The following is a 72,089-nucleotide window of genomic DNA, read 5'->3' as shown; positions in this document are numbered from 1 at the left end:
TGTCCTTCTAATATAGAAAAATGAAACATTTTAATTATTAGCATGAATTTTACCATTCTTTTTTACATGTGCAATGCCAGTTTTATTTTTTTAATGCCAGTTTTCAATGCAAATCGAAAAGCATGTAACTCATATGCAGAATCACCGAAATTATATAATTCATATTTTGAGTTCATTTTGTTCTTAGGAAACAGTGGAAATGCTATTAAAAAAAACTAACTCGACTGTTTTTATTTCATTTCATGATATACACACATGCTACCAACAGCCTATACTTCTGGCTTACTGGTGAATAAGAAAGAACTGAAAAGAAAAAGGAGTGTCATTTGCTCCATCTTTCCCTTGCGTTCTGTGTCTTCATTTTCAGCCAAAGTACTTGGAGAGCACAGGGAAGCAACAACAGTAAGGAAGGACATGACTGGGTTCCGTGGTCATCTGTGTTTCTCAGAAGACCACAGCTTTCTTTCCGGAGTGGAGTAAATTCTGTGTTCACTCGGACTGTCAGTGTCCCCTCCTTCCCTGCCCCCACCTTAGTCATAGGCAGGCTTGCCTTGTATTTGCTTTGAGTCTTGCCTGGACTCGGGGACGTGCTGGATCCCGTGGAATTCCATGCTCCTGGGGCATCTCAAATGGTACACACAGATGGGCAGTAAGAACAAGAACCAATGGAGATCCATACTGCGTGTAACCACTCAGCTCACATGCATGTTCCACTATCCCGTTGGACTTCGTTTACAAAACACGAGTTCAAAGACAATATTAATAAGAATTTCAAAATGGTGACAGCAGAGTGTTAAACCAGAGGTGTGGGGCTCTTCTGAGAGTGGACTCCAGACCACTGCACAGGTCACCTGCCTGTGATACCTGCCCCCCTCACCCCTCATCTGTTGGTCAGAATGCAGAACTGTAATTCTCAATTTAGGGTAAGGTCTTATTTCCAAAATTGTATCGTTGTACCAGAGAGAGAGGGCTCCTAAAAACTCTTTTTCATATTCAAGCAGGTCTCATTTAAGACCTACAATGAATTCATTTTTTAATGATTTATTTATTTTTTTTAGAGAGAGAGAGTGAGAGAGCACAAGTAGGGGGAGGGGCAGAGGGAGAAAGAGAAGCAAATTCCCTGCTGAGCGCAGAGCCCGACTATGCTGGGCTCCATCTCACAATCCCGAGATCATGACTTGAACCGAATCAAGAGTCGGAGGTTCAACCGACAGAGCCACTCAGGGGCCCTGAACTACAGTGACTTTAAAGAACATACCTGCCCCTTTCTTTGGGGTTCCCTTCACTCTCACTGGTAAAGGTGAAAAAAACCTGACCGCTTTAGAATATATCCGGCAAGAGCAAACTTCTTCCTAGATGTTAAGATAAATTCCATGGTTATTTTTCTCTGAAATGCTTAAGGCTTTGCAGGCTTTCCACTGGGTCGTTTTTAAACCTGAGTGTCCCCACAGACACACGCATGCATGCCCTTGGCTTTGTTTAAGCGGTCACATCCGCCCGGTGGGGTCACTGAGGCTGCAGTGCCTGCGGACAGGAGGCTTGTTGTGTTCCCTGGCTTCCATCTGTGCTCCCTGCACCTGCCTTCACCTCTGTTCTGTACGTTGCTGGAATGTCTGCTAGTTTTCCGTATCAGGCCCACAGAGGAACACAAACATTTTGCCTTTTCTGAACGAGATGTCGTGTGTGTGTGTGTGTGTGTGTGTGTGTGTGTGTGTGTGTGTGTATCTTACTTCCTAGAAACCAGAACTGTTTTCTCTTGCCAGGCGCCACAGTGGGTCTTCCTGTGCAGGAGGTCATTTCAATAAGGACTTGGAGCTTAGTAAGTGGAGAAAAGAAGGTCATTCTCAGACAGGATGTTGGGAAGACGCCCTGAGTGAGCCTTGCTGGGCAAGAGACGCCAACGGGACCAAGAATGCGGGCCAGTCCCCCAGGAAGTTATTCATGAGCCTGCACTGTATGATAAACAGGCAACCAAAGCCTTTCTAAACAACAAAAATCACAATGCTCCAAATTCCAGAAAATCTTCGAACAATGACTGGACATTCCTTATCCCCAATTTGCTTATTTGTGCACCAAATACTTTCAGAGAAACCAGAAACTGGGGTCTGACTTGGGGCTCAGAGCTGAATCAAGTGTGCAAGGAGATGTGCGGGCAATAGCCCTGCTCCCCAGCATCATCTTCCTTTACGGGGAGCGCGAGTCTCCCGTTACTGTACCAGCCCCACTGCCTGGAATTCCCTCTGCTCCCAAAAGCCATCTTGGGCTGAAGGCCAACATGAAGTAGCTTTAAGCTTGGTCAGCAGGACAGGGTCAAAAGGTGGGGAGTTGCCTCTGCTGCTCATGTCACCAAGTTGACTAAGTGAGTTGATCAGGTCAGAAAGCTCTTCCTGGATAAACAAAAAAACTATGTGGGGAACTAGAAATTTCATATATACAGGAATCTATATCCTCCAGATCTGAAAGAGGTATCAAAGCTCCTTGAGGGTACATTTTTAATTAAATTATAGCATGTATTATTATGTATCTGTGTATACATATATAATGCACATATAATTACAAAATGATACTCTGAATATCGTTTTATGAATAAATATAAGTATCTGCAGAATGTAAGATTTAATTCTACAGACAGTGATATGTCCCAATACTTGTTTATTGGCAAGACCAAGTCTTTATAAGAAGGAATAGAAATTCTCATTTGTCATTTTTCTTCTCACTTGTTCAGTAAAATTTTGTTCAGTAAAAATTTTTTACACTTTTCCTTTCCCCACTCCACCTGCACATCAGATCCCCCTTTACCTGCTCCAATTTTGCTTCTGTTTTGTCTCTATAACTTGTCTTTTTTTTAGGACTTACTTATTTTAGAGAGAGAGGAGCATGCATGCACATGGTGGGGGAGGGGCGGAGGGAGAGGGAGAGAGAGTCTTAAGCAGACTCCCTGCTGAGCGCAGAGCCCAAGGTGGGCCTCAGTCTCACCACCCTGAGATCAGGACCTGAGCCAAAACCAAGAACCAAGAGTCAGACGCTTAACCGACTATGCCACCCAGGCGCCCATTGATTCTATAACTTCTAATGTGCCACACAATTTACTTATTGTTTATGGTTTACCATCTGTAAACAATAAACTCCCCTCCTTCCCTTACAATGTGAGCTTTCAAGGCAACAAGTTTTGTTGTTCAGGTATCTCAACAGACCAGTGACTGGCACATACAAGACACTCAAAATTAGTTTATGTGTGAACAAACAAATGAATGAATGAGTGACTGAAGGCATCTGCCTCACTTCCAAAATTCAACAGCATCAGGCAGATACTCACTCGGCATCAGTGAACGCCGCTGGTCTGTGTGGATCTACATGGAAGGCAGGGTTAGTACAGGGTGAGGGATACTTGCTGGAGGATGTTTGGCTCAAACTCACGGGCGCTAATTAAAATTTGACAAAAGAGGTGTTGGGAGTATAGAACAAACAGGGGCAGATTTTAATATGGCAAGTAGAAGAGCTTCGATGATGGGTGTTTAGAATTGAAGCCATTTTCCCTGGGAAGGGCACAGATCCTGGCACTCAGCCCTGGCACACTGATGAAGAGGTACTGGGCTTGAATGTCTAGCTGAGGGCTTCTGTTTGGAGAAGCTAGCAGCAGAGCCCAAAGACCCTCTGAGAGGCATCATGGCTTCATTATTACGTTCATCAGAAGGCTGAGGCTTTTTAAGGGGCACCTTCCTTCCCTGGATTTGTCTCACCCGACCCGTTGCACTCGACTGAGCATCCTTAGGGTGGTTCAGTAGGCTGTCTCTGTCACACGAGGGCAGGTGGCCAACTGGATCTGAAACCAGCTTGTGGCCTCTAAACAAAATGTATGCTAATTAAAGGATTGGATGGTAAATGGAAGTGCTGGGGAGAGGGGAGGAAGCTGAACCTAGGTACAGAGTTGGTGGACTCCAAGTTTAACTACCCATTGAAATAGAACCTTAAAAGGAGAAATCACCTTTGCTCAGCATAGTTTTCATTAGCAGCTTCGTCCACAAAGGAGCAGATATACTGCACAAAGTCAGAGCTGAAGACAGCCTTGACTTGGTTCACTGGTTCTAGCAAGCTTGCCAAAAACCTGAAGGGGGTGGGGGAGAGCATCTGCTTTTATAAAGGGTCTTAAATGCAAAATCAATCTACCATATATTGTTTTAGAAACACGCGCTCCTTGGCAGCTCTCCTACCATGTCTCTGAGTGGTTAGCAGGCCCCATTTCAGAGACCTGCTCCAGGCTCCCACCTGCTCCCAGCTCCACTGCATCAAACTGGGGCAGCCTCGAAATAAGCCCTACGCCCAAGGCCAGGGTGCCTTGCTCAGACCAAAACTTGAAGGCAATGGCCTCTCTCCCCTCTATCCTCTGGCATTACTCAACACGGATTTTCAAGTTCTGCTTTCACTCAAGTCAAACCAGGGCTTGTTTTCCTGGGAGGCTCAGAATTTTTTTTTTTTTTTTTTTTTTTTGCAGGTGGTTCCCCGGGAGGCCTCCACAGTTTCCCCAGCCGTGAGAGCTTTATATTCTATTTTCGGCCTCTGCACACGATAACCCTTTTGTTCTCTTTGAAGCCCTCATGCTGACACGGCGTCCTTCCTCCTTTATAATCTGTCTGTCTTTCTGTATATTTATCTCGGCAGGAATGTAGCTCCAAAGAAAGAAAAGCCAGCTACAGGTTTATTCCCTGCAGCTTAGCTGGCTGTTTATGTCTATACAAAGCATTCACCCCAGAAAGGAATGTGTACAGCTGTAGGCATCCCAGAAAACAAACCCTTCCGATGCCAGGTAACAGAGTCAGGTACACGGGGAACGCACAACAGATCTATTTGTGCCTTTGTATGAGAACAAATGGTACCCATGAGTGCCCAAACTCGAGTGGGGAAAAGGGGGGGGTGGATGCTAGAAACAAAACAAGGGGTGTTGCAATCTGGTTTTCTTCCTTTCCCAGGCCTCCTGCACCCCGCCCTCGGGGCAGCCAGGCCAAGAACAGGAGTAGATTCTTGACAGGAAACCTCCAAAGGAGACCCTGGAAGGTTCTGCCCAGGGGTGCCTGGGGGAGCAGTGGTGGTTTGTGCCTGTCTTCCCCATTGATCTACAAGTCCTATCTGTGGCTTCCGATGAGTCCTCTGTAGTTGTGTTACCTATTCCAAGTTCCTGAAATAAAGGTGATTAACAGATGATTCAAAAAAGAAGCTTCTGGAAGCTGAAAAAAATGGACTACTTTCGGCTTAGAGGCAGAATGGGTTTTTTTATGCTGTTCTCTTCTTCCATAGAACCTTTCAAATAGACACAAGATTTTAAAAGGCAAGGTCTCTGGAGTCTAAGAGGGAAAGAGGCTGGGGCTCTCCTGCTTTGAACCATTTTCTGGCTCTGACAAAAATCAAATGAACCACACAGCATAGACTCTGAGCCACCTGTTTTCTCCCTTCCCATAGCCTGTTTCCCTCTGTTTCTCACTTTCCTGGTTGCCTTAAGGCATCCTGATGGGCTTGCTTTACTCAGCGGTGAAGTTTTTCACTGCAAGTAAAAACTCTCTCGAAGCTGGGTCAGCCTCAGCCTGTCCGGGGTGAGAGCTGCTCTCAGCTCCATTCTCCTGTGGCCCTCACCGGGCCCCATGCTGCTGCCACAGCCCCCACCAACAGCTCCCGACCCGAGCCAGTGTTGTGGTCGGACTGACCCTTGGTCGGACTGGCCCTCCGTGGTTCTTATGATTGCAAGATGCACCTCAGCAACCACCATAGAGGAACTTCGAAAAAACAAGGTTTATTACTCACAAGTCCTGGAGGGTACACAGCAGCGTGCCCAAGACCACACAGTGAGGTTGTGCGGGATGTGGGGGAAGAAAGAGAGAGAGAGAGAGAGAGCTCACAGACCTGGGGTTTCGCTTCAGTGGGGTCAAAGCCTAAGGTTTCTTAAGTTCACATTTTATTGGTGAATTTAAAACAAGAGCAAGGAGGAAAGCGCAGGAGGGGAAAAGCAGGGTCACTCGAATGGTCAGTTATGTTCAGCACTAGGGGCTTTCTGAAAGGGGACCTCCATGGGTGGGGTGGCCTGGCTCTGTATCGAGTTGTATAGTGGGCAACGTGCTTATTCGAGATGGCTGTCTTTGAGATGGAGTCCTCAGCAATCAAAAGCTTCATGTCAGGGACCCACACTAGAGCTATGAGAAAGTGCTGATCTCCCCTGCACCCCAGGCCCCTACTCCTGGGCGACGTCCTGATGTGCCATCAGCTATCTAGTGGAGACAGCTTCTTCGTAGTTACGTGGACAGTCTGCCCAACCCCAGTGTCCGGTATAGTCAATGCCACCACGATATGTTACAGGTCATTATTTTGGCCATTGCCTCCCGTCACAAGGACGAATTCCTGATTATTCTGTTCCTTTTCTTTGTCAGTTCAGGCTCTGCAATTTGATGAGCTGATATGTGCTCTAGCCCAGCTCTCTAGGGTAGGATCCTGGAGTGCCCCTTATCTTTATGTCTCTTAGACAACCCCCTGTCTGCATAGGGTCATCCAAAGTTTAGGAATTTGAGGCCTAGCCACTAACAACCCACACAGTACTGTGGGTGAGCTGTCATGTGCTGCAATCTCAAGACTTTGGATTCCAAACAGGATTCTTGTGCATCAGCCTGAGTGAGTCCTGTAGGATGGGGCTGGATGAGAATGATCTCGGGAGATAACCTAGATGCCCCACCACCATTTTCTCTCCTGACACAAAAGCTTCTCGTCCACTCCCATCCCTGGGGGTGCAGACAATCTGTCCTGGGAAGTGACTTCAGTGGCAAAGAGACCCCAGGAAGCAAACCTAGGTGTCATTTCTAAACCACAGTCCAGATCCAGGGTCCCAGTCAGCATCTCTGGCTCTGGAAAAACACATCATTAGCTGTCTGTCTATTGCTGATGGAACTCATGCAGGCATCCCTGGATTAGTTCAATACTGCCCGCGTGTTCAAACAAGTCCAGTGATGAAATCACCAGTGCCTTCCAGAGCAATAGCTCCTGTGCAGTTGAATTGAGTAACATTTATCTTATGCCTGTTACATGCAAGATGGTTTGGCCATCCCTAAAGGGAGTGAAAAAGCCAACAGTTCCAGGGATGAGGGTAGATACATGCAAATAACTATAATAAAGAGCAGAATGTTTATTAGTAATCGTATGTAATTGCAGACCCAAACAAAGTGCTGTGGGAGCACAAAGAAGAGGAAGATGTGACCTCCATTGGGAGGGGGAAGTGGGAAGAAAGACTTTGTATTACCTGGGCTTTGGAGCAGGGTCTTAAAGGGATTCTTACTGAGTGAGCCAAGTGAGAAGTCCTTCACGGTAGCTGCGTCCCCCGGCTCGTGGGTGCTGCCCCAGAACTTCTCTCTTTGTTGCTCTATCGTGAGTTTGAGGTATCCAGGAGAAAGGACTCCCAGGCAAAGACTGATATTCTGAATATGAAATAACCAGTAAGGCACAGGCAGTAACCAATGCGAATGGACGTAGGGTAAGCCATCGGGCAAGCACATGCCTACGAACATCATTCCCACTTCCAGGGGTGCAGCTGGTGGGGGAGATAAGAACAAAATGTCAGTAAAGAAAACAGAATGATATCAAGAGTTAGAAACAAAAAATCATAATGGAGAAGGTGCCATTGAAGTGGAGAAAGAGAAAGTTTCAAGAAGGGGACACTACGGTGCATCAGGGATAGAGGAGGACAGTGACCCGCAGTGCTTTGGGCTCGGCATCCAGGAAGCCTGGATGGTGGTGGAAGTCAGAGAGAGGATAAGAGCTCCTGGCAAGTTTTCGGGCTGTGAGTGGAAATGCCACCTCTACGACCTTGGCCACCGGCAGGGAGAGGAAGATGTGCAGGAGTTCAAAGGAGGAAGGGACATAGGTTTTTCCCACTCAAGAAGACTGCAAAGATGTGAGACTATTCATAATAATCTGTCGGGAGAACATCCCAAGACAAACAAGAGAAGACACAGGTAATAGAACAAAGTCAGTGGGGTTTGCAAGAGGACTCAAAGTCAAGGTTAGGACTAGGGCATTAGCCTCCAAGAGGCAGAGGAAAACATGGGTTCTGAAAAGAGGGGAGAGGCAGGAGGGACAGACAAGTAAAGAAAGAAGGCAGGTGAGGGAAGCTGAGGGTCCCTGTGGATGAGGCAAGGTCATTGGCTGAGTGAGGGGGTCAGATAGGAGGGGCAGTAGAGGTGCAGCTGGTCTTGCCGGGTTTGGAAAGAAAGGTTTGGGAATCCTTATCCGGTTAAAGAGGAAAGAATGTTAATATACACAGAAAGTCTAGACCCCACAGAGGCCTTGAAATCACAGCACGCAAGTCTTGGAAGCTCACTCCTTTCCACACCCAAGTGAGTTCAACAACACTTTCCGAGAAAAGGAAAAGACTGTATCCATTCCAAGAATTGCTCCAAACAGCAAAGTCAGGCTAATAAACACCCGGGACAACCAGATCTCTGCCTGTAGGATGGCCTGCCCATGCTCTCACCTCTGCTGTGTGACCTGTCTGGCTTTCAGCCCTGCAGCCCACTCCCTCTATCGGGCAGTGGGTCTCTTGAGAGTCGTGACCCTGGTGTGGCTGGAGCCAGCCTAACCACCAGGAAGAACAGGGGAATTCCCTCCATGATGGGTACCATTGGGGGTGGGCTGGAAATGTGTCACTCTTTCACTAGTAGAGATGTGCCTTGGAAATCAAAACAAGAGAAGCACAGGAAAGAAGGCCCTTCATGTGGCCACCTGTGGACTGGTCACCTGTGGATTTCCTGCCCCAGGAAATGAGACTGAGGGAAGGCCATCCCCAGGACAGACCATTCTGGAAAACAAGGAAGAAGGCAAAATCGGGCAGGCTGTTGCAGTAAAGGTGTCTAGACCTCTGGGTACTTGGGATTTTAGCGGGGCAGGGAAGAAACAGAGATGAGAAACCTAGAGAAAGAGGAGGTAGAGAGGAACAACAACAAAGCAATTCCAAAGCGAAGCCCTAGAGGCATCATAATTTTACTTGGAGTTGGCTTTATTTCAGGGGCAATGGAGGATTTTGAGAAAGAACCTGTTATAACAGAATTTTGCAGAACAAGGAGTGGGATTAGCTCGAGTTTATTCTGTTGGAGCAATCCAGCCAGGTACAACAGAATCAAGTCAGGGAGTACTGGAATGACACTGGAAAGTATGAAAATCCCATGAGGGCTGGATGGGGCATCCCCAGCAGCTGGCTTATCTTACACTCTTGGCTCCTTGAGCAGACAGTCAATCAGTAGGTTTCTGGTGAGCTCCTCTCTTTCTCTCAAGAATTCCCTTGTACTATTCTCTCCTTTAACCATCCCTAACCATCCCAGCCACCCAGTGAGATGGCCCACTACTACCCTCTCCACCTTACAGATAAGGAAACAGAAGCCCAGAGAAATTAAGTAATTTGCCCAAGACCATGCATACGGTAAGCAGCAGAGTCAAGACTCAGATTCAGGCCATTGTGACTTTCGAGTCTGGGCTCCTAACCAGAAGCTTCACCACCTCCCAGGTGCTGCTTTTTTCCTGAACACAGTAAAGGAAAATGAGAAAGAAGGAGGGAGGGGGGGAGGGAGGGAGGGAGCTGTAAGGGAAAATTTTGAGAATGGAGAAATGGTCCTGAGGCACATTCTAACAGGCAAGGGATGTCGTTCTACCAGATTCAAGAGAAAAGAGTTCCAGACCGTCTAGTCCAGAAAGGTGAGGTGTGCTGTGAGCCCAGGCCCCACAGATGTATACCCCAAACTTGGATATTTTTACCTCTGGCTTGTTCCAGCTCCTGCCTCCCTTCCAAGTATTAGTACCATAACATTCTTTTGATAATTTTTCCTTTTAAAGGAGATACTACTCTTACAAAAAGGTCAACTAGCTAAAAATATTTTGCTTGAATTTTCCATGTGCTTTTCTGCAAGATTTCTTTGCTTCAAGTCCTGCCTAGGAGAAACTGCGAAAACATTTTCCACACGTAGGGACTCATTTTCCAGGCCCTGGTGCCAAGCTTTCTCTTTTCCCTCTTCCTTCCCTACTTCACCCCCTTTGGTCTTCTCAGTAGCTTTCAGAAGAACCAAAAGAAAGATAGTGTTTTTAAAGAAAAAGAGAAGCATTTCTTTTTGACATTTAAAGCTGAAGGGCCGAAGTTCCTTTTTAGTAAATCCCTCTATAATAGCAAAGGCAGGGCATTGTTGCATGTGGGTCATTGAAATGAGCATGATCCTGGGGACAAGGCCTCCAGGTGCCAGGGCACCTGCTTTCCAAGGGTGGGCAACAGGAGCTGTGTGCCCCCGTAGAGTGAGCTGAGGGGGACCCCCAAACAGTACTTGGAAACCCTATCAGCAGAATCGCTTGTCTGAGCCGAGACATTGGAAGATCCCCATTCAAAGTTCTCTTCCTGGAATCCTCCTTCCTCTGTTTCTCTCCTTGGCAAAATTCTATGCATTCTTTAGCACACAGTTCAGTTTTCTTGCTCAGGGTAAATGTTTCTGTCTTCTAGATTCTCACAGCAACTGACTCCTACCGCTTACTTTTGCTCTTGTCGTTTTTCTATTTGCATGGCTGTCTCTTCATGGCACACGCGCTCTCCCTGTTGGATCCATAAGCACTTTCATTCTAAGCTGGGACCCGTCTTAGCGTCTCTGTAAAAATAAGACCTGGGACCTAATGCGTGCTGTTAAGGAGAAAATGATTCCGACACTTGTTAAAATGGTACAAAAGACTTTTTTCAAGACTTAGAGTAGGGAGAGAGAGACTGGGCTCACCTCTGAACATGATAAGGACACGTGAGGATTTACACCCAAGGAGTGGGGTCGGAGGGGAGGTGTGGATGGATATTACTCAGAGGTCATGTCAAAAATAGGGGACTCTTGCTAGATGACCTAGCAGGATTCTTTGCTAAGTCTAGGCTGGGTGGGCCAAACACAGGAAGGGGGCCTATTTTAAGGCCTAGTAGAAAAGAGGGCTCAGAAGAGCCTGACTAATGTTTGGTCAAGGACAGTCTTAGTAGAAAAGGGTGTGTAGAATAAAAGGATCTAATTGCAGGTAGTAACTCACTCTGGCCATTCAACTCAATTCACATTATTCTCTCTATAAACCATCACTGGCCATTTGATACAAATTCTCTTTGACCAAACTCGAATCTAGGTTCTTCTGAACTCTTCCCAACTAGGCTTTGACATTTGGGCTTCTGTGTTTGTCTCTGCATCATCCAAGTTCAGCAAGAGTCCTGCTAAGTCCATGTAGCCAGATTCCCCCCTCCACATATTTTTTCCCCTAAACTACTTGAGAGATGTCCTTTTACCCCTGGGTAGAGCAGTGTTTGCCTGAGAACAAAGGTACCCTCCTATATAACCACAGTAGAGTTGTCAAATTCAAGAAACTGACCACTGATAGGATACTGTTATCTAATTTCCAGCCCATAAAATATGGCTCTGATGTAACCCAAAAGTCTTAGCGCAATTTTAGGCAGTTTATTGTTTGTAATAAAGCAAAAGGAAAATGTTTTGTGCACTGCAGAGACCATTCCTGAGAAACTTCCCACCAATTTCTACTAAAAACAAATGATTTGTGCCGTAAATTATTTATTGATCTAGCTACGTTTAGGTTGCTTGCTGTTTAGCCTTCGAAGGCCTCTAAATACCTATTTATAAATCCAGGAAGGTATTCTGACAATCCTGCTGGTATCAAGGTGATTTGAAAGATCTGATATTTCATTATAAATGCAATTAATCAGTAGGGAAGTCGAAGAGGTAAAATACAGTCTTTAAAATTTTAGCAGGATTTGGGCTTCTGGGACGTATAAGAATGGAAATGTAGACTTGCAATGTTCTTTATGAAAATTACCCCAGGGCCCCAGAAGACCAGAAAATGCATAATCAATAGCCACAGCAGGAGCCAACAGCAAGAAGCACTAAACTAAGCACATGACCAACACTAGCTCTGATACTCTTCCTTCTTACCGAGAAAGAGAGAGCACCATTCTCCCCGGGGGGGTACGTGGTGATTTCATAATCATGTGACATAGATACTGTATCAATGGCATGTACTTTCCCACAGCCACACACAGTCTTATATCCCTTTCTTCCCTGTCACTTCAAGAGAAGGCTTGGCAGGTCAAGACTTTCGCCCTCTCCCACCCTGTGTGACCTTCTGGAGGCTATTTGCTCTCCTTCCTGTTCCCCTATGAGACTTTCCTCCAACAATCTCTCTACTCCTCCCTCCCCCTCTCTCTCTCCTTCCCTCCCTCCCTCTCTCTGTCACCTTTCCTTCCTTCTCCATTGGCTTTTTTCCCCATAACGCAGAGCCTACTCAAGGTCTTCCCCAGAAACCAAGTCCAGGCACAGCGCCCCCTGGAGTAGGGCCATGGTGGGTGTCATGCCTGGAGGAAGTGGAAAATGCAGGGACAAGGGACCAAATGGACACGTGATAAAAAAGCTACCACATGAGGAGAGAATGAAACAAGGCCTTTAGTCCAGAAAGAGAGTCTGGGTCAAGGGGTTAAAATCAAATTTTTTTTAGATTTATCTATTTCAGAGAAGGAGAGAGAGGGTACATGGGTGAGTGGGGGGAGAGGGAGAGGGAGAATCTCAAGCAGACTCCACACTGATCACGGAGCCTGATGCAGGGCTCCATCCCACGACCCTGAGGTCATGACCTGAACCGAAACCAAGATCTGGATGCTCAACCAACTGAGCCACCCAGGCGCCCCGGGGTTCAAATCAATTTTATAAAATCCTGACAGGTAGAGACAAGATAAGGACAGAAAGCACATAAATAAAATGTTGGCTAGTAATAACCATTTACTAAGTGTCTTGCAGTGTAAAATAAACTCTCACAGATGAGAGTCTACTTTTGCTTATTTTCAACACCTTGGGCCCCAGGTAGCGTCCAGGAAAGAACTATTACAGACAATTCCCATCAGGCATTCCCTCCCCCAATTAAGGAACTTCAGAAAGAAGAAAGGGGAAAGCTGCGAGGGAATTGAGATTTTCCAGCTTTAGGCGAAAACAGCCAGCCTGGGGTCAATGGGTTTCACCTCCCTCTGACTGTCTCCTCTGCATGGGAGGTAATTGGGCAGATTGGGTTTCAGCAGTCCTGCTCCCAGAGGCAGCCCAGGTGGCTGCTTTTCTCCTGACAACAGCTAAAGCTGAGGCTAATGCTGCTGAAGAGAGCAGAGGTAAGGGGCTCGTGGCAGACAGACTAACCCAGCAGCTCAAGAAGGGAAAGCACAGGAGTGGCGGGATCCTGTCCGTCGTGGGCACTTCGGGCCGTGTGGGCTCAGGGATGCCGCCAGGGCACGCAGCTGAGCCGGCCGCACGTCCATCAGTGTCTCTGTATCCAGCAGAGCAGAGTGATGGCCAAGGGCACGGCTCTGCCAGCTCTGTCTGCAGCTGCGTCTTTTATTATTATTATTATTATTATTATTATATTCAATTAGCCAACATAGAGTACACCATTTGTCTCAGATGTAGTGTTCAATAATTCATCAGTTGTGTATAACACCCAGTGGTCATCACATCCCATGCCCTCCTCAATGCCCATCCCCCAGTTGCCCCATCCCCCCACCCACCTCCCCTCCAGCAACCCTGTTTGTTTCCCAGAGTCCAGAGTCTCTCATGGTTTGTCTCCCTCTCTGATTTCTTCCCATTCAGTTTTCCCTCCCTTCCGCTATGATTCTCTGCGTTATTTCTTATATTCCACATATGAGTGAAACCATAGGATAATGGTCTTTCCCTGACTAACTGACTTTGCTCAGCATAATTCCCTCCAGTTCCATCCAGTGTCAATGCAAATGGTGGACAGCCGTGTCTTCTTCCAACAGCACAGCTGCTGGAGGAGTGTGGAACTCGTCCCCTCACAAGAACTGGGTCCCCGACAAGGTAGCTTTTGCAATCCTTTCATACACGGGGAAACTGAGATTTTTGTGAGATGAAGTAAGTTTCTCAAGATCATAAGATAAGTGGCAATACTACGTGGGGTCAGGAGGAGGAGTCTGACCAGAAGCCAGAAGCCCTTGCTCTTCCCTCGAGTAGCACAAAGGTGACACTGGAATGATGGGGGAGCAGCCAGACCCCATCGCTCTCCTTCCGTCTCATCTCAGACGGAGGTGTGCTTTTCTTTCTCCAGAAGTTTCAGTGGCTCCCTCCGACTCTAGGATAAAAGTCAAGTTCATGTGCCCGGGTGAGGGCTCTTCCATGTGGTGTCTATGCACCTTCCAGGCCCCCCTTCTGCTGTCTCCCACTTCACCCGACCCCCAGCCTGGGTTTCTGTTGTTCTTCTCCCTGTGCTACCCGGCTCTCTCCTTTTCCTCCTCAACAGAGGCGGCTCCTTCTGCCTGGAGAAACACCCTTCAGAGTCCTGTCCTAATGCTATATCACTTGGGAAGCTCTCCCTGACCTTCCCAGCACCTGGAAATTTGGTGACATCCAGCTTGTACCTCTCACGTGACACTTACCAGATGCAACCTTGGAGTCTACATGAAGATCCCAGTGAATATGACTAACTTGAGCCTGGGTCATGGATGGCAAATGCCAGCCTGAGAACGTGGGAATGGGAAGCCCCAGAAGGTCATGTTAGTTACAAAAATGCCTGACATACGTCCACCAAGCATGACATCACAGTGCCAGGAAGGCACCTGTGGCCAGAAGTCCCTGGGCTGGGCAGAGGTTGAGGATCCAGAAGGTCAGCATATATCAGAAGCCAGCGAGGAGCAACCCTGGGCCGCGGTGTTAAAAACTTGGGCCAAAACTTAGATATTAAAACCCTACTTCATATTTAGCATGATTGAGCCAGAGATCTTCGGGATGGGCACAATAGGTGGAAATTTTAAAAATACATTTGGAAATGCTTTCCAAAGACCACAAAATCAGCCAGTGGGATTTCTCTTAAAGCCACGGACAACTTTTCAGAGGATTCATGGCAACAAAGCGAAGCCAAATAGGGTTCTTAACTCAAAGCTTTTCAAAGTCCTTAATAGGCATGTGTGAATTGTGACGGTCTAAGTAAGGAATATGGGAGGCAAATTTTGTCACTTATTTGTCCTGGGAATTCTTTTTCTCAAGAGCCCCTCCCAGTGAGTGATCTTGGGAATACTCTTAAAAAATGCTATTTACACCTATGTGAAACCCATCTTTCTCTGTGACTCAAAAAGCAGTGAGACTGGGAAATTTTTGAGAGATTGGGCCTTCTTTACCAAATTTTTAGTGTATTAAAAGCCCAAGTTATTGGTAGGTTCGGATAAAATGAGTCCAGCCTGGATTAATCACAGCCAAGATAATTACAGAACACTTGAAGGAACACATCAAAAAACTGGAAACTTACCAAATGATTTGATATATTTCTCCAGTTGACATCTGATATTTTCTAATAATAGAGACACTAAATGGATATTTCTTAAAAAAAAAAACAATTCGTACTTATTTTTAGCTTGATTGTTCTCATTTGAGCTCATGGAAGAAGCCCTGCTCTTGTGACAGAATCTATTTCAAGGGCTTATTTCGTAAACTTTTGGGATTGTTTTGACAAAAAAAAAATCTTATCTGCTTGATCCGTCTTAATTCTGTATTCTGCATGTAACGAAATCCTTTGACGCTTAACCACCTCTGCCCCTTCCAGAGATGGTGAGTGGAGACAAAGTTTATATACATTTGAGAAAGAAATGCCTTAAGATATAAGTGATGTTTATAGAGTGGTGTGGATTTCAATGTCAGGCAAAAATTCTTGGGGGGTTATTCACCGATTTATTATCTCTGCCTCTTGTTTCCTCCATTGTGAAGGGGTTGACATAATGTTGAGCTTTATTTATGGACACTGTTGTAATCTAAATTTTGGTTCAAGCTTTTAGTAATTTTCCCAATACAGTCTCAAATACCACAGATTCCTGATGGGTTTTCACTTAACCCTGATTCACACTGTCCACTATTCCTGTCCTCGCCAATGAGTCTGCTACCGACATATTGCAGGCCCTAACCTACAGATGTCCTGAACACACTGCTTCCCATCTCTGTGACACCAAAATCACACCTTTTCTTTGGTCTCTTTTGGACGCAAAATGCCTTTTTGCGCAAAATGGAAGACTTAATGTTTTGCTTTGACGTAGCAAGTTTTCCTGTCCAGATAATTTGTGGTGTGCATGCAACCAGTTAAGGTGAAAACAAGAGTCTCTGACAATCATGCTGTTTTATTTATGAAAGGAATTGTTTGCTTAGTGAGCCTTACTTGTGGGAAAACCTTAATTAAATATGGTGGCACTTTTATTGACATGAGCATTCTATCAACACTGGCGTGGAAGTCTTAGGACTAAAAATGGTCACCACAAGGAAGATATTTCTGATGGAAGAAAATAGGTTGACCCTCTAATAAAAGCTCAGTAGGACACATATGGGCCTTCTGCATCCTTTCTGAAAATGTCTTAGGCCGAAGCATTGTGGAAGAAGAATGATCTAGTCATGGGTTATGCAGAAAGTAATCAGTTTCCAAGGGGATCTCTTCAGGCGTCTGAGGGTCACCTGAGTCCAGGCAACTAGGCTGCTGTGGCCATTTCCGGTCTGTTCTTATTAGCATCTGTCCAAACCACTGTCCATAATAACCTATATCTAACCAAGTAAATGGCTTTGATTTAAAAAAAAAAAAGAAAAAGCATTTTATCTTTTCCTCAAATAAAGGACAAATTGTGAGGATAAAATGAGATTATAAATGTGAAAAATGGCTTGAGAGTAGAAGTTGAATATCAACGTTATTACAAGGACTACCCATACAGCCTTTACACGTTTCCTCCAAATACTTGTTAAAAAAAAAAACAAAAAACAAGTTATACCTTAGATTTGAACATTTCATCCCTTCTCCTTCACCTTGCAAAAAGCCTCCAAGTTAAATGAGCTTCAAATAAGAAATCGAAAGGTGGACCAAAGCTTAGAACTCTAACAGATACGGCAAATGTCAGGTCCATGATGCCAAACTTGTCTGGGTCTAGTAAGATCCATGAATGATGCTGCCCCATGGAAAGTTTCAACCTGCATTTAAGAGAAGACAAAAGTGCCAATGGATTTTCCAGAAGAAATTGGCAGAGAGAGATTCACTCTAACATGAGGTCTCATGGGCACGAGGGGTCAGAACCAGGGAGAAGACCCAGATCTGATCCCTTCCCCATCAGTCCACACGCACAGGGCTTTCAGAAGTCCTAAGTCTCTCAAGACTCGTTGTTCCCTCAACCCTACATCTTCCCCCCGCCCCCTGTCTCTGTCCCTCCTCCTGTTTTCTACACCAAAGATAACACAAGTGTCTTGCGTGACCAGTTGGACTCACCCACCACCGCCAATTCCCACCAAAACGAAGCAAAGGGTATGGGAGTGGTGTCGTTTTGTGAAAATCAATTTGGTACATTCTCTGGTCTTCGGTCTCGATTTCTTTAAGACCCTGAGAGCATAGGCATGTTTGTCTCCGTGGCCCCTACAGACCAGGCCGTGTACGAAGGCCTGTGCTTTTAAGGTCAGAAATTCTGGAGCTAAAAAGCCCAACAGTTCCCCGGGTTTTGAACCCTAAGCTGTCTCTGCAGAACAATAAACAAAGCCAAGAAGCCCCCTTGCAACAGGATCTGAGGTGGCTGAGGACACTGTGTGCAGCTGAGAGGCGAGTCATGACCGTCACCGGGGGATTTAATTGATGTTGGCCGCTGTGGCTTCCTCATCTTGTACGTATTTGGTTTGCAGAATGCAAGGAATTCGCTTGCTGGGCTAGTTTATCCATTCTTTTTTTCTAACCAGGCTCTTTTCTACTGAGGTATGTCTCTGAGAAATTCCCTCAGCGGACTGTTGCCAAAGAAGCAAATGGTTCAGCGGGACGGTTTGAACCTGAAACAGATCCTCTCTAAAAATACACTGTGCGCTGTATGGAAACAGGATCCGGCTCTGACTTTGAAATGGAGGTATCTGAACTTACTACCAAAACTTAGGGCAAAGACTGGGAGTACATCATCCTTCCATGTGCACACAGTACACGAGAGGAAGAATCTGGCCGGGTCGAGTATTTGCTGAACACCCATTACATGCAACAGGAGATCTTCTCACGGTTTACGGAGGAGAAAACTGAAGATCACAGAAGGAAAATAACTTGGCCAAGTCCACATACTAAATGGCAGAACAGGAATCTATAATCAAGTCTCATGATACAACAAGCCCCATGGCCTTATGTTGGTGTTTTCCCTTTTATCCAACAAGTTGACCAACTAGATAACTAAATGTCACTAAAGCATTAACTAGTAGATTAAAAAAAAAATTATGTGTTAAGAGTTAGAATAACAAATTTGAGAAAAATACATAAATCCAGGTCCAGATTAACGACTTACCAAAATCATGCAATTAATGTGATTTTTCTGATTTGCCAATAACCCCTGAACATGATCTTAACCTTCTTTGGAAAGATAAATTTGTTAGTGATAATACGTCGCTCTTGATTTTTCTCATATTTAATTTCCTCGTATGTATTTTTATCAGAAAAAAAAAAATGAACATTAGATACATCCTAACAGAATCGAGTCCAAAATTACAGGCTGCGTTTGTAGGTAACGGCGAAGACAAAAGCAGGGGAAAATAAAATAGAGCCATTGCGCCATCTAGTGATAACACTCTTGCTTTGCAAGAAAACCACCGATGGTGATTCCATTTTGCAAATCAGTCCCCAGGAGTCTGAGCCTGAAGAATATTCATAAAACTGGCCAAAACACAGATGTCTGATAACAACAAATAATGGGAAATTAATGGCCGTTCAACAAGAACAATGGAACAGAAACGAGTCTTCTGTCAAAATTCTCCTGGTAAGATTCCATTAGAAGCTGGAGGTGAACCCAAATTCTACTCCTTAAAGATCAGCCACAGGTCCTGTTTACCTTTCTCCCTATGCCCTAAAACTTTAGGTACTATTTTATTAACTAACAAGGGTTCCATTTCAGCACACAGATGGCATAGGTACCTATTCAGTAAGTCTGAGCTATTCTTCCTCCACGAGTCTGACTAGGACTTAGGCTCCATCATGGAGCTCAGCCTAACACCTGAACATCCTTCCTCCAGATTACCTTTCCCTCAGCTCTTGTTCTGAACCAGCTGCAGTAAGTTTGAACTTTGACATTTTCTCTCAATGCTCAGTAAATATCAAAATACCCATAGATAGCTTACCCATTAGAAAAACTTTACAAAAATATTACTTCAAGAGCCAAAGATAATAGAAGCAACATAGAAAATGTGTTTTTAATCTCAAAATTTGTTTTGCTCAAGAACTTTTTAAGGCATATGAAAGGGAAATATAACAATTTTATAATTCTTATGGTTGAATGAAAAAGTTACCTAGGAAAAAAAAGTTTTTTTCACATACATGGACATATTAATTACTGAACTGAAATACAACTTACTTCCATTTTGCTCGCACAGTTTTTAAAGTTACCTAGTTTTTATTCCCGTGGGGTTTGTAACAATTACAGTGACTGGCTCTGTCAGTCCTGGTCTTTTCTCAGGCAGGAGAATAGATGAGCCTAGCTGGGTACCTAGTACCAGCGCCTGGAAATCCCTAACAAAAATTCAAAATATTCATAAATTTGACAATACAAATCCTGAGTTGATAATTTTTCAAATCTCCATGAGGCCATCTGGTCTGGGTCAAGAATGAGATTTTCTCTTACTGCAGGTAGGAGATCCCACAATGCTCTGTAGAAGCCAATAGAGCGTATTAGAGAAAACACACCCCAGCACAGTAATGTTAGCTGTGTAACCTTGAGAACTTTCTCACCTTCTCAGAACCTCCAATGCTTTATCTGTGAAGGATTACCTTTGTAAACCTTAGTAATCCACTTAACTTGAAGGATCACCGTGTTAAAGAATACATATAAAGTGTCTAACAGATAATAAGCACTCAATGAACGGTAGTCATTTATTAATAAAAGTGATAGTGTGCCTTTTAAAACAATTCTTAGAAGATGATGTTTATTTGGCCTACGACTAGTCCTAGGTAAAACAATAAACTCAACCAAGTTTGTCTTTTGGACTTCTTGCTTACTTTTGCAGGACTACCTCCAAAATCCACATGTATAACCGGCCAAGAAAACCTGACCGAAGGGTAAAGAGAAAACATTCCAGTCTGCAGTGAATGAGTTGAGAAGCTATGTCATCAAGAGTCAAAACGCCCCATAAAGCTTTTAAAGACAGGTTTATTTATATATAAGTGCATGAAATTGATACAGAAATTTTATTAAAATACTGTATATTACAAATTTTTAATCCAATAAATTCTGTGTAATGACGTTTAAGTGCTGGATTCACTTTTAACAGTTGTCCTGTGTGTGTCAGTAAAGAGTTCACCCTTACAAAGAGGAGAGACACACGGACCTCAGAAACGGTCCTGTGATTAGACAGTGGATGATATTAATTGTGCATCTTTTCTTTAAAGCAATGAATTGGAACCTAGATCTTGTGTTTGCAGACCAACTTTCTATAGTCAAAAATAACTTGCATATGTTTATTGCTGCCCTTTGAAGAAAATGAGTGGTGAAAAATAATTTAAAATAAAGACCAACATCCCTAAGGCTAACCTGATGCTTACCACAATTAATTAAAGTTCACTGCAAAATTTGTGTTCCCCAGGAAATTCTGCTATATACACAATGAGATTTGTACATGAATTGGGAAATTAAAAAATCGCTTATATAAAATTAAAAATCAATAGTATACAATATTTACAGCTCGTTAGGTATGATACATAAACAGTTTTTAAAATAACCCTTCAAAATTAAACTGTATTATGTAAACATGCAGTACACATACTCATACAGTGTAGTTTATAGTCTTAACAGAAGGGGAGGGGAATTGTGTTCACATAGCGTAGGGTACTTCATCACGTATGCCTTCGCTTTTGTGCGTGACCCCATCCGACATTTATTCTTCCTGTCTTTAAACTTCACAGTACATTAAGTATTTCTATAGTAAAAAGAAATCCCTGATGGTAAACATATTCCTAAAGGTTACATAAAGTTTCTGCCCATAAACTACGATATAAAACTAACACTGTTTACACTAGAATTTCTAGTTTACAACAAAACTAAATTTTAAAATCCCACACCTAATTGTCTTGCCTACATTTTTGTCCATTTCAAACGTACTTGTAAAAAGAAAAAATTATAGACAAATACCACATCATGAAAATGTAAGGAAAGCAGTTGTCATCTGTCAGTCAATGGCAAAATGGCTGATTTTTATTCACCATAAGGAGTTAATTCAATTATACCGTCCCTAAACTCTAAATCCCCAGTGACAAGTATGCCAACCCTGAATTCTGTCAAATTCACTTTGCAAAAGTATCTTAACTTCCAGGGCACTGAGGCATCATTTAGCTTTTAAAAACTACTTGTGTTTTACTAAATGATTCATCAGTGGTCTGAGAGTTAATACAATTTGAAAGTGAATTTTTAATACCTATCGGGTAAACTATATTTTTGCTATTTAAATCAAGCCATTTTTGTTGGTTAACTTGAAGTTGATCCCCTCGTCCTCAAATGACTAGAGTCAGAGGTTAATACTTCATGGTAGAATCCTATGAATTTTAGCAAGTTATAGGACTATAATGAAAAATACTGTGGAATTTTATTTGTTCATTTAAATGTGTACAACTCATGTGTGTGTGTGTGTGTGTGTGTCATGCGTATTGAGTAGAGGGTCGAAACTGTAAAAATTTCTCCAGTCAACAATTAGACCATCAACTCATCCAGTACTTCAAGTAAATCATTTTTAAATTACTTTTCAAACAAGTGCCTCTATTTCGCTCTCTATGGAGAAAACTTTAAAACGTTCCTTCCCCCAAGATACTTAGTGATGATGTGCAAATATTTTAGTATAAAAACAAGAGAAATTTCTCATCATCAGTAGTACTGTCAAGTTAACATTCATTTGCACAGGGCTCTAAAACAAGAGATGAACTTTGGAAATCATCAATATTTATTTAGGAGAAAAAGTGTTACAGTTATAGTAATTATGAATGATAGTTCCTCCTTCTATATATTTGTTACACTGCTTTCCAGTTTCAGTTACACACCTAAATACATTCCCGAAGAGGGGACAGTCACATTACCATTGAGGGGAGATCGATATGGGTGCAGTATATAATCCAAAAAATATGTAAGAGGTTCATGCTCTCTTGGCTTGACTATAGCATTTAATTTTCAGTAAGATTATAACTGCATAACCATAAGGTTGTTAACATTTTCTTCTGAACCAGCACTTCTGAGTCTATCAACAAACTGTACATATGTTTAAACTATAACATATGACATCGGTATGGAAGGAAGAGGGAGATTTTTAAGAAACTGCAAAATTAGTTCTCGAAACCGACCAAGGGTCATTATGTAAGTTCAACATACGTCCAAAGAATGTAAAGCCGAGTTCTCTAAACCAGGGGAGGAGATAGTTACAGTTCAGAGCTCAGGTCATTCAGAAATGTGGGCGCTTCCATCAGTTTAATAAAGTATTAATTGGTACGTCTCCACATTTACCGAAAATACTTCACATATTAAGCACTACTTTCCGAAATTCACAGATACGTTTTTAGGTAACTACTTTAGCAACCTCCTTAAAAACATTGTACTGTCTACACTGAACAGAGATCCTTCCATGAGAAGAGCAAACCCATCACCACACACACACACACACACACACACACACACACTAGGATTGCAAATGCTCCCCAGCATCACACACACACACACACACACACACACATACACGGATTGCAAATGCTCCCCAGCATGTCAGAAACATGCAAAACACACACACACACACACACACACACACACGGATTGCAAATGCTCCCCAGCATGTCAGAAACATGCAGCCCCCTCTCCCAGTGTAGTTTACAGACCTACCACCAGGGGGCAACTGCATTCGCCCAAGCTTGAGCGCCACATAAACACACACACACACACACACACACACACACACACACACACGGATTGCAAATGCTCTCGCGCTCTCTCTCGCTCTCTCTCTCACACACACACACACACACACGGATTGCAAATGCTCTCGCTCACACACACACACACACACACACACACCCACACACACACACACACGGATTACAAATGCTCCCCAGCTTGTCGGAGATATGCAGCACCCTCGCGCAGTGTAGTTTACAGACCTACCACCAGGGGGCAGCTGCGTTCGCCCCAGCTTGCGCGCCTTGCCTTCCAGCGCTTCTTCCTGCCTTTAAACTGCCCGCTACTAGAACTACCACATGTTTGAAAAACCTTATCATCTTTAATCAAATAATGTCCTTTTGCACCTGAAGAGTCGCCCCTCAAGATGTTATAAAAAAGGATTAGGAGTCAGGAGAAATCATGAGCCAACTGATCGGCTCCCTAGCCGATTTTCAGCACTGAGAGTCTCACCCCTGATTTTTATTTACACGGCGACCCAGCTTCTCTGCCACTGAGATCTACCAGAATTTCTTCGTGACGTTCCGTGTTCTTCACATCTTACAAACAAGTAAGGACTCTTTGAAGAGATTCTGATTAAGACGTTCTGAGAGGGAAAAAAGGTAATAGCAAGAGGGAGGTAGTTTGAGAATATTTCCGAAAATATCCTCCGTGTCTTGTGACTTCGTGGATTATCACCCGGACATAAATCAGGCAGTCTCTCCTTGCAGTTAGAAACAAGCGGGTAGGGCGTAAGCACCCCTGGTCGGTGGGAGGAAGGACACGGGAGGCACTGAAGCCCAGGTCTGCTTCCTGCAGAACCCACAGGACCCCTGAAGCCCGCAGCCCAGGCTGGCAGAGGGGAGGACCCCCACTCACGGAGGACACGGTTTCCCATCCCTGAAAGGAGGACAGTTAAGTCGCATGCGGCAGACATTCAATGGATGTTGGCTGAATGGTCCAAGGGAAGCGAGTGGGATAAGGCAAAGGCAGAGGAGTGAGGGTGGCTACCTCTTACCCTTTTCCTAGTTTAACGGGCGGTAAACACAGAAATTCAATCCTGCTTGCCCTGGCCATCTCCACCCCCTCCCCAACGCCCAGAAGTGGTCTTGAAGAATCTGCTCGTTTTGGAAATAAAGAGATGGAGAGGAGGTAAGGGAAGCAAGAGTCTAAGAGACACTTTTTAGTTTCTTTCTTAAAATATATGTAGGGGAAAACGTGAAAATGGAAGAAAATAGATGAATTTTACAAAACAACATATTTGCGGCGCCTGGGTGGCTCAGTCGTTAAGCGTCTGCCTTTGGCTCAGGTCATGGTCCCAGGGTCCTGGGATCGAGCCCCGCATCGGGCTCCCTGCTCGGCGGGAAGCCTGCTTCTCCCTCTCCCACTCCCTCTGCTTGTGTTCCCTCTCTCGCTATCTCTCTCTCTAATAAATAAATAAAATCTTTAAAAAAACATATTCAATTGGTGTTAAAAATGCAATTAAAACAATTCTAATGACTCTCTTCTTGATCATCTACTGCCAAATGTGTACTGCTTTGAATTCAGCAAGCGACGGGCCCTGGATTCGAGTTGGCGTGGTAGGCTTAGCGTCTAGAATTCTGCGCGCTCTGTCACAGTAATGACCGCTCAGTTACGGAAGTCCATATGGTGGCTAACCTGGGAACACCAGACTCTTGGGGCAGGGGAACAGGACTTAAACTCTCAAACAGAATTGAGAAGTGAAATGTCCTGACCTTTTTAGGATTTACAATCACCTTGCTAGCTCCTGGTGGACTCCAGGGCAGGGACTTCCTCTCAGTCATCCTTGTACTTACTATAGAAATACTCAGGGCAGCACTGTGGAAACAGCAGACGCATGTTTACCAGACTGAATGAGTTGGCATGGAAGTGCCGGCATGAGCCCAGTAATGTGGCAGCGCCATTTGTCTCTTAGACCTTCTTTAAAGGCCTTTTCAACAACACTCTTTGATTTCCACTTACCCCTGTTCCTTCTGTCACCAATGCCTGATATATGGGGCAGCTCATTCCCTTATTTCTCACTTAAAGTACAAACAAAACCCTTAGGTTCTTTTGGGCTGTGGAAATGTACATTGCAAATACTAAGAAAGTACATCGGGTAACAGACTATAGGACTGCTTAGTACACAGTAAGATCTAAAGTAAGAATGATTAAGCTGCGGACACGGAATATAGCCACCATTTAGAAATGTCCTAATTCTAGGCAACCAGTGGAGTCATCCCATGGGGCAGATCACTCACACCTCCTCCATTTAAAAGTTTTACATATTATTTGTAGCCTCAATAGGCCCCTCTGACTGATTCTGATCTATGGACAGTTCTAACCAGTATGTTAAATAATAATTAGTTTGGGCATATTGGCATAGATCTCTTCTTTGGGGAATTGATTTCAACATCAGTAGTATTATAGTAAACATATTTTTTTAATAAAGGAGTGTAAACTCTAAAGGATTTCCCCCTTCCTGCATTTATCACAAAGAAAGTTTACTGCTTAATCATACATAAATTTTAAGACAGTGTAACCCAAATACATCAATAAGGGCTTTTGTCAAAGCACAAACAAGGGTCAACAGCACTAATAAACCAAGGAAAATTTCTCCAAATTCAAAAATCTCAAACACCCTTACTTATTTAAAAGATCATTCAGCTGAACAAATATATAAAATTCTCTACTAGAACATGAAAGTGTTCACTGAACAAAAGCTTTCCAATTAGACTATATTCATATATAGCAGCTTTACATATATGTATATAATGATATATATGTGTGTGGATATATATCATTAAGCATTTGTTGTCTGTAGGAAAACCACTGATTTAAAAAAAAAAAAAATCTCGGCCTAGAAATAGCTATTAAGACAATTTCATCAACTCACACTATTCAACTGCATTTCAAAACATCAAGAGAGTGACATTTGCACAAAATCTCAATGGAAAGAACTGAAAACCAACGATTCCCCCCAATGGTTAAAAGTACATACACACAGACTCAATTCATAATGTAAAGCAACCTGATGGGGACAGCTGCAGGACACTCTATGGACTAATTACTAACCATCCAATTATACTCCCGTTCTGGAGTAAAAACAGGAGTTAAAATCCCTTTGGCCCACACATTGATGGATTTAATGTGTCCAGGTTATTTTCCAGCTAATTTTGGATTCTAAACCATGTGCTCCATATTCCCTTACCATGATAACTTTCGTAAATCATGAAACCACCATATGTTAAAATAAATATTCATATCGTAGATCTGAAACAATGTGAACACATTATTGGCAACTCCTCTCAAAGAATATGAACACTTGAAATTACCAGTAGAAGAGCCAAAGTAAAGGAAGAACACAATTCAAGTCTAAAAGAAAAGGAGAAATCAAATGGACTTGGAAAGTTTATGCCTAAATTTAATTTGGGAAAACATCAGGAACATAAAGAACACATGAAAAAAATTTTAGGCTTGTACACAATAAAAGGAATCAATTTTAAGATTTACTTCAAAAATCTCCAGGGATGCATAGTTGCTTAATTGTGTCTTTAAAAACAGATTTCCAAGCCACAGCATTAGTAAACCCCCAGAAATGGCTTCCATACTGGTAAAAGTATCCCTTACTCCAAGTCCCTATTTTTGCATCACTGAAACACATTCTGCTTTTCGGTGGAGAAAAAGTGGTGTGGGTAATGAAGGCCTTAAATCTGAATGGGATCTAACAGAAACCTACTTTTTACCAAATCGGGTCATAAAACAGTGAGGCTAGAGTATGCAGATTATCTTTTGGACTGCCCTTAACTTCATATTTTCTGCAGTGGCTTTTTGAGTTAGCACATTTATAAGAGGACCTGGTATTTAAAACAATCTCAGTAGGCGACAAATTCAACCAGGTTCTGTTTCCCTTGCTCCTTAAAAACAATTGCATCTTGCCAAAACGTCTTAAAATGTTGTATTACTAAGGATTTTTCATTCTAATAAATGTCATCACTGATTCTAGGAAACTTAACAGCGCAAATCGAGAACCAAATAACGGAATCACTTTAATATATGTTCAGTACTGTACTGATATGCTGAGATTAACTGCCAAATTTTTAAATTACTTCTTGTATTCCCCAATTTCTACTTAGTGAAATTGTGTTACCACATGCCCAATGTAATGTAATTACTCTTCTTATATAACTTACTTGTTACTTATCTACAAATGAGGCTCTTTGTTTTCACAGCCTAATTTAGGCCACTCTTTAAATATAGGTAATACCCCAGAATGAAAGATTGTTTATGTTTTGTCAAAAATCAAGATATATGCAACAAGTAATATAATCCCACCGAGATACTAGTTATAAAGATACTTTCTCCATGAGATACATGGCAAAAACTTTCTTTAGAAGGGTCAAAGAATGCAACATGCATTTCAGACTTCTTTTCTTACAAAGTTTATAAGAAAATTTTCAAATTATATTTCAAAATATATTTTTATGACACACAAACTACAGTCAATGTGTGTGACCCATAAAGCTTTTGAATTCGTATCAATAGAATAGTTACGTAGGAGGGAAACTACTAAAAGAGTGTTATTTAAGTGAGTGGAAAGGATGCACCCCACGGGTCTACTTTGAGTCCTTAAAAGAGTTTAGCTAGTTTTCCATTAAGTATTATTTTCCACATAAATTAAAGTAAATAACAATAATGCCTAAACATATTAAAGCCCTAAATCCCAGAAACGTTCAACATTAAAAACCAAATAGTTTACCTCATATTCAATGATTCAGTGTTCAGCACTCATACGGGATTTAGCGTCACGAAACAAAAATCTCACTATGTTACCTGAATTCATGTCAAATATGGTTCACAGCACTCATCTACATCTACACTTGCAAATTGTCACATGATCCATGTTAAAAAAAAAAAAGAGAGAAAAGAGTTTGGCACATATATCAATTCCTCAAAACGTCCCTGTAACTTAACACAACACTGTTAAGAACGATGAGTCAACACCAATGTTAACCTGATTGGCAGCTAAGCAAGGTGCTTCTTCCTGTAGCTTCCTGTCCTGTGATGCGCCTGGCCCGGGACCGAGGCACGTAAGGTGCAGTGCGGTAGTGCAATCACTTGGACACCAGAGGGCGATCTTTGCACACAGCTCAAGGCCTTCGGCTGTGCCCTGCTCCTCCCACGTTCTCCTCGTACGGTTTCATTCCCGCTCCTTCACAACGCCGTGTTCTGAGAATCTGTACATCTGTTTCCTTATGTGAAGTAAGACATTCCCACCGAAAGCTCAGAGTGTGGCGAGGATCCTTGAGAAGGAGATGATTAATGTCAATACAGTCTGTCCCACGCCCCACACCAGCGCCTCCAGGGGGGCCATGTTCTTCCCTGCGACTCGGTAGATGCCCGCAACTGCTGCGCCTGGATGAGAAGGGACAGAGAAACAAACCAACACGTTCATTCCCTTCGCAACACGTTGCACCGTGGCGACGTCAGATCGCTTTTCATCTCAGCACCCCAGAGTCCTCCATCATGCTCATCTTCTAAACTGTCCACGGAAGTTTCCGTGTGATCGGTACAAGTCACACTTGACCACATCACTTCACTGAAAGACAGGCTTTGCTATTCAGCTGCAAAATACATATTTACAGTACATGCTGTTTACTTGACACCAAACATGTTCATAAACCATGAATAATTTGTTATTGTAATCTCTCACCTGGGCGTTGAATTGGACAGACAAAACAAACATGTCTGTTTTTATAAACATACAACTCAACATACTGATAATTATAAATGAAAATACAGAAAACTACACAATTTAATGCAGTTTCTAAATTATTCAAGTAATTTTTAAAAAACTAATTCTTAAATGTGATATAAAATACCAGAATAGTTGACTACTACATTTCAGAATCTACCATATAAAGTAGTTTACTATGTCTTTTTAATAAAGCATACAACCATAAAGTTATTTAGAGACTAGTATCTTGACATCTAATAAAAATGGAAGATGCACCTGACATCTGTTCTGGGAAAAATGTTTTGATCATGCACACTTCTGAGAATTCGAGAATCCCAGAGTTACAGGACTCTCAGAGCCCATCTGATTCAACACTTCACCTTATTAATATACTATATATACTGAAACATTTAAATTAGAGTACACCTCTCCAGCACTAAGTTTTCAAAAATGATCCAAGAAGTGGAAAATCTAAGCACTTACTAGCTCAGGCTTCCTAGGAAATGGTAAGCAAATGTGTCAAGTCAAACATCTCATGCTCATATGAGGTGAAGAGCATGGGTTTTGGAGCCAGACTTGGGGGTCAAACTCTGAAATCCACTCCCTAGCAGATGTGCTACAAGGGACAATCACTTAACCTCTCTGTGCCTTATTTCCTCAACTGTAAAATGGGTGGGAAGGAAGATGAAGAGTGAGTGGTCCTAGTATGCGCTCTGAATTTTGGCTAAGAGCTGTAATCGTAGTAAATGAGAAAGGTATTTCCAATCAGTGATTCAGCATTCAGTAAATGGTGTTGGAACAATGAGCAGCCATTGGAAGGAATAAATCTAGGTCCCTACTTCACATCACTCCCCAGAATAAATTTCAGATGGGTTAAAGAACAAAATGTTAAAAACAAAGCTATAAATGTAAACTTTAGAACAGAAGAGAATATATCTATGATCTTAGGAAAAGAGGACTGCATAAAAAGGAGCAAAACGCCTGAAGGGACAGACGAGAAAAACACCTGATCCATGTCCAGAGGACACACACACACACATATATGCACATATAACCAAGGCAGGACTTGTTGTAGTAGCAAAAAACAAAAACAAAAACAGAACACCAAAAGTCAAAAGCAAGAAGCCAATATCCTTCAGTGTGGAGTGTGTAAACTATATCAAGCCCACACTATGAAACCCATACAATTTCAAAAGAAAAATAAAAACCTAATGAACAGAAAGAACCTAAGACATTATTTATGCAACAAAGAAATGAAACCTAAAACTATATATATTCTCTACTAGTACATGCATCCATCGTATGCATGTGTGCATGTATGTAAACATTTATATAAGTAAATATGAATGAATGTAATATTCATATGTACATACAATCGGGGGGCATATAAGCCAAACTGAAAATAGGGATTACAACTGAGAAGAGCACTAGTTTGGCAGTGCTAGTCCAAAGAGACCTTTGCCTTATCCATAATGTTTTGCGTTTTACAAGGAGAATATGCAATCATATATTACTTATGTAATTAAAATTAATTTTAAAAATCTAACAATTTCCACACCAACTTGCCTATACTTCTCTATAATTCCAAGAAACTTTCATCTTCAAGGTCAGAATATCTTTCAATCCTCTTTTCCAAACTAAAATACTTGTACATAATAACAAAGTTCACTGAACTCCTGATATAAAGTAGTAAGGAATAAATTATACTTTAAGCTGGGTAGCAAATGCTCGTAGAATAAGAAAAATTGTGTACATGTTCAATGTCAAGCGTTTCCTACGTGACTAAAAGAGGTGGTGCTTATATTTAGTATTTCTGTGCCTCTGAAGTTCAGGGTGGGGTCCTTTGGCTGGAGATGGAGGGCCCAGGAAAGCATGTTTTGGGCATCTCCTGTAGGGGTTTAGAATTTAATGGAGGTCAGGAGCCATGGAGACACACCCGAAGAGACAAGTGAAAAGGAATAAGAAAAAGATTTAAGGCACAGAAAATGAGTACTGAGAACCTTTCCACTCTACTGTCATCTTCTTTCCCACAAAAGCTGACTCCTTTATCAAGTATTTGGCTGGTCTGGTGATTAAAATGGATTTCACACTGGAAGGCCCTGATGTTCGAGGGAAAACAAACGCAACTACTAAATAACCCATTCTTCTTTAAAATCTTTCAAGGAACAGAGGACAAGCCCTTCAAGCCTATATAGTGTTAGATAGAAAAGAAAACAAACCACCGTTTTCTTTCCAGTGGATAATGAGTTAGGAAACAATTCGGAAGTTACAACTTCCCTCCAAAAGAAGTAGATTTACAGAAGTCCCCACTGCCTTGTAGAATCTCACACCCAGAAGCACTGGTCAGAAAAGAGTGTACCAGTGGAACTCTCAATCTAAAAGATCTGCAAAAAAACAACTTTGTGTGCCTAATAAATGAATTTGGAAGGACTGCTACTGAATATTGAGCAGATATGAAAGAGTATTTATAAAAATATATGTAGAGGCTCCTCGGTGGCTCAGTCGGTTAAGTGTCTGACTCTTGGTCTTGGCTCGGATCATAATCTCAGGGTTGTGGGATCCAGCCCCCACGTCATACTCCATGCTCAGTGTGGAGCCAGCTTGGGGTTCTCCCTCCCTCTCCCTCAGCCCCTCCCCACCAAATAAATAAATCTTTAAAATATACATATATATATATATAGATAGATTATAAATTGACAACAAATTCCCAAGTACCATCATCCAACTGAAGAGAAGAATATCACTATTTCCTTTGAAATTCCTGTGGACTCTGCTCAATCATATCCCATTCCTTCCTTGAATTTGTTTTTTATCATTCCCTTGCTTTTTGTCAGCTTTACCACCTTCATGTATCCTAAAAATATATATTATTTGGTTTTTTAAATAAATTAATTTTATGTAAATTGACACTATAAGCATTCTGGAATTTGGGTTCAATATCATAGGTCTGGAAAGCTACCCACGTTGTTGTATGTAGCTGTAATTCATGCATTTTCACTACTGCATAGAATTCTAAGCATGAATATACCACAATTTATCCATTCTAGTGCCAATAACATTTCCAATCCTTAACAATGACAAACACTGATTCTATGAATATCCTTGTGCGTGACCCCTGGCCCACATACACAGTCAAAAATTTCTCTTCAATACTTGGGTAAAAGTAGAACTGCTCAGTCTTATGTTATGGGCATTTTCAACTTTACTAAGTAATGCCAAACTGTCTTCCAAAGTAGTTGAACCAATTTATATTCCAGTTACTCCATTATCTTCAGAAGCAGTTGGTATCTTTTTTTTTTTAATTTTTGTCAATCTGATAAGTAAGAGATGTCATCTCTGTGTGATCAATTTACATTTCCCCGATAATTAATGTGACTGAACTTTTCTTCACATATTAAGAGGTCAGGAGGGTCTTCTACTTTTACAAAATGCTTGTCAAATCTTTTGTCCTTTTTTCTATTGAGTTTTCTTCTTATTATTTAATTCATAGGATTTTTAAAATATGGTTTGGGTATTAATCTTTTTATATTTATATATGTTCACAAATGTCTTCCCTCCAATTTTTGCTTTAGTTTTCCATCTCTCTACAGTATATTTTGCTGAACTTGCCAGATGAAAGGCCACAAATTTTATGGTCTTTATTTTTTTGGTGAAATACTCAGCTAAGTTATGCAAGAACAAAGAAGACCCAAGTGGGACAGGATGCTTGAAATAAACGCTGCATGTCTGGAATCCCCACTACCCACAAGGGCAGAAAGAATCACTTAGAAATAAGCGAAGCACTCCCGAGGACCGAGGGACTAGCAAATGCTGGCATAGTGAGGACGACAGGGAGAAAGCAACACTGCTGAGCTGACGTGATGTTAGTGAAAGATATGAACCTACAAGGCTAGAAGAAGAGCCACCAGTGGACGAAAGATGTCAATATACAGCAACACACCAAAGAAAGTGATCTGGTTTGCCCTCCATATTTCCTGAGAGAAAGTAGATGCGAAGCCTAAGGCAGGTTTGGTTTTAACCGTGTTGGTTCTATCAGCCTGTGTGGTCAGAGGAGGGGCCAGCGAGTTGTGGTCCACGTGTCCAACCTGCATACCACATCACACGGACATGGCACAGGAGTGAAGAATGGTTTTTACATTTTTAAATGTTTTTTTAAAAATCAAAAGAAGAATACTTCACGATACATGAAAATTTTACAAAATTTAAATTTCAGTTTCCATAAATAACGTTTTATTGCCATACAGCCATAGTCATGTCTGATCCTGAATTATCTTTGCATTCCTAGGGTAACACTCAAAAGGTAAATGAGCCTATACTTTTCCACTCCTATGCGGTCTTTTTCTTGCTTAACAAGATTACTTTGGCCTCAGCAAATAAGCTGTGCACGGCTTTTACTCTTTCCATTTCCTCAATAATTTGAATAAAACAGGAACTAAATCGCTTCTTCAAAATTTGGTAGAACTCTGTAAACTCCATTTGAGCCTGGAGTTCCTTTGGGAGGGGAGGGTCTTCAACATTTCAATTGTTTAAATATACTTATTGTCCTATTCATATTTTGTTTCTTATGCCAATTTTGACATTTTATACTTAGGAATATATCCCTGTTCACAAAACTGTTTTTATAATTCTTTATTCTATCTCTGTTATTGGGTCTGTATTTATTCTACTTTTTTCTATAATTTTCTGACTTAACTTTGTATTAAAAATTAGTTTGCCAGCAATCTATTCATCTTAGTATCTTTCCAAAGAACCAGTTTTTTGCTTTATCTTTCATAGACTCAACTCAGAAAACTGAACAGTGTTTCTCTACACCAATAAAACTAACCAATGTCATTGGAAGATAACATGCGCAACAACCATGACAAAAGAGTTCAAGAATTAACCAAAAATATACAACCCTCTTGTTGAGAAAGACATTTTTAAACTCTAAAGAAAGATACAGAAGATGATCTGAAGACATGGAAATCTAATACATGTTCTTGGGTAGAACAGTTTACTATGCCAGTTCTTCCCAAATTAACCTCTCCATTCAATTAAATTCCAATAAAAATCACAGTTATACTTTTTGAGAAACTGTTCTAAAATCTTTGTGAAAGAATAAGAGCCAATGAACAGCTATGCTAACTTTGAGAAAGAAACGAGAGGAATCTAGCCCAACCAGGTATTAAGAAATACCAAAAAAACCACGGGGATTAAAAAAAGTGAACTTGCTGCAAGGACACATAAAAAAACCAACAAATAAGCACAGGGTTCAGAGACAGATCCTTGTGCCTTGAGCATAATATGCAAACAAGGTGAATCAATGAGGAAATGATGGGTGTTTTAGTGGATGGTGTGGTCAAAACTGACTTATTACATGTGAAGAAAAATAAATACACCTGGAATCCTATCTAATAATACCAAATACAAAGTTAGACTCTAGACCAGGCCACAAATCAGGAATTTATGAAATTATGCCTGAACGCTAGATCCCTGTTTTTATAAATAAAGTTTTATTGGAAAAAGTTATGCCTATTCATTTACACACATCTATACTTGCTTTCACACCACAATGTCATAGTTGAAGAGCTGTGACAGAGACCACCGGGCTTGCAAAGTTTAACCTATTTCCTATCTAGCCCTTTAAGAAAATGTTTGCTGACTCCTGTTCTAGAGGAATTAAAGGCCTCAGTATTAAAGATAAAACTGTAAAATTAACATTAGGAAATATATCAGCATATCTTTTGACCTTGGTGTGGGAGAGAACTTCTTAAATTATAAACCATAAGGCAAAAAACTCTTTGAGCTGATAACATAGAATTAAGGCTTTCTGCTCAACAGATATCATAGATGATGGTAACTGATAAAAGACTGAGAAGTTATTTGCAAAGTCCAAAACCAACAAGAGACCAATACCTCGAATGTTTAAGAAACCCCTATAATTTAATGAGAAGAAATCAAGAACCCCAAAAGAAAAGTAAGCACATAACTTACAGAAGCAATTTGCAGAGAAAGAAATCTAAATATATAATAAGCATAGGAAGAGATGTTCAAACTCCTTAGTGATTAGAGAAATGGAAATTAATCCAACAAAGACATAACATTTTATACCTTCAGATTTGCTAAAATTAGTCAGGTATATAATGCCAACTGATGGCACTATACAGACAGCCAGTTTCTCCCAATTTGGTATTAACCATCAAACCAACTAAAATGGAAAATCACTGTATCAGAAATAAAACCTAAGAAGGAGCAAAATATAATAGGTATGTGTCTATATTCAGTCAATATCTTATTCAGAAGAGATATGAAGCAATCTTCTGCAGACTTGAATACACAGTTGTGAGCATACTGACACAAACTGCATTAAGAAATTAAATATAGATAATATAGTCTAATTATGGCTAGTTTTCTTAATTTAAGTGTCTGCAGGTCAAAAGACTAGCCAGAAAAAAATTTTAATTGCTAACCTGGATATGAATTTTTACTTGAAATTATGTCAGACTTATCTTTTTAAGGATTTAAAATATAACACTGTAGTTTCTAAAATCACTGGCTTATTTTATTCTTGGCTGAACTGAAACTAGGTAATATATGTACAAGTGCATCATTAGAGATAAACTGAAGGAGAGTGACGTTTCTCCTGCTCTCTGAGCTTTTACAATAATTTCTGCCAATAAATACACATATCCGCATACTACTTTCAACTCCTGAGCAGGCTGTTCCTTCTTTCATCCTCTGTTCATGGGTTCACAATTTCTGCAGTGGGGCCCATCAAAAACACTGGCAGTCCCTTTCAAGCCTCTCTGTATGCCACCACAGTGAATGAAACTAATTCGGATTGTTTCCTTTTCCCATAGTCCTTACTTCATGTCTAACCACAGCCACTACTCTTGTTCAGCTCCCAGGCTCAAGTTCAGATCACAGGCAAGGCCTCCTTTCCTCTTCCCTTCCCCAGTTTCTCCCTTCTTCCCTCCCCCGTTTCTTCCTTTCTTTCCTCTGCACCTCCTCCCCTACTCCACCCATCCCTCCAACCAGTATTTTCTGAGTATCTGTTACGATGCAGGTACTGCTTTATTGTTAGGAATACAGCAGTGATGAAGACAGACGAGGTCCCTGCGCTTTCAGAGTTTTCTCTTGGTGTTTTTACATATAACTATATTCAGCTATTAAAACAAATTTTTCCATTGGCCTGCTTTGTCCCTTGCCAACCCCATTCAAAACGATCTTAACTTGTTTTCCGCGGCCTGCAGGAAAAAAGTCCAAATTTTCTGGCTCACCTTCTAAGACCCTCTAGGATTTGGCTCCACTCTGTCTCTCCAGCAGAATCTCCACCTTCACTATGCATAGCCTGTGCTTCGGCTAAACCTGAGTACTCGTTTGAAACCCTATCGATGGCAAAATGGATGAGGTTTTGATAAGGTATGACATGACAGATAAGGTTACAGGCTGCATGCAGCAACAACAAAACCTAACACGGAGTGACACGGAAAACCCAAACGGGGACTGAAGAAAGGATGAAAAAACTGATGACTACAGGGAAATCTAATAGATGTTCTTGGGTGGAACAGTTTACTATGCCAGTTCTTCCCAAATTAACGTCTCCATGCACTTAAGTCCCAATAAAAATCACAGTTCTACGTCGTCCCACAACTATTTTATGAATGTCCTGTCAGTGTCAGGACAGACACAGAAACGAGGGGACAGGGGTTTTCCTCCCAACGCAAGGTGTGCCAATCCCTCCGGGAAAAGGTGACTGTCCCACACAAAAGGAGGCCTTGGAACTACAGGGGGAAAAGGACTTACTCTTATCTGGGGGGCTAGGAACCAATCAGAGAGGAAGATGTCCTTCTTGTGGCAGCAGTGAGCTGTGCCAGGCAGAAGAGAATGGCGGCATCAGCCTCCACTACCCTGGCTGTGGTAGAAATCACCAGCAGCATGGAGAAGCAGCTAGAACTGCATCCAGAAAGCGGCCGCAGCACCCTCGGGTCTCAACAGGACGCATCTAAGTCCTGGCTCACCCAACACAGCAGAAACTAGAACCGTCTCTGAACCCAAGGTGGAGTGGGGGCCCCGGTCTGGGGTTAAGAAAAGGCAGAGGGAATGACCCAAGGCCTGTGTGCGGTGCACTTCGGGCGGCACAGGAGACGAGCCGCACACAGCTCGAGGGTACTCTCACGGGGCTGATCTCTAGTAGGTCGGGGGAGATTTGTGCTGTAACAGTTTGTGTTTAAGAAGAAAGTGCGATTTTACTTTGTAGACCCAGGCAGATTGCATCGAGGACCTACCGGCTATGTTTTCACTTTTTTAAATGACAATTATCACTGGCAATTTGTGTGCCTACCTCTCTCCCTGACTAGATTCAGAATTCATTTAAAGCAAAAACTATGTCCACTAGAAAATAAATTTCCCCGTGGATTTCTGCGCCCCTTGCCAATTTTTACAAGTTGTTCTATTTCCCACAGAACCTTGCACAACGAGTCTTCACAGAGAAATACAAAAACTATCCGTTCAGTGAGTAAATGAACTGGTCTTTACCTTCCAGGTGAAGTGTGGTCAGTGCTGAAAATATTCTCCGTGGGAGATTACACTAGTGTCACAGTCATCATAAGAATAAAGTGCATATACAATCAGGTCCTTAAACAAAACGAAATCAACTTACTAGTAATCATTGCTCCAGTTACAGAAGCCAGAAATCCGATGCTGACTGCAATGAGCGAGATTACTCTCCCCTGCCTATGCCTCTGCAGCATCACAAACATCAACACGCCCGCAGCACCATGGACAAACAGAGAGGAGAAGAGAGCCCACAGAAAGATCCAGTACCACATCTCTGAAAGGAAAAGCAGAGGGTTAATAATTCTGTTGAAAACATCCTAGAAAATTTGGTTTAACAAATAGGGAGCGCCCAGGGTTTGGAGGAAGGGTAAATGAGATAAAGGATATAAAAATGCCCAGTACAGTGCCTCATACGTAGCAACACTAAATGAAAGTTAACGATGATCATCATTGCTGACGCTCGATGGGGAAAGAGTTCCAGAACTTCAGAATATTAAGGATACCCTCTGATTGGCTCTAAACGTCTCCATCATATAGCTATAATCCATCAACGTGTCTAACGAATCCCTAATTAATTTGCAAATCTCTTGGAATAAAGTTATTTAATTGCTGTTTGAGATACGATTTTCTATTTTCTACACTAAATAATAGTGTTAAGACATTTTTGAAATCTACTCCTTAATTCAAGTTGTTCCAGAAATGAACAATTTCATCTTTTATGATTTTAGGAATTTCAGGCAATTCCCCTCTTGGCTCTCAACTTTATATACTAAAGCATCACTCAGAATTTTTTTTTTAATTCTTTTTCTCGGGTCATTTTAATAGTCCTTACCCAGACCTTTCCAAGCTCCGTTGTTCTTTCTTCAAAGGGTCCTCAGTTACTGTTCATTTGGTTTAGTTTACGGTGGATGAGCGCACCTTCCATTGTCTCTCTAGCACTCATTCCCTTTTTTCTGGCCACCTGCGCCCTCCCAGTCAGCCCGTACAGCTCCTGTAGGCTTTGCCAGGTCTTTGCATTGACTCCATCTCCCTGCCCAGGCCTGTGGTGAGGTCCATCAGGGGAGGCAACTGATCCCCGCTGGGCCGATCATTCCCCTCCCCTGGGAATTCTGGATTGGGCCCCCAGGGAGCCCTGCAGTCTTTAGGTGGCTGAAGGATTTGTGAAGAGCCATTTCTGCATCACATGATGAGAGCCACGGAACAGGATGAAAGAAAAATGTATCCATCAAAGACAAGAGACAACCAAATCCCTCATTCCAGTGATTTCTAAGGCCTGCCACATTACTACCCTTAGTTTCAATGTAACATCCCAGCTTCCTTTTAATAAAATTCCTTTTTATGTAAACTAGTTCAGGGAAGTCTTCTGTTACTTAGAGCTGAAAGAGTGGACTCCAAAATGTGGGGATGTCACCTTGAGGATCATCCTCGGTATGCAAACATTCTGTAATGCAAAATATCTGCCATCTGTACTAGTATTCACTCTCTATCAAGTGTAAAAGAAAGGTCAATAAAACAGTCATGAAATAAAGAGAACAAAAATGGGTGAATAAAAACATATTTATCCTAACATCATTGCATATATACACTGCTGATGGGAATGTAAAATGGTGTAGTTGCTATGGAGAAGTACAGTGGCTCCTCAAAAACTTTGAAAAAGAACTACCATATGATCCAGCAATTCCACTTCTACATATATAGCCAAAAGAATTAAAAGCAGGATCACAAAGAGCTATCTGCACACCCATGCTCTTAGCAGCATTATTCACAATAGCCAAGAAAGGGAAGCAGCTTGAGTGTCCACCAACGGATGAACGAATGAGCAAACTGCGGATGGCACACCCAATGGAATATTATTCAGCTTAAAAAAGGAAAGAAACCCGGGGACATCTATGACAGGGCTGAACCGTGAGGACTTTATACTGAGTAGAGGAAGCCAGTCACAGAACGATAAATACTGTACGATTCCATTCACATGAGGTGTACCTAAAGCAGTCCAATTCACAGAGAGAACACAGAATGATGGTTGCCAGGGGCTTGGGGGAGAGGGAAATGGGTGCAGAACTGCAGTTCCTCAAGACTAAAAAGATGTGAAGATCTGTTATAAAACAAAGTGAAGGTACTTAGCACTACTGCACTATACCCTTAAAATAGTTACGATGGAAAATTTTATGTGTTTTTTTAACCACACTAAAAAAATAAACTTTTTAAAGTATGGATATAAATTTCAAAGATAATTATTTTAAGTCATGACCATAAACAAGAAACAAGCAAAAGACTTGTGAAGTGGGGTGTCTGTGTGGCTCAGCCGGTTAGGCGCCCCACTCTCGATGTCTGCTCAGGTCATGCTCTCAGGGTCCTGGGATGGGGGCCCCACGTCTGGCTCCATGTTCGGCGGGGAGTCTGCTCACCCTTCTCCCCCTGCTCCCCAACCCTCTCTCCAATAAATAAATAAATAAATGAACTCTTAAAAAAAACTCATGAAGGAAGGAAGGTGTGGATAGAAGGTAAATACTAGGGGTCTCTGGGGCAATGGAACTATTCTCTAGTTTGACTGTAGTGGCGGATACTTATACGAGTGACAAAACTGTACAGAAATAAATACAAATACACATAAATTAGTACATATATACAAGTAATACTGGTGAAATCTGAATAAGACTGGTGGATCAATGTCAGTATCATGGTTTTGATATTACACTGTGGTTTTCCAAGATGTCTTCATTGGGTAAACTGGGTAAAGGGTACGTGGGTTCCCTCCACATTATTTCTTACAAATGCATGTGAATCTACAATCATCTCAAAGTAAAAAGTTTATTTTTTTTAAAAAGGGAGGATACACAGAAAACAGATTTAAAAAATAAAATCATTTTCAGCCTGCCAAATTCTTAAGAATTAACACTTAGACTGGACGCAGTTAATGTGAAATCATTTGAAGGAAGGGACATTGGGTATATTTTCCAATGTGTGCTGAAGGACCACGCATGCTTCTCAATGGCATAAGAGACAGGTGCTGGTCATTAAGGAAAAGGAGACAAAGCTTGCCTTTTAAGGTTTTTCTCTTCCAGCTTTCAGCAGAATGTTTTCATGCTGTCACTCCCAAACAAATAGCTTCAATTTATAATAAATGCATTAAGGACAAAAAAGCTTAACCTGCTCAGAAGATATTTCTATTTTAAAAGATGTAATTTTTCAAGGGGGGAATATAAGGGAATAATAATATGGAGGCATTTTCATCAAGGGAGCTCTGAGATAAGAAAGGCTCCATAGCAACAGGCACATACTCAATCATCTGCCTCGTATCCCAGGCCCACTTCTGATAGCTTACCAATCTACCCCAGAAAGCACTTTTCTTTGTTGTCCTTGAAATACAAATAGAGTGAAAAAATTCTTGACTATATTTAAGACTATGAGTGAGGGATTATTTGACATTATAAGTAATGGTGTTTGCTTAGTGAATACATAGTTATTGGCCTCAACAATAACTCTGCTTGAGCATTTGGAAATGTAAATTTTAAGTTTAATGTTTTATAAGGCCCCAAGATATCAAAGAATTATACAACTAAAATAAAACCTCAAATAGTCCTCTAGTGACCAGGCCAGAGTTATCCCTTAAGCAGACTGAGCACAAACTACCTAAACTCAAATTTATTTTCATATTTCTTTTTTAAAAAATCATATTATTTATCTTAGAAAAAATTGAACTCTGCTAAGAATATCTATAGCTAACTTAGGTTTCACGTTATCATTATGATTGTGAATTACCTGATGGATACGCACAACCTGGTCCGTGGGCAGGGCCTCTGAAGATCTTGATCTGCTCTGCATGACAAAGTCTGTCTTAGGCCCTGCTCACTACTGGCAAACACAGGAAACCTACCCGGTTAGTTCAGGTGAAGAGAACTGCAGGACCCTAAGAGCAGAGCAGGAACAGATGTCCAGGAGCCCTAGAGGAAGGACAGGTGCTAAGAGGACAGGCATGGAATACCAGCTCTTCTTCAACTGTCTAGGCCATACAGTTAATGTGGACATCCACAGGCCCAGGGGTCCCTGTCCACCCCACAGCCCACCTAATCCAAGCTTCCAGCAATTGAGCAACAGTGAAAGGAAGACAGGCCAGAGGGAGACTTTGCTAGTGCTAAACAAGATGCAAAATAAAATTTAAAAAATACAATGCATGAAACAGAAAACTCTGAAGCCTGCCATCCACACACTCGCCTTAATTCACTGGAAGGAAATATTCCTTTTTCCTGGGCACATCTCATAATGTCCTCTGGTTATTTTTCCCTATTCAAGGCTGTCCATAATCTTCATTCTAAACAAATTTTGCCTGGATTGTTGCACCGGAGAACTGTGATGTGTCCCGGCCTCCAAACAATACTAGAAATAGCCTTGCTCCCAATCTGTATCTCTCATCAGCTCCCGTTGCCAAGTTGCTCAAAAATTATCTTCTGTGCTTTTGTTTTTAATCCTTGGACAAAATTATTTATGAGAAATGGTTTTCTCTAGTTGTCTAAAATGTATTAAATGAGTAAAAACAAGTCAAAGAATGGTACATACTGTACGATCCTATTTGCTTAAAAATATGTTTGTTTATGTACAGAAAAATGCACAAACAGAAAACTTGTCAATGGCTATTTTTTAAAGATAAGAGATGGGTGATATTATTTTATACATTCTTTACTTTTTATTTTTCAGCACCTGCCTGAAAAATGTATTTTTTTAATTTTGCTGCAAACATAGTCTTTAAAAAGTAGTTTTTCGTTCTAAAATTCATCAAAGAAGATGCTCTACTAGGCCAAAGGTTCTCAACCCAGACAGCTCACAAGAATTACCCTAAACTAAAGCAATCTCTGGAGGTGGGATCTAAACAACATTTTTGTCAACTCTACCAAATAACTACAACATGCCATAGAAATAGAAATCACTACTCTAGGCTAAAGTTACATAAGAGATACTTACTAAAAAATCCAAAAGTCATAAAAACAACAAAACCGTCTCATTAGACAAACACTAAATGTATTTTTTAATCCTCTAGAGAATATCTCACGCTTCTAATAAAATAATTAACAGATACTGAACGCTTACTGTGCGCTCAATATAATCTAAGCCTCAAGCTGAAAATACCATGCCAGTAAGACCATATGTTGAAGCTGTTCATGATTTCTACCTTCTTTATAGAAATGGTCCGCGTTGTATGTTTAAATAGTCTGTGTTCGCATTAGATTATCTCAAGCTTTGGTCTCATTCCAGCAAATCTAAAGTGTGGAAATCACTCCCCTTAGTTTCCAACATCAATGACTTCTCAGTTTGGGGATGCGTCTCACGTACGTGGCTTATTAGACTCTTGGAAAGATGATGCACTTATAAATTGGAAAAGTCCCCTAGATCAGAGGTCAGCAAAGTAGGGTCCATGAGCTGTAGCTGGCCCACCACCGGTTTCTGTATATATAGTATGTGAGCTAAGAATGGTTTCTGCATTTTGAAGTGGTTGAAAATCAAAAGAACAATACTTCATGACACATCAAAATTACACAGAATTTGAATTTCAGTGCCCATAAAGTTTTACTGAAACATAGTCATACTCATCCAGACTGTCTATGGCTACTTTCATGCTATAAAAGCAAAGCTAAGTAGTTAATGACAGAGATCATATGACCTGCATAGCTGAAAATATTTACTGTAGCACTTTAATTAATTTAACATAGTACTTCTATATATTAGCAAGAGCTGACACTTTGAGTGTTTAGTTAATGATACTTCAATGGCATATATTCTAATACCTCAGGTTCTTCAGAGCACAGTATGTAGCTGATGTTATGGGGAACAGAGGCTTAAACAAGGACAATGTCAAGAAAGGTCCCAAGAGGATTCACTGTCACATATGAATTTTTAAAAATAAGTTTAATTTAACCAAATGATAAACATATTGGAGATGGAATGAGGGTAAAGAAAATAGGAAAAACAATTCACTGTCAAGAAATAAAGCAATTAATAGAACCAAACTCAGGAATGACCCAGACTTTACAACAACCAGACAGGGACTTTAAAATTACTGTAATTTACATGTTAAAGGCTCTCGTGGAAAAGGTGGAAAACTCACATGAACAGATGGGGAATTTTAGCAGAAAAATGGAAATTCCAAGTAAAATTCAAATGGAAATGCTAGAAATTTTTTTAAAAGTTAACAACAAAAACCATAATATCTGAGATAAAAAAATTCCTTTAATGGTCTCACCAACAGACCTGATACAGTTAAGCAAAGAATCAGTAAATTTAAAGAAGGACCAAAAGAAATTATTCAAACTAAAATATGAGAGAAAAAAAGAACAGGACAAAAGGAGGAGGGTACGGGGAAAAAGGAATCACCCACTTAAGAGCTATGGAACAATTTCAAATGGTTTAACATACACGTAATTGGAGTCTCAGAAGGAGAAGAAAAAGAGAATGGAGAAGAAAAATATTTGAAGGGATAGTGGCCGAAAGTTTTCTAAAAATAATGAAAGATATCAAACCACAAATCTAAGACTCCCAGAGAATCTCAAGCAAGATAAAGACTTCCCAAAATAACCAAAACACAAGAAAATAAAAAGCCACACACACGTATCTAGATACATCATAGTGAAATGACTAAAAATCAAAGATAAAGGGAAAATACTAAAAGTAGTAAGAGAGGGGAAAATCACTTTACATATAGAGGAACAAAGATAAAAAATATAGCAAACTTCTCATCAGAACCTATCAAACGAGAAAACAATACAGTGACAGTTTTTTAAAGACTGAACGCGGCGGGTGGGGGGGGGGACACTTGTAAAGCCAGAAATCTATATTCCAGAGAAATAGCTTTCAAAACTGAAGGTGAAATGAAGACTTTTTTCAGAAAGAAGAAAAGCTGGGAGAACTAATTGCCGGTGGACCTACAAGACATACTAAAGGAAGCTCTTCAGACAGAAGGAATAAGATATTAGATAAAAGCTTAACTCTATACGAAGAAATGAACAAAAAAGAAAGTTAAAATGAAGGTAAATGTGAAGGACATTTTTTCTTATTTTTAATCATTCTTATCGGTAGTATTAACCAGATTTAAAAATAAGTTGCTGTGTTTGTCCACTTGAAACCTCATTTAACATAGAAGTTGAAGCTACTGTAAATAATAGCTGTCTGCTTCTGCTTAGAGAGAGCAAGAACACTAGTTTTTAACTTTAATGGTGATACTTTCAAGGGTTGCCTTAATTCACTGCCTTTCTCAAAGCTTATGGCAACACTTATTACCCACTTACACTAAATTACCCTTTTGCCAGCTAATTATATAATTTCAAACTGTAAATTACAGTGCTTATCATTGAGTAGTAAAAGAAATTTCTTTAAAAACCAAGTTTTTTTTAATTTAAAACAATCAGAATATCACTGCTTTAAAGAAATCAGGTTAAGGCTATTTAAAATAGTTCAAAAACTGTTCTATATTCAAGCCATAGTACTGTCTTCCTAAAAGATGTCATTCAACTTGTTCTTCCTCATAACTGATTAACTACTCAGTTACAAAAGTATAAGAATTAAATGCCAAAATCTGAATCTATTATGAAATTATAACAGCATTATACAATGGTTTCAATGTTATTACTTGTATGCCCTCAAGTATCTTAAATAATACATGTCATACTAAAAAAAAAAAGTCAGTAACAACATGTTTGTTTGAATCAGTCACTGATCTAAAAAATCTTGTCAGCAATTGATAAAATGTTTTACAATCTCATGACATAGTATTTCCAAGGGATATTGACACTGAACAGTGAAAAAAGGAATTTTGTACATCAATGAGCATAACGTACAAGGAAATTCTGGATGTAACAAATTCCTAAAGTTAAATCTAAATACAGGACTAAATGAATGACAGATCAGAAAGTGAAAGCACAACCAAGAAAATTTAGCAAGTAATACACATGCATGGTCAGAACTGTTGCTCCTCAGTAATCCTGAGGAAGCAGTTACACCACACACGGATAAACAAGACAAAATTAAACAAAGACATCATTTCAGATACTGAATCCAGAGTTTCCTAAACCAAGTTTTAAGAAGGCCCAATCTTTAAGAGCTATTAAATGCTGTTGAGAGAACAAAGATTTTCTAGGTCTTAGGCCTCACCTTACGAATCAGCCTATTAAGTCTGAAGAAGCACCACTTAAGAAAATTTCTTAAAGATTAAAGAGTAAACTTTTAATTTTTACATGCATTGGTAAGCATTTTTCTTAACTCATAGTTAACTAAACTTTTCTCTCGGAACTTTCTGATTTCTAAATCAGCTTTCCCTTAACATCAACATGAGAACGGCTAGCATCAGACTGTATTCCACATGAGGAACCCGAGCCTGGGAAACCATGTGGCTTGTCTAACGTGCGACCAGTTAGTCGCAGTCAAGGATAAAACTCAGTTTCCTGACCCATAAATTTAAGGATCCTATTGCTTTTTTAGACTCTTTATTTGCATACAAAAATCTGAACAGAATCCAAATTATTCTGGAGGGGAAAATTCGAATGACTGCACATTATCTAAGTGTTTACATAAATATTGCTAATGTTAAATTTTCCCATATACTTCAGATCTAATGTAGCTAAGCCATACTGAATTTTTAAAATATGATCATTTAATAGGAATTATTCTCTATAGCTAATAGTTCATATAAAGACAACGCTAAAATACTAAAAATATTAAAATAATATTAATAACTAATATTAAAAGATAGTCACTTTTTTAAAACTGGGTTTGAGCATCCTCCGGGAAATGAGTTGTTTATATTGAAAACGTAATAAGTCTTTAGTTATACCAAATTCCCTATATTAATTTGCTTTATATATATCACAATATAGCTACAAATTGATCACAAAAAACAATTTTTTAAAAATCGGGTGTTCCCTCCAGTCAGAATGGCTAAAATTAACAAGTCAGGAAATGACAGATGTTGGAGGGGATGTGGAGAAAGGGGAACCCTCCTACACTGTTGGTGGGAATGCAAGCTGGTGCAACCCCTCTGGAAAACAGTATGGAGGTTCCTCAAGTTGAAAATAGAGCTACCATACGATCCAGCAATTGCACTACTGGGTATTTACCCCAAAGATACAAATGTAGGGACCCGAAGGGGTACGTGCACCCCAATGTTTATAGCAGCAATGTCCACAATAGCCAAACTGTGGAAAGAGCCAAGATGTCCATCGACAGATGAATGGATAAAGAAGATGTGTTATATATACACAATGGCATATTATGCAGCCATCAAAAGGAATGAGATCTTGCCATTTGCAACGACGTGGATGGAACTGGAGGGTGTTATGCTGAGTGAAATAAGTCAATCAGAGAAAGACAAGTATCATATGACCTCACTGATATGAGGAAATCTTAATCTCAGGAAACAAACTGAGGGTTGCTGGAGTGGTGGGGGGTGGGAGGGATGGGGTGGCTGGGTGATAGACATTGGGGAGGGTATGTGCTATGGTGAGCGCTGTGAATTGTGCAAGACTGTTGAATCACAGATCTGTACCTCTGAAACAAATAATGCAACATATGTTAAGAAAAAAGAAAAAGAAGAAGCTAGCAGGAGGGGAAGAATGAAGGGGAGTAAGTCGGAGGGGGAGACGAACCATGAGAGACGATGGGACTCTGAAAAACAAACTGAGGGTTCTAGAGGGGAGGAGGGTGGGGGGATGGGTTAGCCTGGTGATGGGCATTAAAGAGGGCACATTCTGCATGGAGCACTGGGTGTTATGCACAAACAATGAATCATGGAACACTACATCAAGAACTAATGATGTAATGTATGGTGATTAACATAACAATAAAAAATTTTTTTAAAAAATCGGGTGTTCCCAATCCTTGAGCTCTCAATAACAAAATCACCCAGAAGAACTAGCTAAAAATGTAGCTTCTTAGACCCTGTTCTCAAAAATCCTAATTCCATAAATACGGACTGGGACCCTGGATCTGTACCTTTAACCCAACCCAGGTGATGCTGATATGCAGCAAAGTTCAGAAACTACGTTGGATTAAAGTAATTCACGGTAGGGAATGGGAGAGGGGAGGAATTTTATCATGAAAATCCAGTTCCACGACACTGATAATCGGGAGTAGTATACAGGTATCCCCTGCTTTTCAAAAGCTCCTATTATACCACTTCACTCTTACAAAAAGTCCTCCTAGATTATATGCCAAGATTTATAAGGACACATGCGACTGGACCCAGGTAAAAGTTTGGTTCTTCCTACTTGTATGAAGTTTGGTGAAAAATCTTTTTTTCTCCCAAGTTTAATCTACTCAGCTAAGGTTACTGGAATTTGATAGTCTAATGAGACATTTTTCAAATGTTTCCACTGCCATCGTTTATTCTATGATTAACTTTTATTGCTAAAATACTTAGCCACTAAAAGCACAATTAGCCTATCATACCTGATATAATCACATACATTTAATAAAGCAGTAAGTTACTTGGCCATTTCAATTATAGGAAAAGAGATGCATGCTAAATGCTTTGCACAGTATCCGGCATGCAGTAAATATTCAATGAACATAACTATTTTAGAATTTTGGTATTTATTTAAATTTCTCATCGGATACTATGGTCAATTCAACATGCTATACTCTCGGGGCTCTCTTCTTACATCTGACTTTTTTTTAATTGAAGTATAGTTGACACATAATGTGACGTTAGTTTCAGGTACACAACATAGTGATTGGACAAGTCTATACACTGTACTATGCTCACAAGTGTAGCTACCATCTGTCTCCATACAAGGCTATTACAATACCATTGGCTATATACCCTATTCTATACCTTTTATCTGGGTAACTTACTCATTCGATAACCAGAGGCCTGTATTTCTCAATCCCCTTTACGTATTTTGCTCATGCCTCCATCTCCCTCCCCTCTGGCAACCATCAGATTGTTCTCTGTATTTATGGGTCTGTTTCTGCTTTTTATTTGTTGGTTTGTTTTGGTTTAGGTTCATATATAAGCATCCTCATATGGTATTTGTCTTTCTCTGACTTATTTGTCTGACTTACTACAGTCAGTATAATATCCTCTAGGTCCATCCGTGTTGTCACAAATGGCAAGATCTCATCCTTTTTTTTATGGCTAATATTACATTGTACATATATAACACATCTCTATTCATTCATCAATCCATTGTAAATAATGCTGCAATAACAATAGGGCTGCATGTATCTTTTGGAATTAAGTGTTTTCATTTTCTTTGGGTAAATACCCAGCAGTAGAATCACTAGATCATATGGTATTTCTATTTTTATTTTTTGAGGAAGCTTCATACTGTTTTCCACAGTGGCTGCACCAGTTTGCATCACTACCAACAGTGCATGGGGTTCCTTTTTATTCACATCTTCACCAACGCTTATTATTTCTTGTGGTTTTGAATCTAGCCAGTCTGACAGATATAGGTGATATGTCATTGTAGTTTTGACTCACATTTCCTTGCTGATGAGTGATGTTACGTATCTTCTCATGTGTCTGTTGGCCATCCATAGGTGTTTCTTGGGAAACCGTCTATTTAGGTCCTCTGCCCATTTTTTAATTGGATTATTCTTTGTGTGTGTGTGTGTGTTATTTACATTCCTTAGATATTTTGGATATTAATCCCTTATCAGATATATCATTTGCAAATATCTTCTCCCACTCAATAGGTTGCCTTTGCGTTTTGTTGATGGGATTCCTTCCCTGCACAGAAGCTTTTTATTTTGCTCTAGTCCCAACAGTTTAATTTTGCTTTTGTTTCCCCTGCCCAAGGAGACCAATCTAGAAAAATGCTGCTATGGCCAATGTCAAAAAGATTACTGCCTCTGTCTTCTCCAGGCGTTTTGCAGTTTACATCTAACTATTCTTAAGCCCAACTTCCTTCCCTGGTTTCAGTGCCTCCTCCCCATCCCTGACTCACCCTTCCTCTTCTGTTTAGGCTTCCCTTCTACAAGACAAACACCTCTAGTTATTTTAACTTCTCTTCATGAATTACCTTACTTTTCTGGTCGTTCCTTTCAATCACCAAAAGAAACAAAGGTAAGTTTATATTAAGAGTCTATTAGAGCATCAAAATTACAGCTTACACAGTCCTAAGACTTATCCAGAAATTGCTTTAGGTTTAAGAAATGTCAGCTAGACCTCAGACTTGCTATTGCCAGAGGATATGGATGAATCATATGGATGCATGATTCAAAGATAACGAGATGGGGATTAATAAAAACCTGTAGATGACAATTCTGGTTTTAGAAAAACTACCGTAGCTTCATTCTCAGTAAGATATACAGGCAAAACTTCCATAAAGTGAAAGCCTATAATAGAGTACAAATCATACCAGCACTAGTTAGTTGGCTCTGTACCACAAAAGAGTAAGAAATTTTTCACCTGTATTTCAAAAAAACCTCCTATAATAGAGGAGGTTTAGAAAGGTTAGAAAGAACTTAACCCACTGGGAAGCTGGGAAACAGGGTACCCCAGAAAGCTGCACACTTGCTTGGGAGCATACTGAAGGAAGGTGCTGGCTCTCCCAGTGTGAGGGTGGACAATTCCAACTATGTACAGTGGATGCAAACTTCCCCTCACCTTTTTTTTTTTTTTGCTGACAATCAACACTAACACTAAAGTAGCTTAGCAACTATAAAGTCTAAAAAGGAACTATAATAGTGTGTGTATAACATAAAAATAAGCACATATATATTTTATACACACAGACATCTGACCTTCATTCACGTTTGAATTCCCAGCTTCTCAATGTCTATACCAACAGTCAAGAGGGGCACTTGCCCCACATTTGCGACTGACACTGAGAAAGGAGATGAGCCTGAGGCCATCCTGTGCCTTTCCTTCCCAAGGACCAATTACCCCTTCCCGAGTACCAGCCTCACTCCTGTGTTTACCCACAGGTTTAAGGATCCTGCCTTTTTCTAAGTAAAAAATTCTTCTCTAAATTCTTTGCAACCAAATTTGGGTCAGAACACAAAATTGGGAGCCAAAGTAGTTGAAGAAAATAAAAGTAAAGCAAAGGAATATATTTCACTGTAGATTTTTTTTAAGTCAAATTACCCATAAAACTGAAAGAGTACACGCATACTGACTGTAATTTGAGATTGGGGGAGGGGGGTTTAGAACACATGGAGAGAAAGAAAAACTATTTCAAAAAGAAAGGAAGGCATTTATCTCTACTTTAGTAAGCTGAAGAAGCGTATAACCTATACACCGTGAGTAATTTTGGAATCCTGTGAATTACACACTTTGGGCAGTAAAGATACAGAAGAGAACTTTAGCAATGGTGGTTAACCGAAGAGATAGAATCTCCAGGTACTAATCTGTTCTATATGGAATCCCTATACTACTGTCTTCAGGAAGGAGAAAAAATAAATAGCAGACCAAACTTGGTAGGATTTCTAAAACTACATATATAATAAATATGGATCACTAACTTTTACACAGGCAATGGCAAATTAAAATTTGGGGAAAGAATTATTATTCAATAATATCTTACATTTTCCAGTATCTTTTGTTTGCTGGACAAAAATTAGCTCCACTCACACGTTCTTAGGCTCATTGGGGCAAATAATGCTAGGCTATTCTTAAGTATCTTAAGATTTATCACCAGACATGCCTGAGTTAAGAATCTATGTGGAATAAAATGAAAGGCACAGAACTAAGCATCAGTCAACATCATCTCTAGGCCTGCCTCTGTCACTGAGTAACTGATCCCAGCCATGTTACTTTAATGAGTGACACATCAATATTTCTAAAATGAAGGAGTCAAACTATATAACTTCTAGTTCTAAACCCCGTCCTAATTTCTAGTTCTTATTTTTACTTTTTTGAAAATATATTTCTATCAAAGTAATACATACACAAGGCTGTTTCCTAAAGGTCAGTGTCTAAGGGGAAAAAAAAAAGTCAATATAAAAACTTCCCTGCTTCACCTTTGTTTGGGATAAAATACAAAGAAAAGAATAAGTAACACCTGTTATTTATGTTAGTGTAAAGAAAAAATAGAGATGAGAATACTTTCTCCTTTTGTTTAATTAACCAGAGTTCCTATTAACCAGATTTCTGCAAATCTTTCACACAGTCATTTCTTAAATCCAAATTAGTTTGGTTCTACACTATGCTCCTTTCTACCTGTTTCATTTCTAAGTTTATCATGATGACAAACATGTCTTCTGAGTTAATGTGTTATCATAATCTGGAAAAAGGTAATAATTTTTCACTTATTAGCTATCAGAGCTGAGCAAGTTATTTTTAGCTTCAATGTCTGAATCCATAAAGATAAACAATAATCTCTCTTAACATTATTGAAAAGATTAAATACATGAAGGCACAGTAACTAACACAGAAAAGTGCATTTAATAAGCATTTGTGTAGTTTAAAGGTATGACATCTATCCATAAAAGTTGCTTAAACAACTCATTCCCTAGGTAACAGCATATTCAATCCAACAGAGGTACCTGGAACCTAATGCAACTAGAACGTTTAATGCGAATGTTCAGTATTATTTCAGAAATAAACATGTACTGAGTATTTATATGTGCCAGGTAGAATAATGCCAGAATTCCAGAATTCCATGATTTTGACAATGACCCACCCTCCAAAAGCTCAGTCTAGAAGAGACAAATAATTATGTCATTAAACAATATAATAATAAAAGCATGTACATGGAGCAGAAGTAGCAGGGTGAGGCAAGTAACTCCTTCTGCCTAAAGAAAGGACGAGAAGAAGCAGGTGGCAAAGGGGAAAGGGTACTTGGCGGGCAAAGACAGGGGTTGAAAGCCTCACTCGGCCATTTACTAGCGATAGGATTTGGGGCAACTGACTTTGCCTCTCTTCTCTGCAATTCTACTTTGGAAAGTTATTCTTAAGATTAGAAATAATATATGCAAAATGCCTGAACATAGCAGGCACTCACGAAGTAAGTGGCGGTAGTCTTGTTTTAGGAGGGGTGTGTTTGTTTTGAATAGACCAAATTCTAAATGGCACTGTGGCAAGCATCTCTTGACTAACGGCCAAGCTACATATGGGATCACTAAGGTCACCAGCACGAGAAGGCCACAATGAACCACATCACATTAAATGTTACCACTTCCAGAACCCACTTTTTTAGAAGTGAGGTGATTCCTAACATGTGGTACACTCCCCTGCTGGTGAAGCATATTTCTAACCTACATCTTCCTCCTTTTCTACCCTGAAAACAGAATTTTGCATATTCAGGCTCATTATTTCCTAGAAGCGGTCCCCATGTTCCTTGTCCCACTTGAGGGACTAGCTTTGGATGGTCAGCATATCCTTTACGAAATGGCAAAGTCTGATAAACGACTGACGATTATTAAGATTATATTAAGAGATAATGAGAGCTAACCCTGGGTTGAAACCACTATTATCAACCTACTGATTGACTCACAGAACTGGAAGCCACTATAATGATTAGAATCCTAAAGTAAATATTTTAGAAATATTGTTAAATCTAGCCAAGTGTAAGTACATTTACACCACTTTATGGCTCCCCAAACTAATTTTCTCTAAATAAATGATGAGCTAAGCCAGTCCTTAACAAATACAAATATATATTAAGTTCTTACTTTTCACTTCACTCCTACAAACACTATTGATACAACATTTGAAATATGAATAGTGGATAAATACAAGCAAAGCCAGAAGTAAAATAACGTAGGCTATCTCCAAATTCAAGTGAATCATGAAACGGTCTTCATGTCAATGCATTTTTTTTAGAAATAAAAACATGTCCCTGACCCTCAACCATCATGTAAGGTCAGTTTGCTCCAAGTTAAATAACCACAGATTAAAAGTGAGGACACCACAAATCAATCCAGAATCTATGTTAATTTTATAGTTGCCACATTCAAGAAAATCAGTGTCTTTAAAGTCATTCTGTGGTAGAAAATTCCATAAAATTGGGGCGCCTGGGTGGCTCAGTCCTTAAGCGTCGGCCTTCGGCTCAGGTCATGATCCTTGGGTCCTGGGATCGAGCCCCACATTGGGTTCCCTGCTCTGCAGGAAGCTTGCTTCTCCCTCTCCCCCTCCCCCTGCTTGTGTTCCCTCTCTCGCTGTATCTCTGTCAAATAAAAAAATCTTAAAAAAATTCCATAAAATTTTTCTCTACAGATATCTGAACTCCATATCCAGATTTTATAATATATACATGTTACTATATTATAAATATTATATATTTATCATATATGTAATACACATGTGTATGTAATCTGTCAGGTTATATTTGTAAAATACTCTTCACACTTAACCAGTTTGACACAATGTATTTTAAATGTTCCTACCAAAATTAGCTTTATACGTTTGCAAGAATTAAAATCCTGTGTATGTTAAGTTTTTTCCCTGAGAAGCAGAGATTGACTCACCAAATTGCAATTGAATCTTTCTTCTAACCACTAATCTTTAGAGAGTATTTTTTAATTTCAGAAGTCAAAGTATAAGAATTTCCACATTAACATAGAAGTTTCTTCACAAACCAAACCTACAAATTCGATAAAAAATGAGTATTACTGCTCACTTTTACAACTAAAATTGAGGTTAATTATTATAATGTAGTTAAGTCCAATTCCCTCTTGACAGCCTTGACGAAGAAAGGAAATGCAAAAAAAAAAAAAAAAATCAAATGTCACAGAAGCGGCAGCTTGAGGCTAGAGGGAGAGACAGACAGACAAAAGGAAATAAGACACAGAAAATATATGGTTAAAGCTGAAATGCTTAGAATGCACTAGATCTTGGCCCAAGCCCCTGACCCACTATAACCTACTTCATTAGTCATCTAGAGCAACAATTTAACAGGTGAAGCAAACTAATCATTGTAAACAGAGAATTTAAGTCCTGCATTCGGTTTGAGATTTGCCAGAAAGAAAAGGATTTAAGCAGCAAGAAGCAGGGTGTGTGTGCGTGTCTGTGTGTGTGCGCGATTGGCGGGGGGGAGGTAAACCAACGCTAACTGTGCCCCAGTCTCAGCACTAACGCTATTCGGCACGTACTACACAAGGCACCGCCGTCGGGAGCCCTCCCCGCGCCAGGCAGGAGGCGGGGGTCGTGGGTTCTCCACCCGCGATCAGGACCCTCGGAGCGCCTGGGGAGTGGGTCGGGCGTCGGCGCCCGGGGGACCCGCGCGGAATGCACCCAGTTAACACCTTCCTGGCCAGGACCTGGGACCACCAGCCGGCCAGCGGGGCGCGCACGGGGTGGGACGGCAGGAGCACGGCCCCTCCTTTGGAGGGAGAAAGGAGGCAGGGGGAGGCACCGCATCCCCGTCCCCACCCCGGGCGCATCAATTACCCGTGAGGTTCCTCAGCACCGTCCCGTGGGCCCAGAGGCTCAGGACCTGCTGCACCGACAGGTTGATCATGGAGTGGTCGCCCCCCTCCGCCTTCATCTTCCCCGGGGGGCGCCCGCCGCCCTCTCCTCGGGCGCCGGGTGGCGGCGGCGGCTGCGAGGCTCCGGGGGCGGCGGCGGGTGCACGGCTCCTCCAGGCCGCCGCCGCCGCCGGGGAAGGCTGCGGGACGCCGGGCCGGGCGCTGCTGCTGCCGCCGACGGGCCTCCGGGGGGGGCAGCTCAGCGCGTCTCCCAGGCAGCCCCCTCCCCGCCGGGGAGACATTGAGGACGGCGGACGGGGGAGGGGTGGGGGCCGGGCGCTCTCCCTGCGCGGCCCCCGAGTAAGGACTCGGGGAGGAGGAGGCCGCTGCTGCTCCCTCTCAGGGGCAGCCCCGCGTCGCGGGGGCCGGGCACGCGACGAGGCCGAGGTCACGCAGGGAGGCCCCGGGTGATGGGCAGACGGCAGGTGCAGCCCCCGACGGGGCCCAGCTCATCGCCGCCCGAGGACGAGGAAACCCGGGACCCGGAGGAGGCTGCGGCAGCGGCCGCAGCGGCACCTGCCGCCAGCCTGCCCACCCTCCGGCCGCCGACACTCGAGGAACCGCCCCCTCCACCCGCGGCCGCCGGCGGGCCGCTAGTGCGCGCGCGCACGGGTCCCCACCTCCCCCGTCGTCCCCGGAGCCGCTGCGCATGCTCACTCTCCCCTTCCCCGCGACCCGCCGCCCTCCGACAGCCTGCCGGTCCCCAAAGCCCTCCTCCTTCCCCTCCCCGCGCGCGCGAGCTCGCGTGGCTGACGGCACCGAGCGTCGGCCCGCAGTGGGGCGGAGGGAGACGGGGCCTACGTCACTAGCGCCACCGCCCGGCCCCGCTGCTGATTGGGTGCCCCAACAGAGCCACCTCCACTCCCTCCCCGCCCCCAGACCCCGGGCGCGCGCCTGGTGGTGAGAGCTGGAGTCTTGCCCCGGGCGGAGCCGGGGACGGAGATGCTTGGAGCGCTCGCGTGACGGGCAGCCCTGACCCATCTTGTGGGGAGCGGGGGGTGCTCAAGCACGTGTGATGGATTCTGTCGCATTACAGATTTTTGGCCTCAAAATGCTTTTGATGAAGATGTTTCCGTGTAAGATTTTTTTTAAGGGCTTAAATATCTCAACATTTTGTATGTATTAATTTGCGGGTTTTTTTTTTTTTTAAGTGAGTCAGCTGATCTGGCTAGGTCACTACCTGCAGAATATATTTTTAAGCCGCTGAAACAGAAATAGACCCGCTTTAGCATTCATCCAGTCCTTCCCGCTTCAAGAACTTTGGCCTCCCGTGGCTCTAGCATCGGAAATCAACTATTGACACAGGGATCGGCAGGTGTCCTGAACGCCATCCCCCGGTCTAGCTCTCTCTTCGTTGCAATATTCTTTTTATCCAAATTGTGAAAACCTCCGTTATTTTTTTTCCCCCACGACTGAAACTATGTTAAACTAAACAGTATTAGCCCGAGGAGCTCTCTAAATTACAACTACAGCAAATTAAACTCCTCCTTGAAGCATGAAACCTTTTAACTTGAAAAATAAAAACTAATTTTTTTTTAAGATTTTATTTATTTTACAGAGAGAGAGCGCAAGTAGGCAGAGCAGCAGGCAGAGGGAGAGGGAGAAGTAGGCTCCCGCTGAGCAGGGAGCCCGATGTGGGGCTCGATCCCAGGACCCTGGGATCATGACCCGAGCCGAAGGCAGACGCTCAACGACTGAGCCACCCAGGCGCCCCTCCAGCCTTTTTCAACCCCTCTGCCTTCTGGAAAAGAAAATCTACAAAGAAAAGTTAAGAAGTTCATGTTTTAGCTAAATCACCAAGTATATTTGGCCAAAGCACAGAAGGATTGAATCACCTGTAAAACAGTGGTCTTGGTGACCACTTTAAAAATAATTTTATATGTATGTAATTGTCTGTTGTATATATGTATGTGTATCTGTTTGATATCACAACAAGGGAGAGGGCAATTTTTTCCTCAATAGGAATTGAGCCAAAACTCATAATGTAGAGTTCATCTTTTTCCTACAGTTTAGAAGTATTAGATCTTAAAGATTATACACTATCAGACTTAAAAGAGGCTTTAACATTTTTCTAATTCATTTTATTTTACAGGTAGAAAACTAATTCTGCAGAATTAAGTGATTGGACAGAGGTGACACCACTTGAGAGCCGTTTCTGAATTACTAGTCTATGAATTCTTTCTTGCAAATAACACTATCTTTCTCACCTCACTAATTAACTCCATAATTTAAGGTTCTGAATGGGGAAGTGCAGGTTACCTAATGACAGCATTAAGAGATTTAGCATTATTTGGTTAGTAGTATTAGAGAACGTGAGCACATCCGATGAAGGGTTTATAGCAACAGCTCCATTAAACTCTCACATCAGGAACTTTTAGTCAGTTTACATGGAATCAGTTGGGGTTCTTCTGGTTACACACACTATTATTTAAACCTGGTAGCATACATTTAAAACATTCAGGGCTTGGGGCAGTGCCAATACATGATATTCAATAAATATTAGCTGAATGAATAATTGAATGAACTTCATAGAAAAGTTGGCATTTTTCTTGTCTCGCATAATTTTTTAAAACTAAAGCTAAGCAATTTCAGGAAATGAGAAAGTAAGACACAGCAATGAAGCCTCAAGTTGATCTGCACTTTAATAACCGGACAATTTTTCCCCCTCCTTTTCAGTTCAACTTAATAAGCATTTTTTGGCACCTACTATCCCTAATATTCTATGTTAGGCATCATCACTAGAATTTGAAGATGAATAAGGTCCCTACTCTCTAGGCTAATGCATTGCATTTAATTTGTCTTTGCCTTGATAAAGCTAAAGATACTCAGTGTGTGGAAGCCTATATTCTTAAGAGAACTGAACATTTTCCCAATAGCCAGAGTTATAGAACTCCAAACTGAGTTAATGCAAATAGAAGCTGCATGCATAACTTCTTTCCTTGCAGATTTTTGATATTGAATTAATGTAGCAATCAAGGAATGGCTTAGTCACACTGCAGAAGTCAGGGAATGCCTCAGATGAATCCTAGAGGTGTCTTTCAATCTTGTGCTGTTGTGCCCAATTCACAAACAGTTCCTGGTTTATTTTTTACTTGCAAGTGGGGGACATCCACAACTCTTAGGCATCCTATTAATTGCCCAGAGAGGGCCCAGAAGAAAGCTTTCGAAATCAATTGAAATATAAAGTGATATTGATCCTTTGAGAAAAACATTAACTATTGAGAATTTTTTTCCCTTCACATTATTATCTTTTCTTGCTCTACAGGACTACAACGTAGAGTCACCTTGTTTAGGCAATCTAATTTCATCTTCTTGCACATTTCAGTGGTTCCAAACCCTGAGTGGTGGAGTAGGTTTAATAGACTGATTATCTGAAAAATATGGTTTGAACACTGGCTCCAACACTCACTAGCTTTAAAATGGGAATAATAACATTATCTCTCTCTTCAAATTTTTGGTGTCATTTAAAAAGAGTAATAATGAATGCAAGCTCCTTCATCATGTCAGGCCTTGTGTCAAATACTATAGATTTAATTTTCACAAGGATGAGTTAAAATTTCACACACTATTAAACTATTTTGTTTTCAAAATCCATACACAAAGCTGTCCAAAACGTCTTTGTACACATACACACACACACACACACACACACACACACACACACAAAGCGAGAGCACTGTTGGTTGTTTTCTGAAGAAAATAAGACTCAGTTGGAAGAAATGACAGAAGTAAGAAGAAGAAGGAGTCATATATATTATTCTAAGATAGCTATGGCCCTGAAATTTATATGTTGCAATGTTTCTCAGAACACCTATCACAGTTGAGAGACATTTCCATCACAGTAAATCAGAGAAACATTGCAGGTAGAGAGAGTACAGAGTATTTCCTTCTCTAAAAGCCACAATCCTAAAAACAATGTTGCAAAATGACATTGTGGAAATTCACATCCTAAATGTAGTCTACCTACTACAATTAGAATCATTCCACTTGGCCTACCTTGGGAATTTAAAAAGCTGAAATTTCTGGGACCAGGAAATACAAGGTGTGTCCTGTTGTATCTCCCCAGTAAGATACGGCACACTTAAGATGCCAAGCTACCATTACGGAGCTGCCCAGAAAAGGAAGAGCTTCTCCACGTTGGCAATGGAATATGACATCCATCCACAGTCATGAAGGGTTAGGGGCATGTTTGAGATGGAAGGACAGATAGATGCCTCCAGCTCCATTTTCCACCTCATTTTTGTGCCCTCTCTCCACCTGTGTATTCAAACCACCTTGTTTATTATCCCAAGTCTTAAAAAGAGAGAATACATAACGATACTTGGACTCTAAAAATTCATACTTTTAAGCCTAAATGTGAGCATAAGAACACTGCTAAAATCACATGCACACAAAATCCTGCATTTACAACATACAAGACTCAGTTTTCACCCTAAAAACCAGTGTCTACAAATTACCCTGCATTCACCCTGGTCATATTATACTTGGAAGGCCAAATATAATACATAAAATAGTCTGTTCACTGAACAGCACCTGTAGATTTGTGATACCTAATCTACACTGCATTCAGTTGTTAAATTATTTCACTGTTGAGCTAAACATCAGCAAACCTTGTATGCCAAGAACAAAATGGTGAAAATGGTATTTCATCGTATTTTAATTAACGTTTTTCTGATTGTGAGTGAGGTTACACATTTTTTCATCATGTGTATAGGAACATTTGGATTACCTTTTCTAGGGACTTTTACCCATTTTTCTTTTGGGTATTTTATCTTTTTAAAAATTACATATAAGAGCTTTTAGATATTTAACAAATGCAGCATTTGTGATATGCATTGCATTTATCTTTTTCATAAGGTTTGTCCATTGCCTTTTAATTTTTTTTTAAAGATTTTATTTATTTATTTGAGAGAGAGAATGAGAGAGAGCACGAGAGGGAAGAGGGTCAGAGGGAGAGGCAGACTCCCCGCTGAGCAGGGACCCCGATGCGGGACTCGATCCCGGGACTCCAGGATCATGACCTGAGCCGAAGGCAGTCGCTTAACCAACTGAGCCACCCAGGCGCCCCATTGCCTTTTAATTTTAATAAAATCCTTTTGTCATACAGAAATTTCTGATATTTACGTTGTCAGGCTTTCCTTTTATGGCATCTGAGTCTTCAGCCATGCTTTAGAAAGTCTTCCTCTCTCTCAGATTTGATTTTTTTTAATTTTTTTTCAGATTTGATTTTTAAAGTCTCTTATAAGTTTTCTAAATAGTTTATGAGTGTTTTTGTTTACAACTTTGGTCCACTTGGAATTTTTTTAATGTAAGCAGTTTGGTAGAGATCCAATTTTTTTTCCAGATGGCCACTCAGTTGTCCCAAAACATTTATTGAATAATCCATCATTTTCCCACCTAAATGCCTAAAATATCTAAGCACCTAAAATGCCAGCTATTTCATGTTCAAAATTCTTTATATACTTGGATACTTTGTATAATACTTGGATACTTTATATACTTGGATCTATTTTCAGGCTTTCATTTCTGTTCCATCTATCTGTCTCTTCATGTGTCAGTATTACACTATCTTTATTTTAACCGTAGAATATGCTTTAATATTTAAATTCCCCCTTGTTTGTTCTTCATTTTCAATTTTTTTTCAGATTAATCTTGAATGGGTATTATCCTAGAGGAACTTTAAAATCAGCTTAATTCTAAAAACATTGTTGGTTATATTTTTAGTGAAATCATGTTAAATTTATAAATAAATTTAGGGGAAATTGAGAAATCTTCCTCTCTTATTTTAAGAATTTTGATTTTGAAAAGTTGGTGAATATGTCTGTTTAACATCTGTAGATATGACCATGTGATTCTTCCTTTGGTTCTCCATACATGGTGAATTATATTAATATATTTCCTAATGCATTCTCTTTGAATACTTAAAATAATGCCACTTGGTCATGATCTCTTATTCTTTTAATGTGCTACTCAATTTTGTATCTTAATTTTTTTAAAGATTTTATTTATTTATTTGTCAGAGAGAGCACAATCAGGGGGAGTGGCAGGCAGAGGGAGAAGCAGGTTCCTTGCTGAGCAAGGAGCCCGATGCGGGGCTCAATCCCACAACCCTGTAATCATGACCTGAGCTGAAGGCGGATGCTTAACCAACTGAGTCACCCAGGCGTCCTTGTATCTTAATTTTTTATTAGAATTGTGCCATTGAGGGCGCCTGGCTGGCTCAGTCAGTATACCATGTGACTCTTGATTACGGGGTTGTAAGTTCAAGTCCCACATTGGGTGTAGAGATTACTTAAAAATAAAATCTTCAAAGAAGGCGGCGGGCGCCTGGGTTGCTCCATCGGTTAGACATCCAACTGTTGATTTTGGTTCAGGTCATGATCTCAGGATCATGAGATCAAGCCCTACATCGGGCTCTGCACTGGGTGTGGAGTTTAAGATTCTCTCCCTCTCCCTCTGCTACTCAACCCCCACTCCTGTGCTCTTTCTCTCTCTCTCTCTAAAAAATTAAAAAATAAAAAAACTTTAAAAATTGGAAAAAAAAGAATTGTGCCATTAATATTACAAGTGAGATTGATCTGCAGTTCTCTGTTTAGAGATATGTTTAATTTAGGGTTTTTTTCCTAATTAATTTTGTTTTGGCTTTATATAAAATAATTAGAAGCTGTCCTTATTTGGGTATCTCTCGTCCTTAAATGTTTGGAGGACTTCAACTGTAAAACTGCTGTTGATGCTTTGGGGAAGCAGTTCTTTGTCAACTTTTTCTATTTAATATTTTTTTCCCTGTGGCAATCAATCCATTTGGATATATTTTTCTCTTCTTGATTCCTTCTTATAATTTTTTATCATTCTGACCTATTTTTAGCTCTCTGACACCATTTTAAAAAATAATTTTCATTGTTAACCAATGCCTCCTGTAATTCTTTTAACTTCTCCAACACATTGCTTATTTTTTGAATTTACACATTCCCTTGTTTTATCTTAATTATATTTGCTGATCATTTTATATTTCTCCCAATTTACTAGGTCTTAAAGATATTTATCAGTTCTCCATGTGTCTATATATTCATTCACTTTTTTTACTTTTATCATTATCAGTTTTCTTCTGCTTTCCTTTGTATTGTTTTGTTATTTTCTATGAATTTTACATTAGCTGTTCTTGTTTCTTAATAAGTACGTAAGCTTGAGTGTTCACTGAGTGCTACTTCAGTTCTATACTAGAGCTTTTGAGACATAGTGTTCCATTAACATTTTCTGTTATTACCTTCCAGAAATTCTGCCATTATAGTTTTGATTTCTACTTTAAAATTATTTCAAAGAGATAATTTAATTTTTGACTTTTGGGGGAGGAGGTTTTATATGTATTAGCCATTCATAATGCAATTACAGTCTGGCCAAAGAATGTTATCTATACGGTTTCTACTTTGGGAGATTTATTAACATTTTCTTTGTGGCCCAGTATATGGTTTATTTTGGTAAGTGAGTATGCACAAAAAAAGGTGTGTTCTATTTTTATGAAATAGTGTAGTATCCATGAATAAGATCTACCATATTTACTGTGTTGCTAATAGTCTTCCAAATCTTACTTATTTTTACCTGCTAGATCTCCATAGGCTGTACATTAGGTTTCACTAGCCCATGCTACGCAACAAAGAAACTCAAATTTTCATTGGTTTAAACAACACATCTCATTTCTTGCTTCTGGTGCACAAGGACTGCTGATCAGTTGCTGTTCCCCTGCTATCTGTTTGCTTTGGCTCAGGCCAGCTCCAGGTCCTTTCATTTCAGATGCCGGGCTGGAGGAGAAGCCACTTTCTGGGTTCATGCTGTTCTCATGGTCTAGGGCAGGAAGTAGGGTCACAGAGAAGGCTCTGGCCTTGCCTGCAAATTTCAAGAGGACTCCAAAAACTCTGTAATCAAGATGAATGTTCTTGTGCAATAGTTTAAAAAAAAATCAATATTAATAAAAAATCTACAATGAACAAAATACCAAAAGTTTTAAATAAAAACAGAATCTGACCCTGCACTTACATAATACTACCTCACCCGCCTCACCCCCGATCCCAGGGCTGGCAGGAGGAACAAGAGAGGCAGGGCCAAACTAAGCAGGTGCATTTAAAGTTTATGAACAGATATGGTCCATGTCACATAGACTCACATTCTTTTGGCCAAAGCAGTTGCATAGTTAAAACCAAAATGAATAGGAAAAAGAAGTATATTCCACCTACAAGGAAGGAGGGGAAGGATGGGTGCATGGAGGCAACCAATAATTTGAACAAATAATACAGTCCAAAACAGGCTGAGTGAAGTCAGTCTCCTACAAATAATATATGTGTTAGGGTGGCCAGTGACATGGGCAGCAAAGAATTGCACCAAGAGTAGAGCAATAAGCAAGATAGAGTTTATTCACTCTCCAAGGGAGGAGAGGGTCCAGACATTAAAAGAGGTGTCAGCCCCAAGTTTCTGCAAGGGAATTTAAGGATGTGAGAGGGTTGCAGCTGTGTCCATGGGGGAGGGTGTGTGGGGAGGTCAACCCTTGGCCAGGTAGAGCAGGAGGTGACAGGTTTCACAAAGGGCTTTGTCCAGGGCTTGTCCAGAATGTGGGTTGTGGACCAGCTAGAGAAGAATACGTTTGGTAGTTGTGGTCTATTTTCTGAGAATGTGAGGCACCATGACCTAGAAAAACAAAGAGTTAGGGCCAAGTACAGACCCCTGTGAGATTTGTCTGTAAGCTTGGCTTAGGGGGGCAGGGGGACTTTGAATAGAACCCTTTCGATATGTCTGCCTATTTCTCCTATTTTTGTAGTTTGGGCTTTATGAATTTTGATTCTGTATTTTTCAGTGAACAGATTTTCAAGTATGTTAGGGTTTTAATTATTTTATTTTTGTGAAACCTAATGAAGGTAAACCTCACTAAAATGGAATCCGGAGGTTGGATGACAGGAGCTCTCAGGCCCTACCACTTGTTATCAGTTGCAGATCTGACAGGAAGAGACAGACCTTGCTCATAGATACTACTTTATTACTACAGCAGGAGGAAGAAAGGTTTTCCTCCCTCCCCCCCCCCCCCCGCAACAACTCAGCCAATGAGAGCCGGTCACACCTCAGCCAATGAGGAGCCACTATACTTCTAACTTCCAGTTTATTCCAATAGACTTTTTGTTTGTATCAGCCTCCCAACTTCCTCCTCTCCTCTGTAAAGAGCACTCCTCTGCTTTGTTCGGTGGACTTGCCTTTGGTATTTGCCTTAGTTTGCTTGTCCAGGATTACAATTCCCTGCTATTCCCAAATAAACCCATTTTTGCTGGTAAAATAACTGGCAGTTTTATTTTTAAGGTGAACACCTTTCCATTTAAAATGTCTTCATTTGGGGCACCTGGGTGGCTCAGCCGATTAAGCATCTGCCTTTGGCTCAGGTCATGGTCCCAGGGTCCTGGGATCAAGCTCTGCATGGGGCTCTCTGCCCATGAGGAGTCAGCTTCTCCCTGCCCCTCTGCCTGATGCTCTGCCTGCTTGCTCTCTCTCTCTGTCAAATAAATAAAATCTTAAAAAATAATAATTAAAAAAAGGCTTCACTTGTATTATAGAAGCTTTTAACATTTAATTTAATCTTGTCTAATGTTAAGGTCATGACCTTAAAGGAAATGTTCTTGTTTGTATTTGCCAAACATGATTTTGTCCATTCTTTTTCAACCTTTCTGAATAACTTTGTTCTAGCGGTTCTGTGGTTAAGTTTGATTTTGTGATGAACCATTAGACTCTTTTAATAGTAAATTTTAAACCATTTCCATTCATTGATATAATAGGTATGTGGTATTAGTTGTATCATAGTTATATTATTCTTCCTATTGGTGTTGCTCTTTAAAAGAGGTATTTAATTAGTATGGTTGTGTTTCCTTTATGTGTTTCTTATAATTTAAAAGAGTAGATTCTGTTTTTATTTCTTATTGTAATCTCTATCCCCATCACTAAAATAAACATCATCCTCTATTTAGAATGTGTCTCCAGACCACTCTAAACAATCCTAAAATTACTTACTTCCACTTCTCACATCTGTTTTTCCTCCTTTTCCCCATCAGATTATAGTAGATTATATATTTTTTCTACTCTTTACTTCTACTGCTAAACTACATGGGTCTAATCCTAGTTTGACTGTTTTTCCAGATGTGAACATTTAACGTTAGGCAAATTACTTAACCTGTCTAATCTCCAATTTCCTCCTATAATGGGAAATATATATACATATATTTCCACTATTCATTTATATATTACGTATTTTATTTTAACATTTCCTAGAGCTAATGTGAGGGTCATACAAGTACTCAGAATGGAGTCTGGGAGCTATAAATATTTAATTAAAGAGAGCTTTTATTATTATTTTATTTAATTATTAATGGATTTTTACAAATCTATATAAAATGCCAACTTTCTGAACAATATTTCTTCTAAAGAATATGCAAAAAGGACTTGTAAGGAATTCTCTTGATGGGCAAGCATCTACCTCTCTTTCTCCTCACCCTCTGCCCTTTTTTAAAGATTTTATTTGTTTATTTGAGAAAGAGCGTGCACGAATCAGGTGGAGGGGCAGAGGGAGAGGGAGAAGCAGACCCCCTGTTGAGCAGGGAGACTGATGTGGGGCTCGATCCCAGGAGGGGATCATGACCTGAGTTGAAGGCAGACCCTTAACTGACTGAGCCACCCAGGTGCCCCAACCCCTTTTTTAGACATAATACATCCCCATGGTTGAAAACTCTCATCATACGAAGTGTGTTAAGTGAAAAGTCTTCTTCCATCCCTGGTCCCCAACCACTTGGTACTCCTCAGGCATCCACTGGTATTAGCTCTTCTGCAGATTCTTTCTAAATCTTAGCCATTTTAGATATCATTTCAATCTCAGCTATGAAAGATGAGGAAATCTGTATGTTTAAACATTGCCTTTACCCCCTTCCCTCTCAACTTCTCTAAGCCGCACAATATTACTTCATCACTGACATTAAGAATGTCTATGGAAAATACAATAAATTCTTTAAAATCTTTTGTTGTTGCTTTTGCTTCATACTTAAATGAAAACTTGAATAAGTAAAAAAAAAATAAGTCACAGGGCGCCTGGGTGGCTCAGTCGTTAAGCGTCTGCCTTCGGCTCAGGTCATGATCCCAGGGTCCTGGGATCGAGTCCCGCATCGGGCTCCCTGCTCCGCGGGAAGCCTGCTTCTCCCTCTCCCACTCCCCCTGCTTGTGTTCCTGCTCTCGCTGTCTTTCTCTGTCAAATAAATAAATAAAATCTTTAAAAAAAAATAATAAGTCACAGTCCAGTTCAAGGTAGGATGGAGTAAACCCCTCACCTGGTGTCCTCTGTGGAATGCAGCTATTACACTTAGAAGGCAGGAAGAACTTTGAAAAGTAAAGAGTAGCAGATGGCTTTGAGAAGAAGATGAGAATTTGAAGTGCCACCAAACAGACAATGAGTTTCCCATGTTTTGTTCCTCCAGTATTCCCTGGCCCAGGCTCAGGACAGCACAGAACCTGTACAGGGACATACGTACCAACAGAGAGAGCCCCAGGAGAAGTCCTCTTGTGGCTTGAAGAGCAGGAAAAGGGTCCCCTAACTGCCTCACCTGATTGGATGAGACCCGCCCACATTAGAGAAGGCAATCTACTTTACTTAGCCTACTGATTCAAACCTTAATCTCATCTAGAAGCACCCTCAAACAAATACCCAGGACAAGATCTGACCAAATATCTGGACATCTCATAGCTCAGTCAAGTTGATACATAAAATTAACCATCCCAAGGGTAACCTAAGAGATTCAGGAGATTTGAAGACATCTGGGTTAGGGCACTTGGGTGGCTCAGTATGTTAAGTGTCTGCCTTAGGCTCAGGTCATGATCCCGGGGTCCTGGGATCGAGTCCTACATCAGGCTCCCTGCTCAGCGGGGAATCTGCTTCTCCCTCTGCCCCTCTCCCCACCCTTCCCCCCACTTGTGCTAGCTCTCTCCCTCTCTCTCAAAAATAAATAAATAAGAAATCTCGAAGACATCTGGGTTATACAATATATTCAGCAGAAGGGATATTCCTCATATTATTGAAAGAAGCTCTGAAATGAAAGATGAAAGTGTTACAAACAGCTTAAAAGCTATCATTTGACTTTTTCTGTCTTCCAAGTGCTGGACTATGACCCTCACAACACTCTTTTAAGTTTCGGCTGTTATTCTATTTTTCCAATGAGTAAAGTGCAGCTCTGAGCAGCCAGTAACTTGCCAAGATCATCTAGCATAATGCCATTTAACTTCAGACCCCCAAAACCTAACTGTTACTCCCCTAAACTATCCCCTCCTTTTAGTAATATTTCTGAGACTTGAAATTTATAGAAACTATAGGAGAAGAAATTGTTGTATGATAATTGTGGAGAGATGTTAGCTGTTCACCAAATTCTCTTCTTCCCTTCCTCCTGCGCACACAGCCAGATATGTTTTCCAGCCCTCCTTGGAGTTAGGGAACAGCCAGGGAATGTGCCCACATGTGCTTTGTTCCTCTATCAGGCCTGGTGTATAAAAATCTCTCATAACAGTTCCTTTATTCTCTTTCATTTTTCTGTCCCATTGGGACGGTGATACCCAGGTAGCCTTGGAAGCCACAGGTTGAAGACATCAAAGAGGTCATCAGCCCAAGTTCCTGGAAGGGTGCATGCAACAGGGCATAGAGCACCCCTACTGACCTGGAACCTACTTTGAATTTTCTCAGTACTGAGCTATTGAATTTTGGAACTTTTGTTTCAGCAGTTTAGCTAACCTAATTAATATTCCTTCACTTTTCTAATAGGACTTCGTTCTCTTGTACTTGATGTTTTCACTGATTCTATTTCCTGGAATCTACTGGTGAATTCAATGTAATAATCAAATCTAGGTGATCCAAATTTTCTATCAGACCCAAACAATTTGAGTGGATCTTGTTTATCACAAAATCCTTCTACCCAAGCAAAACTTTTGCAGCTAGTGAAGGCATTTCCTGGAGAAATCACCCAGACCACCTTCCTTCCCCCATTCCAACTGCCTAATTTTTTGTATCGTATACAGAATGAACATTACCTCCACCATTCCAGTCCATGTTAAATTTCCGTCCAAGTAAGTTACATAACCAATCTATCATAGATTGAAGTCAACTGGAAATATCTTGTCACAATAAAGAAAAGTAAAACTCCAAACATAATTTTTTCAGCGGCCATTTTTTATGCCATCTTAGATAATATAACTTTTTCAAGCTCAAATAGTAAATATCTGGGGTAACCGGGAATATAATGAAAACATTGGGCCCATTGTTTAAGTACAACCTTGAACTCAATAATTTTCATCATTTTTCTTTCCTTATACTTATCATATATGGTTTTTTAAAAAGAAACTGTTATTCCTATCCTTGAAGATTCAGCATTGGTTTAAGGGAGAACAGAACATATGTTAGAAATGATAAAGAAACAGGTAAAAGAGACACCTGGGTGGCTCAGTCTTTAAGCGTCTGCCTTTGGCTTAGATCATGACCCTAGGGTTCTGGGTTCGAGCCCCACATCAGGCTCCCTGCTCCGTGGGAAGCCTGCTTCTCCCTCTCCCACTCCCCCTGTTTGTGTTCCCTCTCTCGCTGTGTCTCTCCTGTCAAGTAAATAAAATCTTAAAAAAAAAAAAGAACAGATAAAAAACAACCTGAGACTGAGCATACACTAACATTATATATGAAATTTACATGTGTAATATGTGCATATGAAATATACATATGTGGCATGTATTATACATGTATACGTAACATACAAATTATTTATGTATATCTGTATGTATATTTTTATATATGTATTGTATGTAATATGTATAGTAATATGTATAATATACATATATGTATTACACATTACATGAATAATATGCATTATATACTTTTCTATATTACATTATATATGTGTGTACTCAGTAAAATATATTACATTACATATATAAACAGTGTAAGTGTATGTATACATACACATACATATTTCATAAATGCTGAAGGAATTATAAAAATAGGATAAATCGGAGCCCTCCTCAGAGCCAAAATCATGTGACTCAATTCCAAATTTGAGAAAAGGTTGTATCAACTAGAGCACTCAGTTCCCTCTCTTAATTTATCATTCCCAGTGACCAAAGGAATAGAAGACAGTGTCTTAAAATCAAATTGACAGATACCGATTGAGCAAGGCACTGAGTTTGGGCAACAGTTGAAGTGGCATCTCTCAGAATTAGGCCAAGGGTGCTGTATAACAAACAAGTTGCGCAATAAAATGCAATTTCCTCTCTGCAACCAGGGAACATTTCTTGCTTCTCAGAGTCTGGCTCCAAGGGAACCTCCCCTTAATTCAACCTCCTTGTATTTGTCCTGGATTTCTAAGTTCAAATAAAGTGCAGTTTAGTATTTTACTGTGAAATATGATACATAAAATACAGAAGGATGAATAAACATATTAATTTACTCCAGGGTGAGGATCAGCAGTGAAAAATTTGTGGTCCACATGTACTAAGAGGCCCATTTAAAAAGATCACATTTTAAACAGTGACTGTTTTATAAATTTTTTTTTTTTTTGATCTGGAAACTCTGGGAAGTTACTTAAAGTGGGGACAAATTAAAGACCCTTTTTCCTTCTGCTTGTCGTTCTTCCTTTCTGAAAGTCTGAACATGATGCGAATAGATTATTAAGCATTTTGAAATCATTATTTATTCCTTACTAGTCTTTGTGAGCCTTTGAAAAACAAGGCCGTTTCCTTCTCATGCATACTGAGGCCTAAGAGATGAGGAAGAAAAAAAATGCATGTATTTAAATTGGTCACTTACTTTGAAATTGCTGAGCCGACCTCAATTGGAAATGTATCCTTGAAAATTTCATCATTGCTTCAGTAAGAGTAGCCAATTAAGGCTAACTATTTAAGTATCTGGGAACAAATTGCTGTATAATATATACTTTTAAAAAGTTATGTTAAAAAGTTTTCTTGGTATAAAGTCAAGCTTTTATGCCAATAAAGCTGCTTTTCTATTTGAAATTAAAATCTTTTCTTTCACATTGGGATATTTAAGTTAACTTTAATAAATAGCAAACTTTTTAAAAAATGCCATCAATGGGGGCGCCTGGGTGGCTCAGTTGGTTAAGCTGCTGCCTTCGGCTCAGGTCATGATCCCAGAGTCCTAGGATCAAGCCCCATGTTGGGCTCCCTGATCAGTGGAGAGCCTGTTTCTCCCTCTCCCTCTGCCTGCCTCTCTGCCTACTTGTGCTCTCTCTTTCTCTGTCGGGTAAATAAATAAAATCTTAAAAAAAAAATGCCATCAATGGTACTAATGTTTATCATTTGAGAGTGGATTTGTTATTTGGAAATAGTCAGAAGTTGCTTGGTGTAATATCAGTTGAATGACCAGCCTGGGAAAATATTTCTTTTGATAAAAAATAAGGTGTAACATTTTTTCATGTGTCTGTTGGCCATTTGTATGTCTTCTTTGGAGAAATGTCTGTTTACGTCTTCTGCCCATTTCTTGATTGGATTTTTTTTTCCTTGGGTGTTGAGTTTGATAAGTTCTTTATAGATTTTGGATACTATACCTCACTTGGCATCAGGAAAATACAAATCAAAACCACAATGAGATACCACCTTACATCAGTCAGAATGGCTAAAATTAACTAGTCAGGAAGCAACAGATGTTGGCAAGGATGTGGAGAAAGGGGAACCCTCCTACACTGTTGGTGGGAATGCAAGCTGGTGCAGCCACTCTGGAAAAAGTATGGAGGTTCCTCAAAAAGTTAAAAATAGAGCTACCCTACGGCCCAACCATTGCACTACTAGGTATTTATCCAAAAGATACAAATATAGTGATTCAAAGGGCACTTGCTCCCCAATGTTTATAGCAGCAATGTCCACAATAACCAAATTATGGAAAAAGCCCAGATGTCCATTGACAGATGAATGGATAAAGATGTGGTTTATATATATGATGGAATGTTACTCAGCCATCAAAAAGAAAAATCTTGTCACTTGCCATGACGTGGATGGAACTGGAGGGTATTACGCTAAGCGAAATAAGTCAATTGGAGAAAGACAATTATCATATGATTTCACTCCTATGTGGAACTTAAGAAACAAAACAGATGATCACAGGGGAAGGGAGGGAAAAATAAAATAAGACAAATTCAAAGAGGGAGAAAAACCATAAGAGACTTAACTATAGGAAAGAAACTGAGCATTGCTGGAGGGAGGAAGGTGGGGGGATGGGATAACTGACTGATGGGCATTAAGGAGGGCGCTAGATGTAATGAGCACTGGGTGTTATATGCAATGGATGAATAACTGAACTCTACCTCTGAAACTAATAAATAATACACTATATGTTTAAAAAATGAGGTGTAACGTAAGTGGTGAAACCTTTGTCTCCATAGTTCATAACTTGATTTGAAAGAAAATTAAGAAGTATTCAAAGTAATGGCAACATCATTAGAATAAGAATCTAACCTTCCAGAGTGTCTTCTCTGAAGGGTAATAGAAAGATAGTAAATCTCAGAAGTATGTAGTTTATAAGACATAATGAAAGAAACTGAAGAAGACACAAATAAATGGAAAGATATTCCATGCTCATGGATTGAAAGACTATTGTTGAAATATCCATACTACCCAAAGCAATCTACAGATACAATGCTATCCTTATCAAAATTCCAATGGCATTTTTCACAGGAATAGAACAAACTACCTTAAAATTTATATGAAACCACAAAGGACTCTGAATAGCCAAAGCAATCTTGAGAAAGAACTGAGCTTGAGAAAAAACAAAGCATCACTCTCCCTGATTTCAAACTATATTACAAAGCTATAATAATCAAATGGTATGGTATTGGCATAGAAATAGACACACAGATCGATGAAACAGAATAGAGAGCCCAGAAATAAATCCACCCATATGTGGTCAATTAGAAGAGCCAAGAGCATACAATGGGGAAAGGACAGTCTCTTTAATAAATGGTGCCAGGAAAACTGGACAGCCTCATGCAAAGGAATGAAACTGAATCACTACATCTGCAATGACATTGCCCAGTCCACGTCCTTATTGCTTCATGGAAGGATTACTCCAGCAATGCCCTAGTTAGCTTGCCAGACTCCAGTCTCCACCCTTCCAATGCATCTTTCTTGACCTTTGCCAACTAGTCTTCCCCAACCCCAATTTTCATCCTGTTTTTTTCTCTGCTGAGCAATTCCCAATGTTCCTTATGTTTAAACTCCTCTGACTTCTCTTTATCCACCATGCTCACCCAGTGTTGTTTCCCATGGCTTCCAACATTCACTTATGCTCTGGTGAGATTAACTGCTTCTCTGCAAAACTGAGTGTATTCTCATCTCCACACTTTGGCTTATGTTGTCCATGTGGCAATTTATCCTTTCAAATCCTGTCTTCTCCTTCTAGCCCCAAATCAA

At 40.6% G+C, this 72,089-nt stretch overlaps 1 protein-coding gene across 2 annotated transcripts; it reads right to left on the bottom strand.

Annotated features, from left to right (window-relative positions):
• Positions 1-20,183: 20,183 nt before the first annotated feature.
• TMEM170B (transmembrane protein 170B) lies at positions 20,184-55,191 on the bottom strand. 2 transcript variants are annotated; one of them, XM_028107441.2, is made up of 3 exons: positions 54,553-55,191; positions 37,336-37,506; positions 20,184-28,372 (listed from the first exon to the last, which is right to left on the bottom strand). In XM_028107441.2, exons 1-3 carry the CDS (start codon positions 54,869-54,871, stop codon positions 28,242-28,244), a joined length of 621 nt encoding a protein of 206 aa, XP_027963242.1. In that variant the 5' UTR covers positions 54,872-55,191; the 3' UTR covers positions 20,184-28,241. The 2 variants fall into 2 exon arrangements, with proteins under 2 accessions (XP_027963242.1, XP_027963243.1); XM_028107442.1 differs by lacking the exon at positions 20,184-28,372 and adding an exon at positions 28,380-28,581.
• Between the last annotated feature and the right edge of the window lie 16,898 nt (positions 55,192-72,089).

This window comes from Eumetopias jubatus, unplaced genomic scaffold (assembly GCF_037043125.1).
Source record: "Eumetopias jubatus isolate StellerSeaLion01/CBP00866 unplaced genomic scaffold, mEumJub1_p1.0 scaffold_6, whole genome shotgun sequence".
Lineage (NCBI taxonomy): Eukaryota > Metazoa > Chordata > Mammalia > Carnivora > Otariidae > Eumetopias > Eumetopias jubatus.
Note: the sequence above shows the minus strand (reverse complement) of the source record. Positions and strands in the feature narration are given on the sequence as shown.

Bases quoted from the DNA above. Each gene is read 5' to 3' on its own strand.
- TMEM170B (XM_028107441.2), bottom strand. From the start codon at position 54,871: ATGTCTCCCCGGCGGGGAGGGGGCTGCCTGGGAGACGCGCTGAGCTGC. The intron at 37,507-54,552 runs GTAATTGATGCG...TTTTCCTTTCAG, and splicing joins GGTGCTGAGGAACCTCACGG to AGATGTGGTACTGGATCTTT. The intron at 28,373-37,335 runs GTAAGTTGATTT...CTTCTCATCCAG, and splicing joins AACTGGAGCAATGATTACTA to GCGCAGCAGTTGCGGGCATC.